Source organism: Bipolaris maydis (genome assembly GCF_028858645.1).
Source record: "Bipolaris maydis strain C4 unplaced genomic scaffold PSV08scaffold_7, whole genome shotgun sequence".
Lineage (NCBI taxonomy): Eukaryota > Fungi > Ascomycota > Dothideomycetes > Pleosporales > Pleosporaceae > Bipolaris > Bipolaris maydis.
The window spans coordinates 1972306-2042989 of NW_027093863.1; the positions used below are offsets into that span (position 1 = coordinate 1972306).

The window sequence follows — 70684 nt, forward strand, 5'->3', positions numbered from 1 at the left end:
TCAAGGCGATCCTTGTTCTTTTGAGTCTAACATAGTTTTAAAGGATTGTTGGCTTATAGGACACTTCCGCAAAAACCATCTGACATAGACATGCTGTCTCCTTCATCGTCGACACATGACTCGAACGTGTGCACCGAACAACAATCTGAATCGATATTGAGCGAACAAGGGCTAGCTGGCTCAAGCAATGCCCTTTCATTTACGCAAAGAAACTCACCATTCACACCTCCATGGCCCTGTGAGCAATCTCCTATCGACAGTTCCCAGAATGGCCTCTGTTCAGATATTCTCATGGCTTCATGTCGAAGCAACATATTTTGGAGGGCAACTCAATTCTTTGCAGAACGGCTCGGAAGTCGTCGAGGAAGATTGAATTATTTGGTTCGAGCAGTCCAAGCGCTAGTGGAAGCACCGGAGCTAGCGCCAGATTTTGCGCAGAACATGTGGGAATCGAGATCCGCAATTTTTAAAAAACCAAGCATATCCAATACCAAAGCTCGACTTCGAAGTTTATATGACGGCCATCGGAAGATTAAGAGAGCAAGGGAGCAATATTCCTATGCAGCTCGCTTTTGCTATATCTACTTGGAACACGATTTAGACCAGCTTTCCAAATCTCAGGATCTTGTCCTTTCTCAAGGACGTGGCAAGATCACCGCAGCCTTTGAATTACAAGCAGAAATACTTTCCACGAGTGTTGAGGTAGTAAAGTCAGAGAGGAAAGCAGGCCGCGGCTATCTACAGCTTCTGATCGAGGGCGGACCCGGATTTATACTTCGCCTTGGTTGTAACGTGTCCACTATGTATGCCCACCTTATCATATCAGCTCTGACCTCAAGATGATTGACTCAATTTATAGCTGGGAACGAAAGTTGAGCAATACAGACATTCGCCTCATCATCGATTTCCTGAAGGCAAAAGCTCCCGCTCTGCACAAAGACATCATATCGTACAATGAAGCAGCCACTAGAGCACTCCTCGATGGCTTCATCGCGTACGGTTGGTCACGAGGAGAGATCTTGAAGTCACATTCTGCCTTATTCAGCAGATTGAGAGAATTCGTTGATCTCGAGGACATGCTACAATCTGCGCCAAGATACGGACCGCCTCAAAGCCCAGGAGGCACTCTGTCGGGAATGAGGACGCCAGAGACCTTGGACGACCGAGATTTTTGCAGCTTGACAGAAGGTATATATGGTACCCCACATTCCGATCCATCTTTTTCAACTCTCGATCGTACTCTGAGGTCATCAAGTTGTACTTCTGGACTTGAGGCCATAAATACCCTAAGCCAGATAACAGATGAGGAGTTAGAATCACTTTTGTGTACGGAATTGGAGTATTCCGCTGAAACATATTGCACAACTGGGAGTGCAAACTCAAGCAATCTGTCTATGTGGCACGACATGTCACCAAACGTCTTGTAACAAAGCCCACCTGGTGCCTCATTATATGCTGAGAGTTCACACTACCTCGCAAAGTCCTCCTCCCAGACCACCATGACACTGCTCTATACACTTTGAAACTAGTTATCGCACTCGCACTGATCCCAACGATTACGTACGTGGCAAACCAGATGCATCATTACTCGAGCCTGACTGAGGGGCACAATCTGATGATGTGAATATTAGGGAGGACTGAACTACTGAGGGGCAGTAGGTCTTATCGAAGAGTATCCGAGACTAAGCTAGAGTATATTGGTGACAATGGCAAGATGAAAGCTCCAAGTATCGTGACATAGGGTATACTCTTATGACGTGCAAAGAATAGAAGCATTGGGTGGTGGTGATGTGGGATGATTTGAAGCTATAGATATGTTTGTTGAGTTATACGGTGTTCATGCACAACGACGACATCACATGGCTGGAAGCAAGTAAAAGCAAAGCAGCTAAGTTAACTTTACTTGAATATCCGTGTTTGTAATAGCACACTCACATGCATAGCACGAACTAGAGACTTCAAGGCGTGATGAATTTCCCTACTTTTTCTTCAGTCGAGATGATGATATCGCAATACGATGTGTTCACAAAGAAATCGACCTAAGCTGAGCAGGACAATCTAGCACAGTCTCCCGGCTCGTTTTCAACATGCGTTATACGTAGATCAAATCTAGTCACCTCTATTCTCTTGGTTGCTTTACTACGATACCCCTTTCGCGTTCATACAGCTTGAAAAAAAAATACATAGATCAAAGTGCTAAAGCATGTAATAATAACTACAATCAAGAGCTGCACCGCTAGCACCATATGATGTCGCTATCGAATGCTGAGGACGCGTGTGAAATGCCGAAAGCCGCAAAATAACGATAAGCGAAATCTGAATAACGAGAGAGAGCGCCAAACGATCTAGGGTGTAGGTACGCTAGGATAAAAGACCAGCTGCTCAAGACCCTTTGATACTAGCACAGGGTGTAAGAGGTACCGAAGGAAGGGAAACAATATCATGGACACGATATGTTATGAGCCAAATTCTAAAGGAGCAACTATGGATAAGATCTACTATGCATATAAAGTCACGTGATGGACTCGTAGGGTCCCTAATGGCGACCTGAGTTGAGCCCGATAGGGCTGCTTGGGACTGACACCGATAACAACTTTCGTAACAGTCATGTTTAATCTATTCTGCTATTCTATGTATCCTATGGATCTATGTGGGATGTACCAATGACTACGGTTGAAAAGAATAGTATAGTTGATTGAAAGCTTACATCTCTTGTATGATTGTCGTTTGTACGCTTGATACTAAGCAAGTACGTAATTCAGAGGTTTTCGTTAGTAAGTATGTTTTGGGGAGAAAATATTCATATTATTATAGTGATACGATGTTACAATGAAGAGCGGAGCCGGGACGTGGGATATGTACTGAGCGAAGATCAGGGACAGGGTTTGAGAGCGCTCGGGAACAGTGCGCAATGTGGTCAGCATTTGCTGAAAAGCTGTTCAAGAAAACGTTGTGGTGCCCGGAAGATACCATTACTGCTGCTGTTGCTGCGAGTTGAAGCATATATGTGCAGTGTATAGCATGGTATTCATGGTGCGACCAGATTTGGTCGTGCTGCGAAATCTCAAGAGGATCCTCAGAGAGTGGTTCAGTAAGATTTTTTGATAGGAAAAACATAGGTTTTGGGACCTTGGAGGCAAGAGATTTAGAGAGGGTCGCGTTGTGGCATTCTGGTGCCATCCATTTCACAGCGGTGAAATCGAAGATGCATCCAGCTGCGATTGCAGTCGTGTAATTATTGCCGCAGTCCGTAGGTGACCTTGCTGGTCCTGTCAATTTGTCGATCTGCGATCTTGTAGCCATACTGAGCCATGCCAGCACTCCAACAAGGCTCGTAGAAATGAGGAAGATGACGACTATGTTGACAGTAGAAGTGCCTCGGCGGGTTTCCGATGAGGTTGTTTCTGGGTCAATCGTCTCAGAGAGAAGTCCTCCCGATTCTTCTGAACTGTGCATGAAATTGCCTCGGTCGTTATTTTGAAAAACCAGCGGTATTCTGGAAGTCAAACTTCTCATTGCAGAGGAAGTTCAGGGATATGAGTTTTTGCAGTGATGTCTTTAATAGAGTAAGAAAAGAATGTAATCAAATCGTAGATAAAAGAGTCCAGAGGCTGATCAGATGATTATAACATAGCGATAGAAACTCTTTCATCACATGGTGTAAACAGTAAAAGGATATTCGAGAGGAAAGCAGAGAGGTCTTTCGCTCGTATGTCTCTTGCCATGCCACGTAGGGATTTCATCCTGATGAATCTTCACGATCCAACCAATTGGGTACTGTGAAACTCGATTGCGTGGTACCACACGGTGGACCTAGCTTGGTCTGTCGCAGCCTCCAGGGTTTCTGGGGGCACTTGCTACCTTAAAGAAATCACATGATCAGGAATAGGCCGTGCGCCCAAAATCATAAATCCTCTTTCATATCAGCAGATCGGTGCACTGCACACTGCCTGCTTAGACGTACGCGCAACTGAACAGACACAGGCGTGATCTCCAGTGCGCAATCTGCTGCTTTAAAATTACTGATAGTACATTCATACAAGACCCTCCTTGCTACGACCTTCCTAAGTTCGCATCACATTCTTATCAATTAAATCCAGTTCACGCACAAAACATTTGAGGGGTGCAGATTCGCCATTTCTTGCATAATATTAGGACAACATTTCTCGGTCAACGCTATACATAGCATGCCGAATGTTTCGGGGTTGTTGGAAAAAATGCGACCAAAGAAAATAAAATGGGCGCCGCTAGAAGATGGAACCGAGGACAATGAAGCCCATCTACTTTCCGCAGAAGAAGACGATGGTCTGCGAGCACGATTGCGTGCGCGAGAAAAGCCAAGACTCTCAGTCATCAAGGTGATCATCTTCACACTCTGGACTGTAGCGGCGTTTGCTGTAGGCCATTTCACAGACCCATCGTGGCGTGAGGCAAAATGGGGTTCCTTCGAAAATGGTTTTGTCGAAGAGAGAGTCGTGGGTACGTAAGGCCACTAGCTATATTTATAGGCTACTAAAAACATTACAACAGCTCCAGCCGACATTTTTGAACTTACCCAGACAGTCTTCACGGGTGGAGTAGACTTCACGCCAGATGGCGAAGAAATTCTGGGCCCGTCTCTATATGTAGGCGAACCTTCACCTGAGATTGATGCTGCATGGGACGCGATCATTGGAGGCAGAACGCACTACTTCTCCATTTCTAAAGAAGAAGCTGTTGCTCTTTGGGGTAAAGATGCTCACAGATACAAAGATAGGCCTCAAGGTGGCTTCACTGGAACGTATGTTCACTTTGTCATATTGTCACTTCGTTAAAGTCTCACCACATCGACAGGTTGGATTTATTCCATTGCCTACATTGTCTCAATCAATTGAGAAAGGCATTGAGAAGAGACATTTATCCAGAGGAGAAATATCGAGGCATGGTGCACCAATGTGAGCAATTCCGCTCATTTTACGATACTTCAATAAACTAAACTTGCTGCAGACCACTGTATCGATCACTTAAGACAAGTGATACAATGTCAAGCAACTTCTGTCATTTCCCCTACAGAGTGGCACGAGCATCGTGGCCAGTATGTTGCGCCAAAACAATTGCATACATGCCGAAACTTTGAGAAAATACAACAATTTTCACAGGCAAGGTGGAACGGCACAATCGCAAAGCCACGCTTTCCACACTGAAGAATGCATTTCGTATTCTCGTAATTCTTCTCTGTGCATGTTTGACACAATGATATTGGACATGTTTTCTCCAATCTCCTCGTCTTATGAAAAGAATAGTCTACTCTAAGCAGCCGACGACAAATTACACATTTCCAGTGTACTCTATGTCTCGACCTATCGGAGTTCGCTTCGCCGTCGCCAATATTCTCACCACACCTTAGCTTTTCTATCGACTCAAATGGTCATGTACATTGATTAAGAATTGGTGAAGATGTGTTGCGATGGATGAGACTTCAAAATTATTAACTGAAGTATCCACCATAAGAATGAGATTGCCCAAACAAAGAATGCTATTGGCTTGTAAAGTTCTGTAGGACCAAGCTTCTAGCTTATACTCATAACTTTTTATTTTGTGAACCATGAGTCTCGCTGTTGTTTCCCATGCGAGGTTTTCTAAATTTTTGTTAAATCTATTTACGTCCTATCGAAAATCGTTGTGATTGAAAGCGTTTGATTATATCATATTCTTGGAAATAATGTGAATCGAACGATAAGAACGTGTTTATTCATAAGGGCGTGGAGAGTAGATTGTTCAATAGTCATTGTAAAGACAGCAATGCGATAATGACAAACGATCGAATTTTGAGGCTCCCTGTACCGAGCAATCTATCACAGCTAGTGTTGACCAGTGTCATCACCGCCCAGCCCCTGCCCTGCATAATCAGAAACTCTAGTCAGACGCTTGCAATATTTAAATGTGATACTTGTGCCCACGCGGCTCCAACACATCTTGTCTTTTCTGTTTTACCTTTGCAATTCCATCAATAATTGCCATGAATCTCACACACACGGCGAAGTACAAGTCCGTTCAACAAAGTGACGACGAAGATTCTGATTCACTGCCGATTCCCGAATCCCGAATCCCTACCTGGTTGTACATAGGATGGGGTTTGGCCTTCGCTTTTGCGCTCAGCACCGCGTATCTCTTCATTCGCTTGTTGAATACGACACATCTGGAAGTTACAGCCAACAACGGATCCCATAGTAATGGTTTCATGACAGAATTCCCCATCGCCAAGCCGTACATTCGCGAGAAATTAACCATGTTCTGGGGCGGACCACGATGGTACGACAACGGCACTGCCTACAAGCTCCATAATCCCGACGAGCCAATGTACGTTGGACCACCAAGTGACGAGATTGACGCTGCATGGGAAGAATTACTCAAAGGTCGATATATGCAAGTGTCGGAAGAGGAGGCGGAGCTTACTTTCGGCAAGCCCCATGGACTGCATCATCACGAGAATGGTGTAGGATATCTCGTTGGTCTTGACGGGCTTCACACCCTACATTGTGTGGATCAGCTCAGAAGAGCGCTCGATCGCGACTATTACTTTGGTAAAAAGACAGTGATGGCATTTCCAGACAGAGGCCACCGAGACCATTGTCTAGATCACATCAGGCAGCAACTGATGTGCCACGCTGATCTAACACCGGTACCAGTCATCTGGTATCCGGGTTATGGCCGAAGCTTTGTGCAATCAGATGTTTACCACACTTGCCGTGATTGGAATGCTATCAGGGAGTTTGTCTCGTCCAGGCCTATGACACATGTTTGATTTACTGTGCTACATGGCAGAAATAATGTAAGTGGGGCACTAGCAAGGGTCTGTTTGAGCTAATCCGATTTTAGATGGCTAATTAATATTTGGTATGGCCGCCCTCAGCGTCTATCACAGCTTGGCACCTATCGCCTATCTTAGCTACTAGATTACCTAGATATTCTGGAGTAATCTGCTCCTAAGCGTCTGTAACGATTGTCCGCAGCTGATCGTACGATCGTTGCTACCTATTTAGTAGATCTTTGTGGTGTTAAGCAATCTAATCCTTTATCTTATTCTACACCTCTTTAATAGGATTTAAGTCTAGACTAAACGCTGGCTACGTTAACGTCGGCAAGTATCGTAATATGATTTCGTTCTTAGTTGCTCCTGCAGAATGCGCAGGCGCGTTATCTTGTATAAAAATAAGTTCTGGCCTTATCTATATCTATCTATGGATAAGAGGTATAATCTTCTTACAGTATCTCTCCGTATTGATAGATTTCTACTCCTTTTCCTAGAACAGCGCTGGGCCTTTCTTACTCTCATTAAAGCAAGCCTAGAACATCCAGCCACGTTTTCGGCGTACTTTCTCTACTAAGCAGGTATCGTCAAGCTGCTTACTAGGTAGATGAGTAACGTAGACTTTCTAGTGCCTCCCTCTAGTTACCTACGTCTTATCACTCTATAGAACACTGTTCTACTGCTCTGTAGTCTAGTGTAGGTGTTCCTCTGCCTAACGCAGCTGGATAGCTCGATTTTGTAGTGATAAAGGTAGCTTAGCAAGAGTAATCCTTCTTAAATATCTAGCGTTAGTAAGGGCGTATTGGATACTATATTCACCCACGTTCTATTTGGAGAAAACGTCAGCTAGAGCTCTCTAGCTTATCTGGTGGGTCTCGCGGGATAGCTGGATATATTAGATTAGCTCCTCTACCTACTAAGGTGAGAGTGATGGCGGCCTACAAGATCTCTTGGTTGGGGTAACGGGATGGGTAGCAGTATATTGTATCTACTGAATAGTAAACTTAAGGTGGTTGGCGATGGCTGGGTACGTGAAACTAGCTCCGCGTAGTGTGTGTATCTAGAGCCGCTTATTACGAGTAAGCTGCCGCCTACGTGTTGGCGTCTGGGGCGTAGCCATATTGACTAGTATCTACGTGAAAAACAGATAAGTTACCTACAATCGTGGTTGAAAAAAAGAAGGCTTGTACTATATCAAATTGGGTAAAGATTCGTCCGAAGTGGCGCCAGATATGAGATTTTAGCGTCTCCACAACACAAAACTTGTGCCATGTAGCACAGTACAGAGGTGCCTTTCAAAAGTTCTTGCTGACAGGGGTATCTATCGGCCCGATTATCTTGGCACCCACACAGGGGTTTTTTTGGAGCTGGAGGCACAAATATACTCATTTTGTTGGTGTTTTTGAATCAAATATGGCTCCAGATCTAGCGTGCAATATATAAACAATAGCAAGTAGAGCAGCTTATTCGGTGTGGTAACTCACCTGATCTTAATGCTATTGAGCCAGCTTGGTCTTGGCTTAAAAGAAGAACAACGAGCAAAGGAGCACCAATAAATAGAGTAGAAGGCACAAAGGCATGGCTACACTGGTGGCAGGAGCTGCCTTAACACCAAATACAAGCTTGGATAGAGAGGATTCCATTTCATATTAAAGAAATAATTCGACTTGATGGTGGTAATGAGTACAAGGAGGGGCGGCGGGACGGATCGGACCAAGCTTCGGTAGTAATACAGATGATCCCTGCCAGCAAGGACTTTTGAAAGGCACCTCTGTAGACCTAGATATTTTAAGGCTGATTTTGACATGATTCAAATTTCAAAATCAAGATTCATTTACCAAGAATAATGCTTCGCTAGCAAGAAAAAGAAGAATCGCTATCAAGGTATTGTAGGAAACGATCTACAGCCACTCCCCGAAACTTTCACGAAACCATCAGGCATAAATTACTCACTGCTAACCAGCATTCGACCGAGCGATCCCCCGAAAGGAATTTACCGAAAACAGTTGTTCCGTTCAAAAGGGCTCGAAAATGGCTGCTTCCTCTCAAGTTCTTTTGAGAATAAAAAGTAAAAAAATACTCAGTCGAGTGTTGCCAATTTGTAGAGCGCAGACAGAAGGGTTGTTCGGTGGAGTGAGAAAGTGAATAAAAGCCAATGATGCGACCTAGCCCTGATCGTCGATTTTCCTTGCCGAGGTAATCATTTGGTGCAATGGGACCTTTGGAGGAACATGTGCCCCCTCAAAGATTCTGCCAAACACCAAGGTCAGCAGGATAACTGATGATCCAGCGGTCACATTCCCAACACGAAACTAAGATATTACCATCTAGAGGACAATGCAATGACGTAAAATAGTCATTCAATCAATCGCACAAAATTCCCGCATCTGTGGTGTCGCATTCTAGTGACATACCTTCCCCCTTGATCGAAGTCAGAATAGCGCATACCGCATTCCTTCGATTTTGATCGCATCGCATCGCTAGGTCACCAATCACCCGGAATGTCTTTTCGACTTTGCCTCGCACATGGAGCAAACAATCGCTCTACTCGGGCACGACTCTGCGACCGATCAAGATAGCCCTTCTTCGTCTTTCGACCTCGATGATGGAGCCTACCAAGCGACCCAAGAACCAAAACTGAACCACACGCAGCACAATATCCAAAGAGCACAATACTTGATCATATTCGTTGTTATTGTCACCTTCATCACCATGTTCACTATTGGCACTGCGCTCAGTGTCTTCGCGCCGACCACCACGCAGGATGCATCGTCGGCCCATTAGGCTGGACATTGTCGCACGCTTGAAAGAAGGTCGACAGAACGAGCGTATTTCAGACACGATGTCTGCCTGAGCACATTCGCCATGCTCCGACCGGAGGCTTTCAGAACTTATATGACGGATTGCAATCTCTCGTTTTCCAATGAAGAAGAGACACGATACATGCGGTGGAAGAAGGCGATTCGAAGCCAAGGTCGAATAGGTTAATTACTGTCTAAATCGTATCAGTAATCCGATTTCTGCGAAGACTGGGCTACAGACATAGTATGGCTTTGTTGCTAGAGAGCGGGAGGTGTATCAGTCATTAGAGGTATCTTAATTGAACTCGGTCGTGATATGGATGAAGTTCATCATTCCAGCATGTGCAATAAAAATCTGGTTATAAGCTACGTCTGCTACACATATTCAATTATCCATGAAACAATACTCTTTGCTAAGGAGTTTTTCAGTCATGACAGCAACATGTTACAATATTGCTTTTTTTCAGGCCCCACCAAATTCATTCGCATGTTGTAGATTTAGAAACCGTACTAGTGCTTATATGTCCCGGCTTTAGCCCCTGATATCATGTCTCCTAACGCCACTGCGATGATAACTTGCATAATCTTTGAGTTCAGAAGAAGAAGACTGAGGGTTTCTCTTCTTCTTTCATACTCTTTCCCTCTTTGTGCCCTGAAAAAAAAACCTTGTTTCTTTTCTACTACTTACGCACCATGAATCTGTGGAGCAAATCCCGGACAGCAGAAAGAGGAACATATGATGCTCTCCAAGGGGAAGAAGAATACAGTAGTCGCGATACATCTCCTCCCCAAGAAAAGCCTTCACAGTCGCTGCTTGCCAGGATATGTAAATCTATAATCCTGCCGTGGAGTATCAGCGCATTTCTCCTCGTCGCTCTTGCTATCGTGTCATTGGGACACAGGAACCCACTCGGCAGCTACGAGTCTGGCTTCGTGACTGACATTGGTAATTGGCGCTAGCACTCCCTCATATCAAGAACATTTTTCGCTGACATATGAGAAACATAGATGCCGTTCGGCCGAAGATATCGCTGACGCGAAAAAAGTTCCATGCAGGAGTGAATATCGATGCAAAAGGCTCATATTCACTTACCAAAGACCCTCATGGCCCAGATTTCTTTGCCCCACCAAGTCCAGAGGTGGATGCTTTGTGGATGGACCAGATGTTACTCAGTGAGCTTGATCATTCATCTCGTGACAAGAAACTGAAAGATCACGCAATAACACGTGCAAGATAGCTCGTTTGCCTTCATGAAGTTGACGCCCAAAGAGGTTGAGAAATCGGGTTTGACCATGTTACCTGGGGACCTCCTCGAGGATGGAACTTATGCAGTACAGTACGTCTAACCTACCTACCCTCTGAGTGCAGGCTCATGATAAGATGCTGACGATAAATGTCAGGCCTAGTGCAGTTCACTCTCTTCACTGTCTGGTAAGCTACACTCATAGATACTATTATACTGGCCGAATAGTAAATAACAGAAAATACGCAGAATTACATTAGAAAATCGCTTGCTCGTGACTATTACACGGACATCACTGATGCGCCCGAAAGGCCGTATCACATGAGCCATCGAATGCATCTTGGTCAGTCATTTCAATTTCATTTATTTCATTCGCTGGCGCTATATATATATATACATACAAGGTCCTTTGCTAATGTTATACTTGGGCGTGTAGACCATTGCTTGGAAAATATTCGACAACACCTTACTTGCAGCTTCGATTTAACGTGGACACCACGGGCATGGAGACCGGAAGCTAGAGTCTTCCACGCAGACACCGATCAGTGGCATGTTTGTAGAGACTTTGATAAGCTTATGGATTGGATGAGGACAAGAATATGAGTTATATCATACGACGTCTCAGTGCATGTATCATTAAAAGAGCAGGCCAGACTATTTGTGGTGCATTAATGTATGGCTGTCGATATAATCAGATCTTATATCAGCTGAAAATGCAACACATTCTTGGACTAGCTTTTGGGTTATAAGATGGTGATTGATATCGCAGTTTGCGGTAGGGAAGAGAACCGTGTCCTGCAGATGCTGTTTCAATCCAGGATGTGGAAGAGCTCACTGACCATGTTGACCATACGAGTGGCTCGTCGTCTGTGATTCTCTTGTAACATCTCAGTCCGATACATAGGCACAAATTCGTTAATTGCTTTGCAGTAAATACATCTTCATCCTCATCCTCCATCCGCACATTCCTAGAATATACAACCACACGGCCTGTCTATGCGTGTCGCACACCCAGTCAGTGCGCTCGGTGTTCTATACCAAGGGCTTTAGATACCAAGAGTGAACTCGACGCCAACGTCAATGTCACGCGCCATCTTAACGACCTTTGAGAACTGGACAGACTTCTCAGCTGCAGCTTGCAAGTCATCAATGGAGAAGATCTTGAGGCCTGAGTCGTTGAGCTGTATTGTCGTTAGTCAACCACGCTTCCTTAACTTATAGACCTTGTACACTTACAAGCTTGTGTGCCGCCTCCATGTTGGTACCCTGCAATCTCGCAATGACGGGGGTCTTGAGGTTCATCTGCTCGACGACCTGGATCAAACCCTTGGCAATAGCGTCACACCTAACGATACCACCAAAAATATTGACGAAAATGGCAGTGACCTTGGGGTCGCTTGTGATGAGGTCAAAAGCCTGGCGAATAGCTTCAGGAGTGGCACCGCCACTAACGTCGAGGAAGTTGGCGGGCGTTCCGCCGTTCAGCTTGATGATATCCATAGTGGCCATGGCAAGACCGGCACCGTTGACGAGGCAGCTAATATCGCCGTCGAGCTTGATGAAGTTGAGACCAACCTTAGCGGCCTTGACCTCATTAGGGTTCTCTTAAGTAAGATCTCTCCAGTCGAAAACTTCCTTCTAACGGAAGTCGGCGTTGTCATCGAAGCCGAGCTTAGCGTCTATAGCGAGGACCTGGTGGTCGGTCGTCTCGGAGAGAGGGTTGATCTCGATCTGCATAGCATCCTTGTCTATAAAGACCTTGTATAGCTTCTAGATGGTGTCCTTGGCATCCTCAATGCACTACTCTGAGAAGCTAAGCTCAGTGGCAATGTTGCGCGCAATCTCGTCAGTGACGCCGGTGTGGATGTCAATAGGGGTGGTGATGATAGCCTCGGGGTGCTCCTTTGCGACAGTCTCAATATCCATGCCACCTTGCGACGAGGCGACAATGACGGGGCCTTAGGATGCGCGGTCCATAAGAATAGCGAGGTAGAACTCTCGGCGGGCGAACTTGCGCTCGACAATGAAGACGGCGTTGCAGAGACGGCCAGCGGCTCCGGTTTGCTTGGTGATCAGCTTGTGACCAATCATCTGGTCTGCGAGAATGGAGGCTTCGCGGGGACTGCATGGAAGTGTCAGATGGAGAGCGCGCTGCTGGCGATGGAGGTGGCTGCATACGAGTAGACGACTCTGACGCCGCCCTTGAAGCCGTTGTCAAAGGTGCCCTTTCCACGACCTCCAGCAAGGACCTGGGCCTTGATAACGGCATCGTCACCGCCTGGTCGAGTTAGTCGCGAGACGCCGCACTGCCTTAGGACATGGCATACCAATGCTCTTAGCGACCTTCTCTGCCTCTGCCGCGTTGGTCGCGACACCGCCTTTGGGCACGCCAATGCCATACTGGACCCTAATCAGCTATTTGTGCTCCGCCATCCATCCTCTATGCCGCAGCGTGCGTACCGATTCGAGCAGCGCAGCGGACCGGTATTCGTGTATCGACAGACATCTTCGCTGCTGGACCGCAGAGCGCTTCACGGGAGCCTGCTGCAGCGTGTCAGCATTCCCGCGGTACTGCGTCACATGGCTTTTTGAGCTTGGCCGTGGTTGTGGTGGTGGGACATACGGCGGCGCGGAGGGCCTTGGCCAGCGGCCGGGCGCAGGCGAGGTTGTACATGATGTCTGATCTGGCAGACACACGACGGGTATACGGGGGGGAGGGGGGGCAGACGGGTGACGTTGGGCTGGGGGAGCTTCTGCTGCTGCTGCTGCTTGCTTCACGAGGTGGTTGCGGAGCGCTCTAGCGCGCCGAGAATTTACCGGGTCCTCAAAAATATCGCGGCCGGGAAATGCAATGTCACCGCCCAACGTGATCAGGGGGAACTCCAGAGCCGCGCACCATGTCAAAGAGAAACATGGATGGCGATGTGCTCGCAAATAAGCTCAGTCTGGTGTCTGCGAAGGGGCAAAAGCTCTTGGCATCTATGCTAGGTCCACAACCAGATGCGCAACCGTCACATGATGCACCCAACGAGGAAGAGAAGGATAATGATTTGGACCGGAACTTCTCTGGCCATGATCGGTATGTCAAGAATGTCCAAAATGGTTGATCCTTCACTGAGCCCAGGTAGGCTTGGCGTCGGCAGCATCCCCCCCAAAGACATTGCAGATGGCACCTTCACCAGACGCACCATGACATCAGACGACAAACTCCTCCAGCAATTAAGCGGCAAGAAGAAAGCAAAAGCCCACCTAGCTGCAAAACAAGAAGCTGAACGCCGAGGCGCTGCATCGCAGCCAAAACCCAGTCGGAAAGAAGTCGCCAAGCAGGAAGAGAGCGAAGACGAAGAGGAGGGTCGTGCCGCAGCTTTCGAGTCGAAACGGAGGAAAATTGCCAGGCCAAAGGCTGGCCTTGTGTCGGAAGAGGATGGCGGGTCTGAGCGAGAAGCTACAAGTGTACCGCCAGACGAAGAAGAAGAGCAGAAATCAGCAAAGGAAATAGTGCCTGAGCGGAAGTTCTACGACGACGTTGAGCCAGCAGTCACAGCGCCCAAGGCAAAGCCTCTACCCAGCAGAAGCCGCGCCAAACCAACAAGCTATCTCGACGAACTGCTTGCTTCTCGCTCGCAAAAGAAGAAGAACAAAGCAAAAGGAAAAGGCGTGCAGGAGGCATGACGTTTTTTTTGGCATTTCGACATGCATGCATGCCGTTGTTGATTTTTGACATGTTGATGAAAAATATGATACCCATTTGTTCTTCTATCATCATTCCTTATTCCCTAACAAGCAAACTCACCATGCCCATGCCCGTTCCAATACATTTACTCAGCACACCAACCTGCTCTCCCCTCCTACCCAATTCACTCAACAACGTCGCCAACATGCGTCCACTCGTCGCTCCCAACGGGTGTCCCAGAGCAATCGCCCCACCATTAGGATTCACATTATCCATCACATCTTCCAGACCCAGTGTCCTAACGCAGTACAGCGCCTGACTCGCAAACGCCTCGTTGATTTCCCACACATTCACCTCGCTCGCCTGTACCCCCGTGTACTTCAGAAGTTTGGGAATCGCAAGGGCGGGCCCAATGCCCATTTCATCCGGCTGACAGCCCACGACTTGTGTGCCCGCCCATTTTCCAATAATCTCCTTGTCGAGACCGAGAGCAGTAGCTGTGCTACGACGCATCATGAGCGCAGCGCTTGCACCGTCCGAGACCTGCGAACTGTTTCCTGCAGTCGACGCTCCGTCCTTACTAAAAGCCGGCTTCATAGTTGCGAGCTTCTCGATTGTTGTCGTGGGCCGTATGCCGTCGTCTTCGGTGACTGTGATTGTCTTGACGGCTTCCGGGTTCTCGGGCTCGATCCAGGGGGTAGTTACGGGCACGATTTCGTGGCAAAAAGGCCTGATTCGCGCGCTTTGGCGGCGAGATGGTGCGATCGCGCCGCGAGGGCGTCCTGGTCCGTGCGCGAGATGTTGTAGCGAGACGCCACATTCTCCGAAGTTATACCCATGCTCATGATGCAGTCGCGTGCTTCTTTGACAGGCGAGTCTTTGAGTTCAGGCCACAGCTCCGTAGGGATCGCGCGGCTGCCGTAGTTGCGTGTCATGCTCTCCATGCCGCCTCCAATGCCGACATCAATTTGTCCGACAGCAATGGCATTGGCAACGTTGGTTATCGCGCTGAGTCCCGAGGCGCATGCTCGGTTTGTGGTGCTGAAGGATGTGGTCGTGGGTATGCCGACGTGGTTGGCGGCCATGCGACCAGCTTTTGAGCCACCGAGCTCAGCAAGGACAGTGCCAATGCATACATCGTCTATCTTGGCGGGATCGAGATGGGGAAATTTAGATATTGTGGCTTTGAGGACCTAGATGGATGTCAGGAGCTGTGTATCGTTGAAGGAGGCATTGTAACGCACAGCACCAAGCAACTCATGATCATAAGCATCTCTCAACCCGCCCTTCTTCGCTCGTGTGATGGGTGTGCGAAGAGCTGAAAGGAAAACAACATCATTGGGATTCTTTTGGAGAATGTTCCTCAGCCCTTTTTGTGCGAAACCTGCCATTGTGTTGGGTATGGAATAGATGCAGCGCTAAAAGACGGACAATCAAGTGTTAGAAGGACAAGACGGAAATGAAAAAGAAGAGGACAATTCCGAGTGACTGGAGAAGTTCTCCATAGTCGCCGCACGTTTCCATAGTTGTTACGAGCTAAAGCTCCCAATGCTGGAGCTCGGCAAGTGAGCGCGGGGCGCAAAGGCGGCTAATGCTTCTTCCCCAGACATGGTCGCGGAAAAGATGCGGAAAAGCGCCGGAAACGTGACCAAGGATTGGCTGTAGAACTGTGGACTTGTAAGAGTGATGACTGAGATTTGACCACTAAATTTGTTGATTTAATCTAGATGGGCAGTATCGAAGCCAGATGGCCACTCATTGCATTGCAGCAGCGCACCAAGCTTGCTAGAACAGAACCCGAGCCACCAGCTCACATCCTTATTCTGCCTCCTTGACTCCACCTCCAACCGCAAGATGCTCCGATGTCTAAAGGAAACTTATAAGATGCTGGGTCAAGTCGACGACAGCTTAGGCTGCGGGATAGACGAGACGGAAGACGTCGTTGAAAACGAACCACTGCTCGCCGTCCTTCCTCAGCTGGAAGACTTGGGTGAAGGACATGGGCTTGTCGTTGCCTTCGACCTACTCTAGCATCAGCTGTTGTCCTTTTCCATTCAAGCTCCCCAGACTCACCAAGAGCGCGCCAGTCACCAGGACAACAACGCCGCTGTCGTCTACAGGCTGGCAGTCAACGGTATCCGTGCGGTGTTGTATCTGCTGGAAAGGGAGGTTCTAGTCCAGTCAGTTTTATTTAGCCTACTTAGATAATATTTTAATCTTTACTAATAGAAGCCTTAATAACTATTATAACTATATCTAGAAAGTACTTAGTAAACCATAGACTATAGAACTATAAGTTAATATTAAGAAGTGCGAGTTTAAAGTAAAGATAACTAAGTATCTTAGATTTATTCTTAATATAGAAAAGGGAATCTAGACAGATCTAGAAAAGATCTAAGTAATTAGTGAATAGAAAGTACTAAGAATAGTAAAAAATATCTAATCCTTTCTTAGATTTATAAACTTCTATTAGAGATTCATTAAGAACTTTATTTAAGTAGCTATCTCTCTGTTACACGGGGTTTAGATCTATACTTCTCTTGCTAGGTCCCACACTAAGGCCAGTGAGCTTTACGCTAGTGTTCTGTAAAGGTTATCTAGCAAAACAGTAGAGTAGTATATGTAACGGCGCAGGCAAGATAAATCGGATCTGTTTCGAACGTAGGGTCACTTCAGAGGCATATAGGAGTGCGTGGGACACAAGTAATCTAAGATTCAATTCAACACCTATAGGCCTTGTACGAAAGGATATTAAAAAACTACTAGATAAGCTATCGTAGACGGCGGGCTTTTATATCTTTACAGTTCCCACTAATCCCTAAGAGAAACTAGTTCGGACCCTGTTCGGATATCGGTTATATTAGTGGCTTAGCCGTTACAGTATACTTTAGATAAAAAGATAATAAAGGTTTAACAAACTTAGTCTATATTACTATAGACTAATAAGTAATAATCTTATTAAGTAAAGTAACTAGTAAGAAAGTACAATTTATTAGAGATATAAGCTCACCAGCTGATTGTTACACGGGGTTTGGTGCTGATACTTCTCTAAGCTCGATCCGGGTTAGGGCGAGTGAGATGGTGTGAAGAGCGCCGTGAGGTATTTGTCTGGCGATACAGTGGAGTGGGCGTGCTTGGATAGAAAGTAACAATAGGTTGACAATTCCTAATCTATATCGAATAGACTAACAAGTATCAATCTTGTGAAGTTGAGTAACTAGTAAGAAAGTACAATTTGAGTTGACCACAACGAGAGTAAATAATGAAATCCATCCATCCTTATATCCTCATTGCTGTCAGTCCTGACATCTGTGGCATCTGCGAAATGTCCAACATCTTGCAGATGTCCGAGATGTCCTGGCATCTCCAGATGCCGTGGCATCTGCCTTCTTGGCGAGATGTCACCTCTTGGCGAGATGCCAGTCACGTGATCTTCGCCCTGCGATGATCATTCTGCCCGTTGGGATCCTCAGTGGTTTCCCAACCATTCGTCGTCAGACCCAGGGAGAGGATCCTTCCTGCTGTTACTTGTAACATTACCTCCCCCTTTAGGGCTATCGTCTCGATACCCTGGGTTATCGTTTTCCCGTGCCGCGTGTTGAAGCGTCGGCTGCATATAAGGTCGGTAGGCCCCGGGCCATTGTAACCGTTCCTTCCTGACTCCAGCCTGCCTAACCATGCCCAAGGTCCAAAAGTCCCGTGCTCCCCGTACCCAAACTTCGACTGAACAGAAGCGCGCTCGTGCTGCGCGGGTGGAACAAGAGGGTTTAGAAATGAATTTCCGTTGTAAACGCTGTGAAGAGAAGAAGCTTCGCTGCTTCGTGGAAACGTCTTCCGGGCGTTGTGCTGGGTGTATCTCGGTTGGTGCTGAGTGTAGTTTGTTTGTTTCCGAGGAAGAGTGGGAGCAAGTTCAGCGAGAGCGTGAGCAGAAAGAGTTAGAGGTGGCTCAAGCTGAAGAGCGTCAGGCTCTGGCTGCTGCGGAGGCGTCTCGTTTGCGTCGTGAACTTTTGGAGGTGAAGAGTAAGGAGCGTGCTTTTGCGCGTCGTGATCTTGCAATAATCGCTGTTCAAGATCGTGCGAAAGAGCAGGCCGAGGGGAACTCTGCCCCTGGTACGGGCCTTCCTGTTGTCGAACCATCGCTATCCGGGCCGTCGGCTGATCTGGGCGGGTTACAGGCTGATTCTTTCGATCCTTTGTCCCTTGATTACTTCCTTTCCCTTGAGGGCCCGGCCCTCTCCTCTCTGGATGCTGCCTGTGATATGCTCGTATCAATTCCTTGCAGTTCGTCAAATTTTCTTCTGGTTCCCAAGTGTTCTGGCTATCTGGCCATCCTTGCCACTTGACCAAGTATTTCCACTGACGACCGATTTTCCGTAGGTCCTTGACTGCTTCGACCATATACTCGTCGTTTTCGAGTTCGATGTCTTCTGCTAGTTCGGCGTCTTGAGGTGCTGGTTCCAAAAGCTTTTTGTGGAATATGGGGTGTACTTTCATGCCTGGTGGTAGCCGTAGTTTGTAGTTTACCGGTCCTATTTTTTCTAGGATTTCAAATGGTCCTACCCGTAGATTGTCCAGTTTTCTGCATGGTCGTTTAGTTTTCAGGTTCTGTCTTGACAGGAAAACTTTGTCCCCTTCCTTAAAGGTCGGTCCCTCGATCCTTAGCTTGTTCGCTGCTTTGGACGTCGTAAGGTTCCTCTGAGCGATTCGCTTGCTCAGTTCTTCATGCAATTCTCGCAATAGGCGTGCTTTTTTGTCTGCACCATCGGCGATACTTTCAATGTCCTTCGGATCTCGATAAGCTACCGGCTCATATCCGTAGTTCGCGTAGTGTGGTGACTGCCTTGTTGTTGCGGATTTCGTGCTATTGTAAGCCAGTTGCGCTGACGGCAGGTACTCAACCCAGTTGTCCTGTAACTTGTTGACGTACATCCTCAGGTACTGCTCCAATGTCTGATTTGTTCGTTCTGTCTGGCCGTCGGTTTCGGGGTGGAAGCTCGTCGAAAGCTTCTTCTTCACACCTAACTTTGCCAGGAATGTTGTCCAATACAATGACGTGAATAGCTTGTCTCTATCCGTGATGAATTCTTCAGGTATCCCATGTTCCGACACCATTGCCCTAGAAACCTCGTACGCGCATTCTTCTGCCGTAATCGTTTCTTCTGTAGGCACAAATTTTGCTCCTTTAGTCAATCGACATACGATGACTAGGACTGTGTCGCATAATCGTGCGGATCCTGGTTCTCGCGATTTTGGGAGCTTCACTATGAAGTCCATCGTTACACTTGTCCATGGTCTAGATGGTGGCTGTAAGGGTTGTAACAGGCCGTAGGGCTTATGTCTTTTGGGCTTGTTCTGATGACATGCCAAACAGTTGCCTAGTATTTCCTGCACCTTCGCTCGCAAGCGTGGTATCGCAAACACCTTAGCTAGTCGTCTAACCATTTCTTCGATTCCTGCATGTCCGTATTCTGGGGACTCGTGCAGTTCCTTGATGAGATCCGATCTCATATGTGGAGGTACATAGGTTCGATTCTTCGAAATCAGATTCCGGTACTCCTGTTCGTCCTGTAACAGTCCGTTAGAGCTCTCGGGCTCGAACTGCCAGCTGTTGGCTTTCTCTTGCCATTGTTGTTGAAGTGTCATAACTTGGTGAACCACCGTGGTCGCTATTTTCGCTAGCTCCGGCTGATTGTACTTCAGACTGCCGTTGGGCATCTGTTTCAGCATGGCTTCGTGGGGTTCCTTATGACCTTCCTCCCGTAAGTCGCTTCGTCGACTGAGGGCGTCCGCTGCTCCGTTGAGCGTTCCGGCCCTATGGGTGATCTTGAAGTCGAACTGGGCCAGCGTCTCTGCCCATCGTACTTGTCGTCGGTTGAGTTTCTTAGTTGTCATGAAACTCGTCAGGTTCTGGTGATCGGTAAAAACCTCAATCGTGTCGGGGAGTCCTAACAGGTACACCTCCCATTGTTCAAAGGCGTCGACTACTCCAAGTAGTTCCTTATCGTGAACATCGTAGTTGAGTTCTGCTCCGGAGAACTTCCGTGAATGGTAGAACACTGGTCTCCATTTTCCATCTGGGCACTGCTGTGACAATACAGCTCCGAGTGCATAGTCAGACGCGTCGGTCTCGACTCTAGTGGGTCGGTGAGGGCTGTACATCTCGAGTACTGGTGCCTCTAGGAATATCTGCTTGATCCGATCAAAAGCCTCCTGATGTTCCTGTTCCCATCTGAAACCTATTTCCTTCTTCATCACTTCCGTAAGGGGTGCGGTGATCTTCGAGTAATCCCTGATGAACTTTCGATAATAATTCGCAAATCCTAAGAAGGATTGGATATCCTTGACTGTTTTGGGTTTTGGCCATTCCTGTACAGTCTGTATCTTCTTTGGGTTCATTTTCACTCCTTCGGTTGATATGATGAATCCGAGAAATTCCGTTTCCTGCGTGTGAAACTCACACTTTCCTGGTTGAAGGTATAGTTTGTATTCCTTAAGCTTCCGTAAAACCTTCTTAACATGCTCGACATGTTCTTCGCGTGTGCCGCTGGAGTACACTAGTACATCGTCCAGATACGCGGTAACAAAGATTCCGAGGTATTCGTGGAGCGCGTTGTTGATGACTGATTGAAAGGTTGCCGGCGCATTCGTCAACCCGAATGGCATAACCGTATACTCGAACAGTCCATACTTCGTCTTAAACGCCGTCATCCACTCGTGACCTTCTTTGATCCTGATTCGGTAAAATCCTTCCCGAACGTCGAACTTCGTGAACCACTTAGCTCCTTGGAGTCGATCCATGAGCTCTGTAATCAGTGGTAAGGGATATCGATTCTTCCGAGTAACGCTGTTCAACCTTCTGAAGTCGACACACAGTCGCCACTTCCCGTTAGGCTTCTTTACGAACAATATAGGCGAGGCCATCGGGCCTGATCCTGGTCGGATAAATCCCTTCTTCAAGTTCTTCTGGAGGTAATCCCGCAGCTCAGCATCGTGCTCGGGCGCTATAGGGTACATTCCTCCTGGGCTCAACTTTGCTCCTTCCTCCAGGATGATCTCGTGATCCCAATCCTGGTGTTCTGCTAAGTCTGTTGCTTCGTTTTCCTCGAACAGTTCCTTGAACTCTGATGTTCGGTATTCTGCTGGAACCGCCAGCAGTGGTTCGTCATGAACGGACGCAACCTGTGGTACCGGTCCTTCCTTCGTGGTCGCGACCTGCCGTATCCAGATGACTCCTACTCTCTGAGGGTCCTTCGCATAGATTCTCGCGATCTTATGCGGCGAAATCACACCGAATCTCCCATCTGGGTTTGCGCGTTGATCCGTCGGGCGTGTTTCTCGTCGTACACCAGCAACCTTGTGCACAGGTTCTCGGCTGTGTATCGATTTCTTTTGCCAGTCGATGGCAGGGTTGTGTTCTAACAACCAGTCGTAGCCAATTATCATCTCGGTCTCACCAAGATCCATAATACTAATCTTCGTTCGGCTTTCTTGACCAGCCAGGCGTAACGATACGGCCTCGGTCTCAAGTCGAATCCAGCCGTTCCCGTATGTCGTGGGACTATCGTCGGCTAATACCACTCGCATCGGCACCTTCTTGGTCCGATAGGGTATGTTGTTCTTCTCCACCACTCGGGGTGAGATAACGGTTCGTGCGGCCCCACTGTCTATGAGCGCCGTCACCTCGTGTCCATCTATAAGTACCGTAGCCTGCAGCCGCAAATCCTGCGCTCCCAGTTCGCGTACCTCCTTGAGGGTCGTTTTAGGACTGCCTTCACCAGCGTGACCCTGTCCCTGGCGGCATCCTAGTTTTTTGTCTGCTTACCTTTCCTCTGTTTAGGAAAGTAGCCTTCGCCTTCCTTGGCGGCATAGTGTACTGTACACTGATCGTCGTAACAGAAGCTCCAATGGGTATTCTGGTGCGGTATATTATCCTTCGCAACCTTCCTCGTTGGTCCCGGCTTCTGCATTCTGTGAATCGGGCATCCGTCTGCCTCACAGATGTTTGCTGACAGGGTGCTATGGAGATAATCGTTTACTCCTCGAGCATCCTCAAACTGTTGTCGGTGGAAGGCGCATCCCTTCCTGCAATGCGTCCATAAGAGTCGTTCGTGGCTCTTTTCTTTGTTGGACCTTTCCTGACCCTGCCTAGGTACCCTAGTCGTCGTGACTCTTGGTCTTGCAGCTCTGTGCATCCTGCAGTTCTTTGCATTGCATTCTTCGGCGGATATCGTGCTATGGTAGTAGTCGTCTACCTTTCGAGCATTCCGTCGTTGTTCCCTGTGGAACTGGCAATTGGTCGTACAATTGGTCCAGCATAGCTCTTCGTGAGCTTCCTTTTCTCCTGGCTGGTGCATCTGACAATGTTGTACTCGACACTCGTTATGCCATAAGTTGATGTGGCAGCAATCGTCCTCGTTGTTCCTGGTTTCCTCTCGCTTCCTCAAGTGGTAATCGCACTGTCTTGGGCAGTCAACCCAACGTAGGCGCTCGTGTTGCTCCATTCGTTCCTTGAACGTCCGAGGCGTCTCCTCGTCATCAGATTCCTTGAATCTGGGTTGTTCCTGGGCAGCCCTGCAGGCGATCTCCTCTGCTCGGGGTCCCGTGATTGTGATTCGTCCTTCGATATCGCAATCGTTGGCTTGGTGCCTGGTATTTCCACAAATCCAGCACTGTTGGTCTCTTAGGCGGCGTAATACTTCTGCCCCTTCAACCTGCCAATCCGTTGGTAGTGGTTCGTCCCACTTGAAGTCTTTGAGTCCGAGTGCCTCTTTCACCATTTCGAATTCCTCCTCCATGACTTCTTCGTATGTCTTGCTGAGGAAGGCCTCATAATCGGCCTGTCTTGCCTCGTCGTATAAGTCTAAATCGCTGAGGGTTTCGTCTGGCTCCTCGGTCGGGTAGGGTGTTGCTATCCGTAGCATCCCGATCTTAACTGCTCCTTGCTTGACCTCATTCTTCGGGCAGTCCCTGCGGAAGTGTCCTACTTCGCCGCAGCGGAGGCATGCCTTACTGTCATAACGCTTCTGGCGTTCTTCCTTGGAAAGACCGTCGTTAAACTTTCCTCGGGTGTTTTTCTTATCCTTGGACCTGTCTTGTACCTTGCCAGTCATATAGGTGTCTCCGTCGTGATCCTTGTTGCTCCGATACCTTCGGGTGTTGGCAAAGGGTAGCCCTGGTCGATATCCTCTCTGGGCTTCCTTCCGTTCCCATAATCGCGTGTCGATTCTTGTTGCCAACTCGATCAACGAGTACAAATCCTTTGGCTTGTCGTAGTGTACAAGTTCGTCCTTGATGTTTTCCTTCAGACCTGCTTCGTATACCGTCCGGAGTGCCGAATCGTCCCAATTGATTCGCGCTTGTAGTTGCTTGAACTCCGCCGTATAGGCCGAAACTGCTTTGGTCTGCCTCAGGCGAGATATCGCTTTCTCCGCCTGGCTTTCCGCGTCTACCTCCCCAAAGATGCGTCCCATTTCCTCCTTGAAGTTGGCCCAACTGCTGAATAAGGTACGCGTCTCGTCCTTAGTTCCCTTGTTGTTGATGTCCAATAGAAAATCCTCCACGTAGGGTTGCATCCAACTGGCTGCTTTTCCTTTTAGGTGAGAGTTGGCCATGAGTATCTTTTCTGCATCGTTAGGTACCTCGTGGTATCCGCAGTATAACTCAATGTTGGTGAGGAACGTTCGTAACCCTTCGCGGTTACCATCGTATTTGTCTGGGGTTGCCATCTTGGGTTTCTGGATAGGCTTTTCGTTTGGTGTGGCCATCAGCTGGCTCGTGAGCTGATTGATCATCGCTTGCATCTCGGCCATCTGCCGTGCATGGATCTCGGCCTGTCGCCTAAGACTATGAACCATTTGCCTAGGGTTATCCATTGTCTCCTCCTCATCGTCGCTGGGAGTCAACATCTCGTCGTCGATTGCTGGGTTAGGCATCGGTCCGGGACCTTGAACTGGTCCACCGGCACTAGCCTGTGACTGAGAGTGGTTGTGAGACATCGTAAGTCTTAATCGGGCGTCCTAATGTTAATCTTCCTAAGTCCACTGAATCCGTGGGTGGTCAAAGTGTTACACGGGGTTTGGTGCTGATACTTCTCTAAGCTCGATCCGGGTTAGGGCGAGTGAGATGGTGTGAAGAGCGCCGTGAGGTATTTGTCTGGCGATACAGTGGAGTGGGCGTGCTTGGATAGAAAGTAACAATAGGTTGACAATTCCTAATCTATATCGAATAGACTAACAAGTATCAATCTTGTGAAGTTGAGTAACTAGTAAGAAAGTACAATTTGAGTTGACCACAACGAGAGTAAATAATGAAATCCATCCATCCTTATATCCTCATTGCTGTCAGTCCTGACATCTGTGGCATCTGCGAAATGTCCAACATCTTGCAGATGTCCGAGATGTCCTGGCATCTCCAGATGCCGTGGCATCTGCCTTCTTGGCGAGATGTCACCTCTTGGCGAGATGCCAGTCACGTGATCTTCGCCCTGCGATGATCATTCTGCCCGTTGGGATCCTCAGTGGTTTCCCAACCATTCGTCGTCAGACCCAGGGAGAGGATCCTTCCTGCTGTTACTTGTAACACTGATCTCCAATAGAACTAAGTACTCAACCTTCAACTAAGACACGTTAATCAATCTATTACTAGAAGCTATTATACTATTATCTAGTAATATCTATCTATTACGCCATAGATTACGCAAGCTACTACTAAGAAGACTCTTCTAGAATTAGACTAGTAAATAGGTTGGGGTTAGGTTGTGGTTAGGTTGCTAAGAGTTTAGGTTAAGGTTAGGTTTGGGTTATAATTATATAAGACCCTAACCTAACCTCAACCTAAACTCTTAGCAACCCAACCACAACCTAACCTAAACTTTTAGTAACCTAACTATAACCTAACCTAAACTCTTAGTAACCTAACTACAACCTAACCCGACTCTTAGCAAAATTATTAGGTAGAGGTTATAGTTAGGTTGCTAAGAGTTTAGGTTAGGTTATAGTTAGGTTATTAAGAGTAGTAGAGTTATTTATTATAGATACTTATTATAAAGTACAGTCTATATATAGCTTAGAAGCGTCTTCGCTTAGCGCGTAACTGTAATTAATAAATATAATAAACCCTACCTCTTAGTATATTAAAATAACTATAACCTAGCTCTAACCCTAAGCCTATGCGACCTAACCCTAACCTACACCTATAGCCTATACGATCTAACCCTAACCTATACTTATAGCCTATACGACCTAACTCTAACCTACACTCGTGGCCTATATAACTTAACCCTAACCTACACCTATAGCCTGTGCAACCTAACCCTAACCTATACCTATAGCCTATACGACCTAACCCTAACCTATACCTATAGCCTATACAACCTAACTCTAACCTATACCCGTGGCCCGTGCGACCACAACCTAACTGTTACAAGTAACAAGAAGGATTCTCTCCTTGACAAATGACGAGATGGCTGAAGGCCTATGGACGTCCACGTCAAAAGGTAATGGACATTGCGGGGCTCGAGGTCACGTGATGTGCCATCCCGCCAAGACAAGACATCCCGCCAAGCCAGGGATGGCAGTGAGCCTTGGGATGGCAGTCCATCCCAGACATCCCGCCAAGAGGAGCCAAGATGGGATGGACGGGATGGCAGGACTGGAAGCAATGAGGATATAAGGATGGATGGATTTCATTATTACTCTCGTTGTGGTCAACTCAATTTGTACTTTCTTACTAGTATCTTTTACTTCACAAGATAGTTACATGTTAGTCTATCGAATAGATTAGCGTTGTCAAAACCTTCGGTTACATCCATAACTCTTTTCCACTACGAATCGCCAGACAACTCTCACGGAGCTAGTCTCTATTCCTACTCGCCCTAACCCGGACCGAGCCAGAGAAGTATTAGCACCCAACCCCGTGTAACACTAACCTCTACCTAACACTATAGTAGGGTATACCTATTTACTAGTCTATCTAGAATCTAAGACAACAAATATATAAGTAGTAGAAGAGTTAGTAGTAGGCTAGTAAATAGGTACCCTCTACCCGCGGGTTATATAGGGGTTAGGTTAAGTTATATAGGCCTTAGGTTGTAACAGCTAAGCTACTAATATAACTAATATCTAAATAGAGTCCAAACTAGTTTCTCTTAGGGATTAGTAGGAACTATAAAGATATAAAAGTGTTAAGAGTATAGCTTAAGTAGAAGTAATATAAGACTTCTAGTATTAAGCTTCTTATTAGTTAGTTTTCGCAGATAGAGCGGTAGGGTGCAATATTAGACGTAACGTGCAAGTAGAATAACTCTCTATATTATACTTATACTTAAAACTTAAGTTAAATATATTAAGCTATAAGAGCTTAACACCTATACTATATACTAAGAAGTAGAAGTAATTATATATAATTAATATAGTAATTATAGATAATTAGGTAGAAGGCGTAGTTCTAATTAGCTATTAAAGTAATTATATATAATTAATAAAGTAATTATTAATAATTATACCTTAATTAGCTAGATGCATCTAATCGTGTATAATTAGTTATATAACTATAGTATAATTAAAAGATTATAGTATAGCTTTATCTTTTAGATCCTCTAAACTAATTACTTATAAGTAGCTTACCTTAGCTTATAACACTACCTCTCCCTTTCTTAGATTTATTCTTAAATTACGTAGCTCTACCTAAAGCGTGTATTAATAACTAAGAGGTTGCCCTATATTATATAGTAAGTAGTAACTATATTTTTTTCTTCTTCTTTCTTCTACTAGCGTTGCTTATAATTAAGCTCTAAAATTTTTTATACGAACTATCTAGCTAAAGTCCTTTATAATTATTATTTTCTATAAGATATTATTCACTATATTATATCTAATTCTTGTTTTTATTATACTAAGTATACTTATCTAGGGTAGAAGTGTATAAATATATCTTAGAAGTTATTAGACCGTACTTATAAAGAGTATTAAAAGAAAGTTAATAATAATAAAAAGTTATTAGCTAAAGTTATTTTATAGCTATTATAAAATAAGAAGATATTAAAGTAAGCTAAAGAGTGTACGCGTAAGAAGGCGTTGTATCTTACGTCTAAAATAGAAGAGTTAGGAGAAACTAAGGTAGTAGATAATAGTAATTATCTAGCGGCGTTAATTAGTGCTACGTTTTCTTCTATAATGTAGGCGACGTTAAGAATATTAGATAAGTCTATTGCGACCTTAGGCGTCGTAAGCTTAAGTTCTATTTAAGGTGCGTAGTATAATTTTCCCTTAGTATATATTATATTTTATTCGTTATTCTTTTAGTCTAGCTATTCTTATCCTAGTAGGATAAAAATACTAAAACTATTATTTTTATTAGTAGGCGCTTAGTTCGATTCTTACTATTGTTATTAATATTTTTAGATTTTTTATTTGTAGTTAGATAGGTTAGATTCTAGTTCCTATATATTCTCGCTATTAAGGTATCCTTGTAAGTTATAGAATAATTTTTATATTATTTTATTTATTATAATAGCTATAATAGGTATAGCGTTATATAAATAACTTAGTAATTACTTCTATAACTTATTCATTATTTATTATTTTTAAGCTATTTCTTACTAGCTGTTTTAAGCTTGTTATTAATTACTAATAAGCTACTTAATAACTCTCCTTAACTGCCGTTAACCTTGTTCAACGGCAGTTAACTACTAATAACCTTGTTGTTAACGAAAGATAACTACTAAGAAATTAATTAGTAGAAGTTAACTACCGATTTCTTAGTATTAACGCTGGATTGCTGATTGTTATCTTATTGGTAGTAGTTAACTACTGATAAACTAAGTTGTTAAGAGGGGTTAACAGCTAATTAACTGCTAGTGAACGTGCGTAGAGTGTGCTGTAGCTATAAGTTCTACTATAGTGGACAGTTTAGTCGCGATCCTCCTTAAAGAGGGCTAGTTTAGTGCGGGAATAGTAGATAAGAGGTAGTAAAACTTAAATTCTACTTAAGTGTGTAGAAGCCTATCCCTATTCTAAAGTTCTCCTACTATAATTTATAGTCTATCGTCCTTAGTAAGTAGAGACTATTTATATAATAGCTACTAGTAACTATATATACTAGTATAAACCTCCCTAACTTATAAGCTTAGTTCTATTAAGTAGCCTCTCTCTTATGCCCCCTTAAACTTATATACTAAAGAAAACTTAGAAAATTAAAACTACTTTCTTAGACGCTAAAGATTACTTATTTACTTATTAGGCTAAGAAATCTAAGTGTATAGTTAAGTACCTAGATTCTTCGTTCCTTCTATAGGCTTATTCTCCCTTACTATTCTTTAACTATAGAGTCTACTTCTAACTTCTCCCTATAACTAAAGTCTCTTTATTTAATACTACTATTTAGCTAGTAAAGAGGACGAGGCTATAGTTTTAGAGCTTAAACTTAACTTTTTCTCCTCTTTCTCTTCTCTATCTCTAGCTACTTTATTAGGTTCTATTTTTAATTTTTTTATAATTAGAGTTATAGCGTCTTTATATATTATATTATAGTTCTATATTTCTTATTTCTCTCTAACCTTAGCTAGATACGCACTCTTTATTAAGAAGAATAACTAATTAGGTACTCTCTCTTAACTATTACCTTTAAATACCTTCTTCTTTAGCTCTTTTATAATAAGCTAGAAGCGCTTAATCTCTAATATAATATAAGTTTAATACTTTTTAGTAAAAGTATTTATTTTACTTAAACTATAGAAGCTAAAAAACTTCTAGACCTCTCTCTTAACTAGCGAATTCTTCTATTAAACTTACTCTAATAATACTTTTTAGATCTAAGACTTAAATTTAATATAAATATTAGCTAAGAATAGCTACTTAATTTCTCTATACTTATTTAAGTATTCTAAAGAAGAGTATAATATAGCTACTAGATCTTAGTAAGTTTTAGTAATCTTATTATAGGTGCCTATTTTAGAGTTCTTTATAACTCTATCTTTAATAAGTATAAACTAAGAAAGAATTATTTTTTATACTTTTATTATAAGTTCTATAGACCTATAAGGTAAGAGTAAGTATATAATATAGGCTACTTCTAGCTCTATAGCCTATTATACCTACTTAACCTAAGAGTATTAATTACTTAACTTTTTAGCCTAGTTCTATTTATTATTCTAACTCTTAATATACCTAGTTATATACTTTCTTCTAACTACTCTCTATCCTAGATAGTTTAGTATAATCTTATAAAAGCCTATAAAGATAAGAGTATAGTTCTTATTATTTTCTTAATTAAATAAAATACTACTTTAAATTATATTCTTCCTTATACCTTTAGTTATTACTTTATAGAGGTTAAGGTCTATATACTTAAATACTATCTAATTACTAGACTTAGTATACTTAGTATAGTAAGAGTAAAATATAAGTAAGTACTTATTCTATAGAGTAGTGTATATAGCGTAATAACTTAAGTTAGTATAAATAGCTTACTAAATAAGAGAGTAATATATATTACGTAGCTATCCTAGATTTAATTTATTATTAATACGCTACTAGTAGTAGTTATATATATTAAAAGACTTATTAATAATTATTACTAATTTAGAGTCTTTAAATATCTACTTAAAGAAACCTTCTATTATACTCTCTAGTTACTTTATTTATATTTACTAAGTTTATAATAAAACTATATTCTATACTATAGTTTAGTTAAACTCTAGTATCGCTTCGCTTAAATTTTTTCCCTCTGTTTGCTATATAGCGTATTAGATTAATTATCTTACAAAAGAATAGTAGGCTACACCCTAACCTACTAGAATTAGGTATTAAAAAAATTAGCTTTATAGTTAAAGTACGTAATAAAAGGATTTAGGTAGATCTCTGCGAGACCCTATTAAACTCTAAAAAATAGGTTAGTATTACTACTAAAATACGCCTCTTAATAGGTATATATTAAATAGACAAATCTCTATTAGGTATAATAACTAAAATGCGGTTACGATGAAGGTAGCAGCCTAGTGAACTATAGTTACGACGAAGGTAGTAGAATAGCGAACTACGGTTGTGATAAGATAATAAACTATAGTTATAATAAGAACATATTGCGCAAAGCGCTTCTATACTTATATATTTGCTATATTATATCTTATTAAAGGTATAAATCTATTATAACTTAATCTCCCCTTACTACTATATTAAGCTTCGTTTTATAGCTACTATCGCGAGTATTTCTCTATAATAAGCTAAATTTATAATACTAATAACTAATTAAGATTACTACTATAGCTCTAAAGGCTATACTAGCTTTCTTTTACTAGCTATCTCGCAACGTTAAATATAAACTTAGCTACTAGATACTAGATAGGCTGCACGAGCTATATATTCTTTAGCTAGACTATACTATACTTAGAGATCTAACTAGTATCTATATCGTAGATAAGTACGCGTATATAGATAACGTTAACGCTTACGCGATCTACTTAGTAGGCACGCGTATTATGCTTAAACGCGGGTTAGGACTATTAGAGGACACTTACTATTAGCTTAGTAGTAAAATTAACCTTATTAACAAGGCTATTAACGCTATAGAACTAACAATTAAGTAGAGGGAGTTTTTTAATAGGTTATAGAATAAAGAGAGTAAGGCGTAGATAGGGTTAATCTTATAGTTCTTTAGTTAAGAGCTAGGTGTTTACAGCTAGGTATAAGTAAGGCGTCGCAGGCTTATTGTTCGTGTGAACGCTGCTAGCGTGTAATAATATTAATGGGCGGGCGTGACGGTTTTGATAGGTGGAGCTAAGAATAGGCGCTTACACGTAGTTACTAATTTAAATATCTATATAACTAGTTCTAATAAATTCTAAAATTTTATTTTATAAAAATTGTTCCTAAAAGGCTGGAGCTAAAAACTCTAGTATATATAGATTTACTAGTTAGTATTAATAGCTTAATATATTATTATAAAATAGGTAGTTATTATAAGCTAAGGTAAACTACTTATAAGTAATTAGTTTAGAGGATCTAAAGGATAAGGCTGTGCTGTAATCCTTTAACTATGCCGTAGTTACGTAACTAATTATATACAATTAGATATATCTAGCTAATTAGAGCGTAATTATTAATAATTACTTTATTAATTATACACGATTACTTTAATAGCTAATTAGAACTACGCCTTCTACCTAATTATCTATAATTACTATATTAATTGTATATAATTGCTTCTACTTTTTAGTATATAGTATAGGTATTAAGCCCTTATAGCTTAATATATTTAACTTAATGTTAAGAGTATAGCTCGAGTAGAAGTAATATAAGACTTCCGGTGTCAAGCTTCTTGTTGGTTGGTTTTCGCAGATAGAGCGGCAGGGTGCAATATTGGACGTAACGTGCAAGTAGAATAACTCTCTGTATTGTACTTGTACTCAAAACTTAAGTTGAACACATCGAGCCATAAGGGCTCAATGCCTATGCTATATACTAAGGGAATGTCCTATGTTCCATATTGTCCTACATGTGTCATGTTGTCCCATGCGTGGTACTTCGTGGGACATCGTGGGATCCGTGGGACACACGTGACTTGTCTCATGGTGGCGTTCCGCCAAGACCGTGGGACGCGGGGCGCTCATGCGTCATTGGTCTATATGTTCTTGTTACTTCGTGAGGCCTTGACATGGGCTTCTTCCTTTATTCTTCCTTTATCTTCTGGCTGTCCCTTCCTTAGGTTCGTAACACTATCCTCCCCTTCCTGGCTTCATGTCCTCATGAGCTAACTTGTCATGGTCTCTAGAAGTACTGCGCATCGTCATTCCGTTGGTGATCGAATTAACCGTACTGGGGGACTCGCGATGGTTTCTTGTCAATATTGTGCGAAGCGGGGTCTGGAGTGTCGAATGTCGTCGTTGAAGAAGGAGTGTGGGAATTGTTATCGGAATGGTGTGAAGTCGTGTGTTCCGGTGGAGGTTCCGGTTCCGAATTTCGAAAAGTTGGATCAAGAGTTGGCGCGTCTTGAACAACAAGAGGCTGAGGTTGATGCAGCGGAGTCTGCAGCTCTGGAGGCGCTAATGGCGGCGCGTGCGAAGAAAGATCGTCTTCGTAAACAAAGGAAAATCCTGAAACGTCGTGAACAACAGTGGGTTGACGAGTCGGGAAAGTATGTCGAGGATATTGAGGCGTTGGAGGCCATGGAGTGGGCAAATCGAGAGGTGTCCACCTTGGAGGGTGGCCTGATGCCGGGTACTCCTGCTTTGGATTGGAGTGTCTTCATGCCTACTTTCTTGGAGGGTGATCCGGGGTTCGCGGAGGCGATTGGTGATACTGTGCCAGGCGCTGGCGGCAGTTCGTGAGGTTGGTCTCTGGTTCCCATGTGTTTTCGCTGTCTGGGTATCCTAACCATTTGACTAGGTATTCGGTTTTGTTATTTTTAATTCGGTGGGATATAATTCTTTCGACTTCAAATTCGTTTTCTTCTTCGGGTTCGTAATGGAATGTTTTCTGTAGTGGCGTTTCGGGGTCTGCTGGTTCCAATAGTCGTACATGGAATTTTGGGTGTATCTTCGCGTCGGCTGGCAAGTCGAGTGTATAAGTAACTGGTCCGTTTTGTTTTGAAATTAAAAATGGTCCGACTTTGACGTGGTCTAGTCCCTTGCTTGGACGTTGGGTGCGAAGGTTCTTCGTGAGTAGATATACTCTATCCCCCTTCTTTAGCTGAGGTGCCATTTTTCTTTTCTTGTTCTGATAGGAAATGCTTTGGCGTTGAGCCTGTTCGAGTGACTCTCGTAGTTCTTCGTGGATTTTCTTAAGTTGTTCAGCCGTTGCGATGGCTGCTTCTGTCTTTAAGCTTGGATATGTTCTAGTAAAGAGATTTGGATGTCGTCCGTGGTTGGCGAAAAACGGTGTTTTGCCTGTTGCTTCTGATGTTTTGTTGTTGTATGCCATCTGTGCCATAGGTAGTAGTTGTACCCAATTGTCTTGCTGATGATTGGCGTAAATCCTGAGATATGTCTTCATTGTTCGATTTGTTCGTTCGGTCTGTCCATCGGTTTGCGGGTGGTAAGCTGTCGATAGCTTTCTCTTAGTCCCGATTGCTGCGAGTAGCGTCGTCCAAAAGTTGGATGTGAATAGTTTGTCTCTATCGCTGATGATTGACTTTGGTATTCCGTGATGTCGAATGATCCGGTCGTGGATAATGTGTGCTAAGTCCACTGCTGTGTAGTCGTTCCTGAATGGTATGTACTCCGCTTGCTTTGTAAAGCGATCCACTACAACAAGTATCGCGTTGTAGGTAACCTTGGTCGTTGGATCCTTTGAAGCTGGTAATCCTGTGACAAAGTCCATAGAGATGTCTGCCCACGGTTCTTGTGGCAGTTCTAAAGCTTGCATCTCTCCGTATGGTGCATGTGTGCTATGCTTGTTCTTCTGGCATTCTGCGCATTTGGCGATGTATGCTGTAACCTTGTCTTTCATGCCTTTGAATTGGTAATTCCGTTGAATGAGTTCCATCGTCCTGGCGATTCCTGGATGTCCGTGTACAGGATCGTTATGATGTTCTTCGATGATGGTTTGCTGTACTTCTTCGGGTACGTCGTTCCCGATTTTCATAATGATGCTGAGTTCGTGTGCGGGCCCTAATGTCCCGTCTTCATTGGTCCTGAGTATGGGTCTGTCGACTATCGTCTTAGTTCCTGCGATGTCGTGTCGTCGGCTGAGAGCGTCGGCTCTTCCGTTTTCTTTTCCTGGTGTGTAGACAATCTTGAACTTGTATTGTCCTAGTAGTTCAGCCCATCTGGTCTGTCTTCGGTTGAGTACCTTCGTCGTTGTGAAGTGTACTAGGTTCTTGTGATCCGTGTAGATCGTGAGTTCTGAGCAGCTTTCTGCGTATACTCTCCAGTGTTGTAAACATGCTACGATAGCTAGTAGTTCTTTGTCGTGTACGTCGTATCGTTCTTCTGGTCCTGAGAACTTCCTTGAATAGTATGCTACTGGGTGCCATTTGTCGTTGATGAATATGCTGGCACAGCCTCCTAGGGCTAGGTCTGATGCGTCCGTTTCAATCTTCATTGGTACGCCTGGGGTGAATATCCTAAAGCATGGTGGTGTAATACATGCTGTCTTGAGCTTGTTGAAGGCTTCGTCTGCTTCCTTGCTCCACACGAACGGCGTGTCCTTGCGCGTGAGTCGTGTCATTGGTATCGCGATCTTTGAGAAGTTCTGAATGAATTGTCGGTTAAAGTTTACAAATCCTAAGAATGATTGGATCTCTGTAACTGTGGTTGGTGTCGGCCAGTCCTTGATGACTTGAATCTTCTCTTCGCTCATCTGTACTCCGTTGACTCCTACTGTGTAGCCTAAGAAGTCGACCTTGGTCTTGTGGAATTCACACTTCTTCAGCTTGAGTCTAAGGCTGTGTTCACCTAAAGCCTTGAGCACTGTCTTCACATGTCTTATGTGATCCTTCTCATCTTCTGAATAGATAAGGATGTCGTCCAGGTAGGCGATAACGAATATGTCTAAGTATGGCCTAAGTACGTCGTTGATAAGTTCCTGGAACGTTGCTGGGGCGTTCGTAAGCCCAAATGGCATGACTAGATACTCGTAATGTCCGTATCGAGTTCTGAATGCTGTTTTCCATTCTTCACCTTTCTTCATTCTGATAAGGTGGTATCCATCTCGGAGATCTAGCGCCGTGAAGATCTTCGCACGAGATAATCGATCCCTGAGCTCTGTGATGTTCGGTAGTGGGTATCGATTCTTTACTGTGATGTCGTTGAGTCGCCGATAATCGACACATAGTCGATCCGTACCGTCCTTCTTTGGTACAAACATAATTGGATATCCTGCTGGTGACTTCGATGGTCGTATGTATCCCTTGGCTAGACTCTTGTCGATGTACTCTCTTAGTACCTTGAGCTCTCTTTCCGATAGTTGATATATGGGCCCGAAAGTCGGTGTCTTTCCTTCCTGTAAGACTATCTCATGGTCCCAGGGTTTATGCTCTGGTAACGCTGTTTCGTCTACCACTTCCTGAAATAGATGTTCGTATTCCTTATACTGTTCAGGGAACTCTGGAGTTGCGCTGTTCTCCCTTCCTCTCGCTTCGTGATCCGTTGGCCTAGTTTCGGTATCTGCGGAGTGTGGCTTCCTATCCTGGGAACTACCTTTCGAGTACGCTCTTCTCTCGGCGTTATTGCACTGCTTGGCAATGTTACTCTCATCTACCATCGAACTCTGCCGATGCGTAGGCTGGCTTGCGGTTGCGTCCGTTCCGCAGCACTCAAATTGAAACACCTTCGACTTCCAGTCGATCCGCGGGTTGTGTTTCCTGAGCCATGGGAGTCCTAAAATGATGTCGTGGGTAGCTAGTCCGATGACGTCTAGGTCAATCTCCTCCACATGCTCCTGGATGCTGAGTGTCACTTTTCTGACCTCGTGTGTAATCTCGTTTTCATTTGGCATTGGCTCGCCGTTGGCTACGTGTAGTGGGTAAGGCTGTTGTTTCCGTCGTACCTCGAGTCCGGCTCGGGTTACTACGTGCGCTGAAACATAGTTTGCCTGTGATCCTGAATCCACTAGTGCCTGCATCCGTATTCCGTTAAGCTTCGTCTTGAGCTTTATCAATCCTAGGGATTCTAGTACGTTGATTTCCCTGGAGGGGCCTTGTTGCCCTGTCGTTGGCCTAAAAAAGACTCTTCTTGTCGATATCCGTAGTAGTCTCTTGCCACTGCATGCTTCTCGCATTCGTTGCTGAGGCATGTGTACCATTGGTCTTCCCTGCATTCCGTCGAGGGACCGTCTGGGTACTGCACTTCGTATGCTGTTTGCATCTGTATAATGTCCTGGGGGTCTTCTCGTCCCGGAAAGTGCATTTTTTCTCGCTTGTCCCATAGGTGTTTTGGGCAGCTGTCGTCCTTGCATTCGTACCATAGCCATTTGCACTTAGGCATGCCTTTTGCGTGCTGTGGGCTCCATCCAGCTCCTCTCTTGTCCGAGTAGTGAGTTGGGCAGTAGTCATGCGTACACGCGGTCCATGATATACTCGCGTGGTTCCTGTTCCTTGCGTCGTACCAGTACCATACAGGTTCGCAGGAGTTGTTCCGTCCTTGCGTCTTCTGTACTCGTGTTTCCCCTTGGGGCGTGAGTCCCTGTTCTAACCTCGTAATGTTGGCCGTGATATGCGTATACGTTGGCAATCGCTGAGTTGTCTTGATCTTGTAAAAGTCGATGTCTGATCGTAGGTGCCATAGCGTGTTGTATTTGTCGAGTAGTGTCTTGTTATCGTTGTAGGCCTCGTTGGGTCGTCCAAGTAGCATGGATAGTGCGTTGATCCATTTGTCTACTTCTGCTGGGTTGTCTCTTGAATAGGTCTCGGGTGAGTCTGGTATCGCGCTGTCTTGCCTCTTTACGTAGGGCGTCGATGGTCTGTTTTCTTCCTGGAATCGTGCCATCTTCTCGTATTTAGACGCGAGGGATTGTTCTTCCTCGTCTGGCGTCTCATATTCCTCGTCGCTGACTGGTTCAGCTTCGGATGTGTCCTCAGACGTAGTTAGGGTTAGGTCGTCTAATCCGCTAATGACTTCCGTATCGTCTGGGTGATATTTGATCTCTGGTCGGGTGATAACGTTCCATGATTCGTTGTCATCTAGCTCCGACTTGTGGTGTAGGACGTTGAGCTGTCGTTTAACCTTGTTCTTGCTCATACAGTTGCGTGCTATGTGGCCTTCCTTGCCACATGCGTAGCAGTTGATTTTCTTCTTGTCGTCCTTATCCTTCTTGTAGTGAGGCTTGCTAGGTCCCTTTCCTTGATTGATGTTGTCGAGGTGCATAGGTTCATATCCATTGGTTGCGTATGCGCCGGGTGTCCTAGGCTGATAGCTCCTCTGTCGTCCCTGGTTGGGCTGTGAACGTCGGTGATGTTGTTGTCGAGGCCGATCGTTCCTATTGTCGTAGTTGCGCGTTCCCTGGTTGAATAGTCGTTCTTCCAATGCGAGCTCGTATAGCTCATTGTCGAGTCGAATAGCTTCTGCTATGAGTTCGTCGAGGTTGGTGACGTTGGCTCCACTTCTCATGAGTTCTCTGCGCACCATTGGCTTGAGGCCCTGTCGGTACATGCGCATAAGAGCGTTGTCGTCCCATTCAATGTTCGTTGCGTATTGCTGGAATTGAGTCGTGTAATCGGCGGCAGACCTGGTTTGGCGTAGGGTCTGAATCTTTTGTTCCGCGATTAGGGATTCCTTGAAGGGTGAAAAGTTTTGTCGCATCTTGGCTTTGAAAGCATCCCAGTCTTCGACTAGGTTAGCATTCTCGTTGTCGTCAACAGAGTCGTCCATGTATCGTCTGATAATAGGGTTGGACCATTTCTCTGCGTCACCTCGGTGGTAACTAGTGGCTAAGACGACTTTGTCCTTTTCGTCAATCTTGTCGCCGGCCAAGTGGAAGTATCGGTCGACCTGGAGGAGCCAGGCTTCGAGTTTGTTGCGGTCGCCATGGTAAAGGTCAGGCTTGTAGGCGTTGGCTGCAGTTCCTCCGGTCTGGGAAGCGGCTGGGGTGTCCATTGCAATATCGCTCATCGTGAGGGTGTTCAAAGTGTTAAGAGTATAGCTCGAGTAGAAGTAATATAAGACTTCCGGTGTCAAGCTTCTTGTTGGTTGGTTTTCGCAGATAGAGCGGCAGGGTGCAATATTGGACGTAACGTGCAAGTAGAATAACTCTCTGTATTGTACTTGTACTCAAAACTTAAGTTGAACACATCGAGCCATAAGGGCTCAATGCCTATGCTATATACTAAGGGAATGTCCTATGTTCCATATTGTCCTACATGTGTCATGTTGTCCCATGCGTGGTACTTCGTGGGACATCGTGGGATCCGTGGGACACACGTGACTTGTCTCATGGTGGCGTTCCGCCAAGACCGTGGGACGCGGGGCGCTCATGCGTCATTGGTCTATATGTTCTTGTTACTTCGTGAGGCCTTGACATGGGCTTCTTCCTTTATTCTTCCTTTATCTTCTGGCTGTCCCTTCCTTAGGTTCGTAACACTTAAGTTTTAAGTATAAGTATAATATAGAGAGTTATTCTACTTATACGTTACGTCTAATATTACACTCTACTACTCTATCTATAAAAACTAACTAATAAGAAGCTTAATACTAGAAGTCTTATATTACTTCTACTTAAGCTATACTCTTAATACTTTAAATACTCTTATAATAAGTAATATTATAATAGATACTCTAGCCGCTTCTTAGACTAGAGGAACTATAGCTAACGCCTATAAGCCTAACCTTTACTATAGTAACTATAATAAACTTAAAGCCTAGCTCCTCTAAGTTAACTATTACTTCTACTTAGCTAGCGATAAGATTAATAAAAAAGATAAAGTTGTCTTAGCTACTAGTTACTACTAAGGTAACGTAGAGAAATAGTTTAACTCTATTATTAAATAATATATAGATAACTCTATTAATAATAATAAGAATACTAACCTAGTTAAAGACTAGAATACCTTTAAAACTAAGATATAATAAAACTTTTTACCTTTTAAAAAATTCTTAATTATAGAATAAAAGATTTAGACCTTACGCTAAATTAGGTCTATTACTAATTATATAACTTAATTTTAGTAGTATATAATAAATATTAAATAGAATAATAACGCTCTTATACGTATATACTAATAGGGCCTTAAGCTAATAGTGCGTAGAGAACTTATAAGAAGTAGAGCTAACATTACTACTCTTAATAAACTTATAGTAGAAGCTATTTAACTTAATAATAAGCTATATAAGCTTATATTAGAAGAATAACTATTTAACTAGGGAACGCGTAACTATAATAATAAGAATAATTAGCCTTAATAATAGTATTACTAATATTTACAGCCTAACTAAGGGCGATAGAGGAGCTATTAGCTTAGAATACCTAGTATATACGCAACTAATAGATATAAACCTATATACCTTAATAATATTAACTAAGGAAAGGTGTTATAAGTAATAAGAAGGATTCTCTCCTTAACGCGGAATAATGAGGTTAAAGACTAACTACGTTTACGTTAGAAGGTAATAACTATCGCGGGGTAAGAGGTTACGTAATATATATGCTCCCGCTAAGAGCTCTACTCTTAGAGTATAGGGGGCCTTAGGAGAATTATACTCCTAATACTCCTATAAGAAAGAGAGAATAGGGAGTACTAGGATAGAAGTAATAAGGATATAAGGATAGATAGATTTCATTATTTACTCTTATTGTGGTCAACTTAAATTATACTTTCTTACTAGTATCTTTACTTAATAAGATTATTACCTATTAACGTGCGGGATCAGTAAGCTGGGCAGATTAGTAAGCTGGGCACCCTACTAAACTTCACCCAACGCTCTCCACAACCAGCACAATGCTATAATAACAACGTTCTATATAGACTTCTTGTGAAGGTAGAATAAGTCTTGCTATCGCGTCTTACTATAATAATCTAAAATAATCTATCTGCGCTCTTATAAAAGCGTATAATATACCGCAATTAATACTATATACTCGCGTTTATAGTACTTAACCACGACTAGAGCTATAGTCTATTAACTATAAGCTATTGCTTATTAAAGAGCAGTCTCTCGTACAGTGGATCCTAGACCTTAATTAACGTAGTTTTCTACTCTATATTATTAACGTACGATAGATAGTAGACGCGTTACTTACTGCGCGTAGCTAAGATCTACCTTCTACACCTATAGGTAAGAAATAGGTGTCGCGCTTTATCTAGAGCTAGCTAGAGCTTTAGATAAAGTAGAGTAGAAAGCTTAATAGCTAGCGCGCCTAGTATAAAGATCCTACTATAATCGCAGCGTAGTTTAAGCTAGTAGAGGAGATACGCTAGACGTACGGCATACTAGACTAGGATATCTATAACTTTAATAAGACTAGGTTCGCAATAGGCGTCGCTAGTACATTAAAAGTCATAACTAGCTCTAATAGAGTTAGTAAGGTAGTCGTCGTATAGCTAGGCAATTATAAGTAGGTTATAGCGATTAAGTACGTTAACGCGTCTAGCTAGTCTCTACTACTATTTATAATACTATCTAGCAAGGTCTACTAGAGTAGCTAGTATCGTAACCTTCTACTAGACTAGACTATCGCTATCTTAGATAATAGATAGACAACTAATTAGCTTAGTATAGAGTAGGTAAAGCACTTTAACTAGTATATAGTAGCTCGTATAGCTAGAGTCTATTAGCTTCTTATTCTTAATAGCTATAGTAGCCACGCAACGCTAGAGTTCAACTAGTACTATATAGAGAATAAGATTATTACTCTCTATATACTACCCTATACCTCTTACCTTCTTTAGCCACTAGACGTAAGCTACTACTCTCCTCTTAAGCGCGCGTATAGATATAAGGTTAAGAAGCTCGCCCGCTATAGGGTCTACTATATTAATAAGATAGACTTCCTTACGGCCTATATATAGATCTAGTAGATAGTTTTTACGTAGTAGAATATCTAGGTAGGCTTTCTAGCAATAGGCCTTATCTCTCCTTATCTAGATCGCGTTCTATCATCGCTTATAGTAGCTAGAACACTATCTCTACTATAGATAACTATAGATAATAACGCTATAGCGTAGGTAGCAACGCAGATAGAGATACTATATATAGTAGCAGAGCTTTAGTAGCAGGTACGCTATCTCTAAGAGCGACTACGCTAGTAGCTAGAGAGTCTAATAAGTATTATAATACGCTAGCTTATAAAAAGCGCTTAGCTTATAATATAATTAGTAATAATACTTATAAAGGAGAATAAGAAGCTACGTATAGAAGTCTAGCGTTAGCGATAAAAGTAAGATTAACAGCGTTAATATATTACTTCTAGTAGGGTACTCTAGGTATAGTAGGCTTAGTAGCTTATTACAGAGGTAGAAAAGGTAGTAATGGAGGCTAGCTAGAGCTAGGGTGGTAAGCAACGTTAGCGCGCGCCGCCGACGTGTACAAAGTGCTATATTTAAGGACACACTCGCACTTTATATAGAGCTATATAATAAACTATATCTCTTATTTTTATCTATATCTATTGCGTTGTTGTAGCTTAATTGCGCAGAACCTCGCGTGAAGTTTAGTAGGGTGCCTAGCTTACTAATCTGCCTAGCTGACTAATCCTGCACGTTAGTCTATAGTAATATAGATTAAGTTATCTAACCTTTTATTACCTTTCTATCTAAGTATACTACTCTACTATTTTACTAGATAAACTTTATAAAATACTAACGTAAGGCTTATTAGCTATAGTAGTAGACCTAACTAGAGTAGTATAGACCTAAACTTTATATAACACTTTAACTACTTATAAATTTAGTAGACTTAGGAAGATTAATATTAGGACGCTTAATTAAGATTTAAGGATGTCTCGCAACTAGGCTTAGTTATAAGTAGGTACTAGTAGACTAGTTTAGAGTTCTAGACTAGTGCCTACTCTAGTAATTAATAATAAGATACTAACTCTAAGTAACAACGAGCTAGATAACGACGTATATAACTTATAAGAGTTATAGAATCTTAGGCACTAGGCTATAATCTATATATAGTAGATAGCTAAGATATAAGCGATAATTAATTAGCTTATAAGTTAGCTAATAGCTATACTAAATAAAAAGTCTATTAAGAAACCTAAGATAGTAACCTTAGATAAATATAATAGTAACTAAGAAGGGTTATAGACGTTTCTTACTAATATTAAGTTATACTACAGCTATAACAATATACTAAATAATAAAGAAAAGATACTTATAGCTAATACTTATATAAAGGGAAAAGTAGCGAGCTAGATATAACCCTATATAGAGGACTTTCTAATAGATATTAATAATAAAGGAACGAAGGACGAGACACGTGCCTTATTTAGTAGTTAGGCTAACTTTAAGAAGGAATTAGGATATATCTTTAGAGAGGTAGATATAGAAAGCTAGATAGAGAAGGCTATATCTCGCCTAAAGTAGACTAAAGGAGTTTTAGCTTATATAGCAGAGTTTAAGCAACTATAAGCGCAAATTAATTAGAATAATTTAGCACTCTAGATAGTATATAAAGTAGGTTTAAAGGAAAATATTAAAGACGAACTTATACACTACGATAAGCTAAAGAATTTATACTTATTAATTAAGTTAGTAATAAGAATTAATATATAATTATAGAAATAGAAAGAAGCCTAGAAAGGATATAGACTAGGGCTACCCTTTACTAATACCTAAAGGTATTAGAGTAATAAGGATTATAATAGAGATACGTATATAACTAGTAAAGTATAAGATAAGTCTAAGAATAAGAATAAAGCCTAAGGAAAGTTTAATAATAGTCTTTCTAAGGAAGAACGCTAGAAGCGTTATAATAGTAAGGTATACCTCTACTATAGCAAAGTAAAACACTTCTATAAAGACTACTTAAAGAACGAAGTTAAGTAAGGAATAGTTAAGATTAGGATACTATAGATAGTAATACTATACTTAACTAAGGAGCTAGATAAGACTCTTAGCGACCTAGACCTATATAACGAAGTAAGACAAGCTATTAATAAGGCCTTTAAGCTAGTATAGAAGGTAATAGAACTCTAAGACTTTAAATAGGATAAACTACTACTAATAGATTAGTAGGTTAAAGGGGTAGAAGTACTACGCCGCCTAAGACACTAATAGTGCTAGATTTATAAAAATACTAGGCACTAAGCTAATAATTACAATATTAAAGGATAAATTATAATTATAGGACTCTATATAGAAGAAATTACCTATAGAGCTACTTAGAAATAACCTAGGTTTAAGAAATCTAATAATAAAAGAACGCCTTAGACGTTTAAAGAACAAATAGAGTAATATAAGTACTTATATTAGGTTAACTACTTAAGATAGTATAAATATTACTTAAGAAAGTAAGAAGAAACTAGGAATAATAAGGACGATTACTGCTATATTAACTTATAGTATAATAAGTATTAAGTATAGTATTATTAGATATACTAGCTAGAAGAAAAAGAGACTTATAAGGAGCTATGCTAGATCTATTATATAACTAACTACTAGTTCTATAGAGAATAATAATAGAATGCTTAAAAAGTAGACAACTACTACTATAGTATAATATCTACTAAGGAATATAATATAAAGAACTATAGGATATATAGAGCTATAAGACTAAGAGTTATAATAACTAGAGTACCTAGGTAGGGTTAAAAAAGGTCTAATAAAGAAAAGAGCTACGAACAACTCTTATAGACGTATTATAGAAAGGGATATACCTTTTACTAATAATAGTTTAAGGACGCTTATAGAGTAAATAATTACCTCTATAGCACTCTATTAGTAAATATCTATAAGGTAGATAAATACTTAATTTATAGAATAAAGAAGCTAAGGCTAATAAGGGAGGTTATAAAGAAAGATATACTATACTAAAATACCTATTAGAGCTTCTATTATAATAACTAGTATATAATATACTATTCTACTAAGAAAAGCAAAGGCTACTTTCTTAAAAAGAGGAAAAGTAAGTAGGTAAAAAACTAGGATACCGCTAGAGATAGAGTTACGCTAGTAAAGGTAGTCTTAAAACGACTCTTAAGGAAGTACGTAAACTAGGAGCGTAAGATTTATAGCTATAGGCTATAGTACTTATAAATAGATATAAGGTAATAGCGCTTATAGATAGTAGAGCTGTATAAACTATTATCTTACCCTAAGTAGTAGAAAAGAATAATATACTCTTTTAGACTAAGAAGGTGCTAATATAAGTAGTATTAGCTAACAATAGTCTTATAATATATAGGAATAGCTAGATTTAACTTAAGACTAAGGTAGTATTATTACGCCTAGCTAGTTAAGAAAGCTAAATAAAGATTAGTATTATAGATCTTAGTAAGACTAAGATAATAATTAGCTATTGTTAGAATATTGCTACTTAGGTAGCGGAAGTTGCTGCTTGTTCTACTAGTAGCTCAGAGGTAGAGGTCTCTGCCTTCTACTTATCTAGTAATAGACTCAGAGGCAGCTTATCGAAGGTTCTAGCTAAGGAGAGATAAATAAGAGATAAAAAGATATTGCTAGGGGAGAGAGAATAGTTAAATTGCCTTCCTAAGGTAGTACTGTAGGATTCGCTCTACTCTTCTCTGCTTTCTATCTACTAGCTCTTCTACTACTATTTATATTCGTTGTCTTAAATTCTAGAAGAGTCTTCTTAGTAGTAGCTTACGTAATCTATGGCGTAATAGATAGATATTACTAGATAATAGCATAATAGCTTCTAGTAATAGATTGATTGACGAGTTTTAGTTGAAGATTAAGTACTTATTCTATTAGAGATCAGCTAGTAAGCTTATATCTCCAACACACCCCCTTAAGCTAGGCAGCTGAGATCTAATTAATCTGCTAGTTTTAATTAGCTTATTTTATTTCGATGAGCTTAGGCTGATAGATTCAATCAATCTAATAGGTTGGATTGTTTTAATAGATTGTTTTAATAGATTGGTTTAATAGATTAGTTTAATAGATTAGTTTGATAGATTGGTTTAATGCGATGGGCTGGATTAAGCTGATAGATCTAATAGATTAACTAGATTCGATTGCGATCGAAAATCTTAAATCTTATCAGCGTTTATAGCTTTAGTAAGACAATTAGCTAGTAGCTAGTTAGTACTTTAGTATTATATTTAGATCTGTTTATCCTCCACCTTTTCGCGAATAAAGTAGTATTAAATATCAATGTGTTTCGTCCTTGCGTAGTAGGTAGGATTTTTAGATAGTTAAATTGCGCTTTAACTATCAGAGTATATAGTAACAGTTCCATCTAATAATATATCAAACAGTAGTTTAATACTTTTAATAATCTAGTTTAGATAGATACTCTGTTTTGTAGCTTCGCGGTAGGCCATAAATTCAGCTTCTGCGCTTAATAACGCGACGGTTGGTTGGAGCTTTAATAGCCATAAAATTGCGCAATAACTCTTGTTCAACTAGAGTAAAAAGATATATCCTGTGGTAGATCTGCGGGTATCAAAATCACCCCCCCAATCTACATCGGTGGATCCGATTAGCTTAATCTGATCTAATCCCATCGATGTAGATTAATTAGTTTTAATAGAGCCTTCTTAAATATTGGAGCTAAGTTGATATAATAGTCCAATTTAGCTTAATGGCGATAGGTATCCCCATAGGTAATTAAGGTTACTAAAATGTTTAGGGCTTAGATTGGCCATAAATCGCGATAGAAGATTGACTGCGTAGGTAATATCTAGCCGAGTAAAGATAGATAGATAGATTAGTGCGCCAATTTGTTGTTAAAATAGATTAATATCTTTTGGCGTTGCTGTTTAGTCGTTTTTTGCAAGCTTAGTACCTTGTAGTAAAGGTATTTTTCTTGGCTTAACGTTCTGCTTATTGAAACAAGTAAGCAGCCGTTGAAGATAGCTTTCTTGGCTGATATATATCGATCGATTAGATCGATTAATTTGGATACCTAGGAATTCAGTTACATCGCCAAGGTCTTTGATTTTAAGCTCTAATATATCAGATAGCTTGTTAAACAGTTATTTAATCCTTTGTTCGTCTAGTCTAAAAATAAGTAAATCGTCCACATAGGTTGCGATTATTATTTTCTATTTTTAATAGATATAGGTAGCTGTATCGATCGGCAAGGATTGAAAACCTAGTTGATAGAGTAGGCTTAATAGTAGTTTCTGCCATTGTCGACTAGCTTATTTAAGCCCATATAGAGCCTTGTTGAGTAAATAAACGTGGTTAGGATAATTTGAATTTGAAAATCCCTCTAGTTGTTCGATATAGATCGTGGTATCAATTAGTGCATTTAGAAAAGCTTGTTTTATATCCCAGCTCTGTATAGCCCAGCCTTGGGCTGTTGCAATCGCAAGTAATAGACGGATAATATCGGGCCTTGTAGTATTAGCAAACGTTTCTTAATAGTTAATGCCAAACTCTTATTAAAAACCTTTGGCTACCCAACGGGCTTTAAATATAAAGTCGTTGTTTTGTTGGTATTTTCTGTTGAGTACCCAGCGTCCTTTAAGTACTGGTTGGTTGGTTGGAAGGCCTTGGTACAAGCGTCCAAGTATTATTCTTTTGCAGTTGATCTAGCTCTTTTTGCATTGCTAATAGATATTGATCCTTATTGGCATGCTTAAGAACTTGGGAGTAGTTTTTTGGATCGGTGATATCCTTAGAGGTAAATAGGATTTCTTCAAGAATAATATCCTCTGTTGTAACTTCGGTAGATAGGGCTGATTCTGTCGTTCTAGCTCTGTTCTTGATAAGTACAATTGGATTTCGTCCAACTGTTTTCATTTGATTGGTGGATTTCTGATCGTTTTGATTCATTGGTTTCGTCTGATCTACCATTGGATGAAGGTTTTGGTTGGTATTTGGATCAGCATTTGGTTGATCGTTGGATTGATCGTTGAATTGGTCGTCGGATTGATCGATTACTAGTTGTGATTCAAGATCATAAGCTTGATCGTTAAATACTCCTTCAAGTATTTGAACATCCCTTGCAGTTACAATCTTATTCGACTTTAGATCAATTAGTCGATATAGATTGTTACTTAAATAACCAGTAAGGTAGTACGGTTGGACTCGAGAATCGAGCTTACCCACGAATTCCTTTGGTTCTTTTCGATAGGCTAGTGATCCCCAAATTTTGATATTGCTAATATTTGGTTTTATTCCGTATTTTGCTTCGAAAGGCGTTCGAAAATTGATAGAACTATGCGGTGTTCTATTATATAGATATACCGCTGCGATTAAGGCTTCTGCCCAAAGTTTGTTTGGCATTTTTGCTTCAAATAACAGAGCTCTGATCTTGTCGAATAGGGTTCGATTGATTCGTTCTGCGCCACCTTTGGCTTCAGGATTGAAGGGGGAAGTAAAACGTAACTTAAACCCTCTTCGATTTGATAGCTTTTGCAATTCTTTAGTATTTAGCTCATTATCTGATTGAATGAGCTTAATTAGCTTTGAATCCTGAACTTCAGCTCTTTTAATAAAAGCTTTGACTGGCGTTATAAGCTCTAATCTTGATATGAGAAGGTCCACTTCTAGATATTTTGTGTGGTAGTCCAGGAAGGTAATGTAGTACCTATAGCCCTTGTTCGTTCTTAGCTTAATAGGTCCTCCTAGATCGCAGTATATAAGATCGCCAAACTCATTAACTTAAGTTATTAGTAGATTTCTGCTTATCTTGCTAGTAAATTTGCTTTTTAAGCAGATCTCGCAGTTGCTGAATAAGTTATTTGTTTTAATATTTGAATTCATGCCGTTAGTGTTGTCACAAAGCTTATTTAAGCTTATTTTACCAATATGGCCAAAACGTCGATGCAATAGATCAATTTGATCGTTTTCTTCTATTTGATCGATTTAATCGATTTAATCGATTTAATCAATTTGATCGATTTGATCGATTTGATCGATTTAATCGATTAGCATCGATTTTAACTAATTAGGCTGTTCTAATAGCTTTAGCTAATCAGATAGATTAGTATCATCTAATATTAGTTCAGATGGCATAGGCTATTCTGTTAGCAGTGCTGTGTAATTAGCTTATATATAGATCTGATCGTTTTAATGGATATCGCTAGTCGTGTAAAAGATCGCGACTTTTCAATTATAGTAGCCCTTAGCTAGTATTTAGCCGGATTGGGTAATTAGACTATAGTCCCTCGCAAATTTAAATTCAGCTCCTTTTTCAACTGCTTAATAGAGACTAAGTAGGTTAACGCGAAAATCTAGTACAAGGAGTACTTCTTTTAGCACAACTAATTAATTAGTACTAGTAAAAGTAATTAGTACTTCTCCTTTACCAATCGCTAGTAGCAGTGTTCCTATATTACCCCATTTAATATAGGTGTTGTAAATACTGCTAATATTTCTAAACAGCGTTCAGTCGGAACAGATATACGCACTAGCTCCACTATCTAGTATCCATTCGATAGATTTGTTTGTTTTGACCGATTAGGTTATATTAATATCAGCGATAGTTTGGTTAACTAATACTATTATTAATAGAGCTATTTCAGATCTATTGGAGCCTTAGTTAGGGCGTTTACTTAGATCTTTCTACCAACATTAATCAATTATATACCCATTTCTTCTACAGAAGCTACAGTTTTTTAAGCTTTTATATTGTTGGGTTAGTAAGGTCATTTCAATATCCTTCGGCTGCTAGTTTCGATAGGATTAATTGGATCGATAGTATTGATCAGATCGATAGGTTGGATCTAATCGATAGTCTGATCGATTAATAGATTGATGGTAGAATCGATGATCTGATCAATGATCGGATCGATAAGCTAGTTGATAGATTTAATGCCTTTAGTAAGGTTTAGTATCGCTCCTTTGGATTGAGCTATTGGAGCTATTTTTAATTAATTTAAGCCGTCGAGCTTCGTCAATAATTTAACTGCTCATTGTTTTAAGATTAATTTCTTTGTTTAATCTAAAATCTTAAGTAATTGCCGTAACTAGATAATTAAAATCTAAACTTAAGTTATTAAGTATTAGCGCAGCAATAAACCTGCTTAGTAGTTCAATACTTCAAGCTTTAAGGCTAAAAGTAAGCCTTAATAGCTTTTGAAGATAGTTTTCAACGTTGTTTTAGCAGCTTAAAACAGTAGTATTAATAAGTTCTTTGCAGATAAGAAAGTCTAAGCTAAAACCTTCTTGCGCATATAGAGCTTTAAGGTTATTCTATAGCTCTACTAGAGTATTAATTTCTTTTATTTGTAGGAGAGGTCCATCTTCAAGACTAAGTCTTATAGTAGATAGTACCTTTATCTCATTGTTTTTAAACGATTCTAGACGTTCTTCTAGTGTAAGGTCGGCTATTATAGCTATATCGCCGCAATCTTATTAAATTAGGATTGATTGAATCCTTATAGCCCACATATCGTAATTTAAGCTTCCTTTAAGCTTTAGTACTTTGAAAATACTATCAGCCATTTTAATAGACTGATAGATTGATTAGTTAGATCGAGCTTATGCTAATACTATTACAGTTACTGTCCTTACTATAAAGAACTCTAGCTGCAGATCGTCAGCTTAATAGATTAAAAAACTAATTAATTGATTGATTGATTAATAGATCGATAGGTTGAAATATCAATAGATTAATAGATTAATAGATTGATAGATTGATAGATTGGTGGGCTGATAGGCTAATCGATTAATGGATTAATCGATCGCTGGATTGTTCAATTAATCGATAGATAGTTCTAGTCAGCTAATCTGACTTCAGATAATAGAGTTTCTCAGCTCTTCGCCGTGGTTGTCCTCTTAACCCTTATTACCCTAGCTCTTACTAAGAAACTAACCTAGATAGGTATAGTTCTTATATAGACAGCGCTGATCGTAATAGATCGCAATAAACGTATAGTACTAGAAGCTTCAATAGATCGCGTAATCCAGGCTCATAACCTATTAGAATATTACTACTTAGGTAGCAGAAGTTACTACTTATTCTACTAGTAGCTCAGAGGTAGAGGTCTCTGCCTTCTACTTATCTAGTAATAGACTCAGAGGCAGCTTATCGAAGGTTCTAGCTAAGGAGAGATAAATAAGAGATAAAAAGATATTGCTAGGGGAGAGAGAATAGTTAAATTACCTTCCTAAGGTAGTACTGTAGGATTCGCTCTACTCTTCTCTGCTTTCTATCTACTAGCTCTTCTACTACTATTTATATTCGTTGTCTTAGATTCTAGAAGAGTCTTCTTAGTAGTAGCTTACGTAATCTATGGCGTAATAGATAGATATTACTAGATAATAGCATAATAGCTTCTAGTAATAGATTGATTGACGAGTTTTGGTTAAAGATTAAGTACTTATTCTATTAGAGATCAGCTGGTGAGCTTATATCTCTAACAGCTATAACTAGTTATTAGAGTATAACTCTACTATTAACTAGTAAAAGAAATTAATATATAGCTAAGAACCTATATATAAGGTTACTAGTATATAAAGAGAAATACGCTTAATAGATTAACGCGTGAACCTAGATAGGAGATTTAGTATAATTTTACTATATAAGATTGTGAGAATTTATATAAAGGACCCTTAGAGAGTAAGAGTTATTTAGATATAGTAGGTTATAACTATAAAAAAAGAACTAATACTATAAGTTACGTCTATTTATAATAAACTATTGCTAGTAGTTCTAGTAGAATACTAAATATTAGAGTTTAAGGAACTATTTAAGGAAAATAAAGTAATAGACTTAGTAGAATACTAGGATTAGGATTATAAGATTATCTTAGAGGAAGGAGCGAAGTTAAGCTTAGAAGAAATATACTCTATAGCGCCTAAGTATAATACTAAGCTATAGGATTACCTCTAGAAGAACTTAAAAAAGAGATTTATCTAACTAGAATTAGGCCTAATAGCCTTATCTATATTATTTATAAAGATGCCTAATAGGAAGTAGTAACTATATATTAACTATAAGAGGTTAAATAGCGTTACTTAAAAGAATTAATATTCTTTATTACTAATTATAGAGCTTATAGATTAACTCTAGAGAGCTAAGTAGTTTATAAAGTTTAATATTTAGGAAAGATTTTACTAAATTAGAATTAAAGAAAGTTATAAGTAAATAATAGCGTTTAAGACAAAGTATAGACTATTTAAGTATATAGTTATACTATTTAGGTTAATAAATACGCTAGCAACCTTTTAATTAGTTATTAATAACGCGCTCTATAAATACCTTAGAATCTTTATTACTATATATCTAGACGATATACTAGTATACTCTAGTAGTATACGCGAAGAATATATTAAGTATATTAAGAAAGTCTTATAGAAGCTTAAGAAATATAAGCTATACTTTTAACTAGGGAAGTGTAAGTTTTATATATAACAAATAGAGTTCCTTAGATTTATTATCTTAACTAAAGAAGTAAAAATAAACTCTAAGAAGATATAGACTATATAGGAATAGCTAAAACCTAATATAGTTAAAAATATTTAGTCCTTTCTAAGATTTATAAACTACTATTAAAAGTTTATTAAAGATTACTTAAAGATTATAGCACCTCTTATAAAGATAATAAAGAAGGAAATAAGTTTTAAATAGAAATAGGAATATTAGGAGGCTTTTAATTAGATTAAGTAGATATTTCTAGAGGTACTAGTACTTAAGATATATAACCTTTAAAGACCTACTAGAGTTAAGACTAACGCGTCTAACTACGCACTTAGAGCTATATTATTATAGTAGTATATAGATAAGAAATAGAGACTAGTATTCTACTATTTATAGAAGTTCTTAGAAGTAGAACTAAATTATAATATTTATAATAAGGAACTACTTAGAGTAGTTAATACCTTTAAATAATAGGAGGTATACCTATTAGGACTTTCTAATATAATTAAGGTTTTTACTAATTACTAGAACTTAATAAGTTTTATAATAATAAAGAAACTTAACTAATAATAAGTCTAATAGGCTAAGACGCTTACTTAGTTTAACTTTAAGATTACACACTACGTAGGAACGCTTAATAAAGTAGTAGACGCTTTAAGTAGAAGGTTTAATTTACGCGAAGAGGGTTATAAGGAACTATATAATACCTTACTTAAGATAATGCCTAATAGTAGTTTAAAGTATAACTAGCTAGAACTAGCTAAGGTAGCTAAAGTAGCTAAGTAAGTAGAAACGCTATAGTAATAATAGTAGTAGTAAGTAGCTAGCTGGTAGTTTAAGCCCGACGAAGTAGGCTCTAATAGACTATTAAATAATAAATAAGAGTACTAAGATATAGTTTTAAAAGATTAAATATATATACCTCTATATATAAGATTAAGTCTTATATAGGAACTATATAAGTTTATAGAATATAGATATATAAGAATTAAAGAAATAGTTAAACAACTATCTAAGGTATTTACAATACTACGTATACATATAAAGATATAAGAAATACTAGGTAACTATTTAGTATATTACTAGAATAAGCCTAAGAGATATAAGCCCTACAGCCTATTACAACTCTTATAGCTACTATCTAGACTATAGACTAGTATAATAATAGACTTTATAGTAAAGCTTCTAAGATTATTAGAACTAGGATTAGCTTAATTTTATAATATAATATTAATAATTATAGACTAATTAACTAAGGTAGTAAAGTTTATACCTATAGAAGAGACTATTATAGTAAAGGAATGCGTATACGAAGTTACTAAAGTATTAGTATTAGAGTATAGGATACTTAAAGAGTTTATTACTAATTATAATAAACTATTTACGTCTAAATACTAGAATATATTCCTAGCGAAGTTAGGTATTAAGAAGAAGCTTTTAATAAGCTTTTACTTAGAAATAAACGGCTAGATAGAATAAACAAACTAGATATTAGAATAGTACCTATAGATATACGCTAATAAATTATAAGATAACTAAGTAGAGTTACTACTAATAGCGTAATTAGCCTATAATAGTATAAGATTTATAATAATAAAGTATTCGCCGCACTACATAAACTATAGATATAAGCTAGTAGCTTATTAGGATTTAAAGAATATTAAGAGTATTATAGTAGAGGTAGATAATAAAGCGAAGCTTATACAAGATTTATATAAAGAATTAAGTAAGAATATAGCTTAATAGAATCTTATAATATCTAAAGTAGTAAATAAATAAAAGATTAAAGGACTAACCTTTAAGAAGAGGGATAAAGTTTTTCTATTATAATAAAACTTAAAAACTAAATAACTATATAGAAAACTAGATAACCTCTAAGTAGAACTATTTAAGATCTTAGAGGAAATAGGAAAAGTAAACTATAAGTTAAAACTCCTATAAGATATATAAATCTACCCTATCTTTTATAAGAAACTCTTAGAGCTAGTACCTCTAGATACTAAGCTAGTAATAGATATAGAGCTTAAAGATAATAAGTATAAGGTTAAAGAAGTTAAGAACTTATAGAAAATTAGTAGTTAGTAGAAGTACTTAGTTAAGTAGTAAGGATAGTCTAAGAGCTATAATACTTAAGAACCTAAAAGAAATCTAATAAACTATAAGTTACTAGTACGTAATTTTTACTAGAAATATCTAAAAAAGTAAGAACTAGATTCTTAAAGAGAAGATAATAATTAAGAGATAAGAAAGAGTTAAAAGAAGAGGAATAATTAGCCTATAACTAGCCTAGGTTAGTTAACTATATAGGTAGTAATAGTTTAGTTATTAGAAAATCTATACTAGGGGTAGAGTTCCCTTTAGCCTTCTCTTTCTTATAATTTTAAAGACTTAGAAGAGTATAGTTATAATTAGTATATACTCACTCTTATTCTTTAACCTCTAGGAGCTCGCGATAAAGTTATATAGTCTATTCCTTAGAATAAGTAAGCTTAAGACGCTTTTAACGCTTCTTAGCCTTAATCTTTTCTTACTCTTCTTTAGTTATAAATAAACTATACTTAGCCTTTATAGTAATATAACTAGTATACTACTTAGATATAGTATCTATAAAGTAATAAAGGTTCTTCTTCTTATAGCGCTTATAGTAGAAAGTTATCTCTTTTCTCTAATAATAGATCTTATTAGACTAAGCCTAGCAACGTTAAGTTAAGGTTATCGTAAGAGCCTAATAAGAGGAAGATAGGACCTTAGGTATAGTTAGGAAAGCTAGAGTTAGGAAGGGATAGTTATAATAGCCTAGGGCCTACCAACCTTATATATAGCTAATAATTTAATATATAGAATAGTAAAATAATAATCTAAGGTATTAAGATAATACGCCTAAAAGGGGGGATAATATTATAAGTAATAAGAAGGATTCTCTCCTTAATATAGAATAATAAGGTTAAAAACTAACTATATCTACGTTAGAAGGTAAAAACTATTATAGAGTAAGAGGTTACGTAATATATATACTCTTACTAAGAGCTCTACTCTTAGAGTATAAGGGGCCTTAGGAGAATTATACTTCTAATACTCCTATAAGAAAGAGAGAATAGAGAGTACTAGGATAGAAGTAATAAGGATATAAGGATAAATAGATTTTATTATTTACTCTCGTTATAGTTAACTTAAATTATACTTTCTTACTAGTATCTTTACTTAATAAGATTATTACCTATTAGTCTATAGTAATATAGATTAAGTTATCTAACCTTTTATTACCTTTCTATCTAAGTATACTACTCTACTATCTTATTAGATAAACTTTATAGAATACTAACGTAAGGCTTATTAGCTATAGTGGCGGACCTAACTAGAGTAGTATAGACCTAAACCCCGTGTAATAAAAGGGACCTAGTAAGTCTTACTATAAAAAGGATAAGGACGATAAGAAGAAAATTAACTACTATATATATAGTAAGGAAGGCTATATAGTATATAACTATATAAGTAAGAATAAAGTTAAATAATAGCTTAACGTTCTATACTATAAGTTAGAGCTAGATAATAATAAATTATAGAATATTATTACTTAACTAGAGATTAAATATTACTTAGATAATATAAAAGTTATTAGTAGATTAGATAACTTAACCTTAACTACGTCTAAGAATATATCTAAAGCTAAACTAGTTAGTAATAAGAAATATAAGATACTAGATAAGGAAGAATAACCTCTTACGTCTAAATATAAGAAGATAGTATAATTCTAGAAAAAGAATAGACTATTAACGTCCTACGTAAAGAGGTAAGATAGTATAATATTAGACTTACTTAAGACCTATTTAAGAGATAACTTAATAGAAGTAGATAGATAAATTAATATATTATTTATACTACTTAGATAACCTAGTAAGGTCTATAATAATAATAAGATACTACTTAATAAATATAATACGCTATAGTACCTATAATTAGATATTAACTTCTATAAGGTTATAATAACTTAATAATTACTAACTTATATATATATTATAGCTAATATTAAGAGGTTAGAATAAAAACTTACGCCTTAAGAGGTAACTTAAGTATAGAAGACGTAAGAATAAAATAACTTCTATAAACTTATATAGTACTAGTATAATATAAGAAATAGAAACTATATAAGTATATTATAGACCGCGTATATATATAACTACTACTTAACTTATTACTTAGATAAGAGAGGAGCTAAATAGAGCCTATAGTATACTAAGAGTATACTTAAGTATAAATAGCTATAGTATAAATATAAGAACGATAGCTACCTAAGATACTTATAGAATAAGTAAGAAAGAATATACTTTTTAAGATAAGAAAACCTCTAGAATATTATATAGATATAAATAATATATAAAGTATAGTACTTAAAAAGCCCCTTAATAAAATATAAGAAAGACTAATAGTATATATACCTTAGTAATAAATATAAGAAGTATATAGTAGTAAAAGACTACTATAGATTTTAATAAGAAGAGTCTTTTTTAGACTAATAATAGAGTAATAAGGCCTCTCTAGAGAAATTAACGTACTAGAATCTCTAGGATTAATAAAGCTTAAGACAAAGCTTAATAAAATATAGATATAGACACTAGTAGATTTAAGATTATAGGTAAACTATATTTTAGCGCATATAGTAGCCTAAGCTAGACTTAAGGTATAATAGGAATAATAGCTATACCTACTATATATAGCTAACGGCGAGCTAATACTAAATAAAAATAAGATTATATATAAGGTTAGAAAAGTAATACTTAGTATCTAGAAGTATATAGAGAAGATTAACTTAGATATTATTAGACTAGCTACTTATAATATTATTTTAGAACTTCTATAGCTTAGGAAATATAACCTATAGATTAACTAGAAGTTAAAGGTATTTTAATTTAAGTACTATAGAATAGACGTAACTATAAGCTAGCTTAAATATTAGTAGAGTTTAATAGTAGATAAGAGTAATATTATTAAGTAGTGTAATAACGCTAAGAAGAAAGCGTACTTAAAAGGTAGTTCTTAGAATAAGAAGCTATACTTTATAAATACTAAAACTAAGCTAATAGATTATAAAGCGAGAGAAAGAGAGAATAATATAACTCTAGAGTTCCCTAAATAATATAAGGAATATAAATATCTATTTTAGAAAGTAGTAAATAAAATAGTATTACTAAAGTATAAACTCTAGGACTATAAGATAGTCCTATAAGAAGGAAAGATACTAACTTTTAGGCCTATATATTAACTATTAGAAAGAGAGCTTAAGGTACTAAGAGAGTATATTAATAAGAGTCTAGCTAAGAGATATATATAACTATTAAAGTTACTAGTAAGATATCTAATTATATTTATACTAAAGAAGGATAGTATAGATTAACTATATATTAATTATTAGTAACTTAATAATATTATAGTAAAGAATTAATACCTACTACTAAATATTATAGAGCTTAGAGATTAATTATCTTATATAAAGATCTTTATAGCGCTAGATCTCTAAGATGAATACTACCTTATTAGAACAAAGAAAGGTAAAGAATAGAAAATAGTATTTAGAACTTAATATAGATATTATAAGTATCTATTTATACTATTTAGGCTTATAAACGCCCTAGTAATGTTCTAGAAACTTATTAATAATATACTTAGGCTATACTTAGATATATTTATTATTATCTACTTAGATAATATTCTTATCTATTTAGAAGATAAAAAGGATTATATAAGATATATAAAGATAATACTTAAGACTTTAAGTAAATATAGCCTTAGACTTAAGCTAAAGAAGTATAAATTCTATAAAACTAAGGTTAACTTCTTAAGCTATATAGTAGGAGTTAACGAAGTATAAATAAGTAAAGAGAAGATTTAAGTTATTAAGGACTAGCTAATACTAACTATAATTATAGAGATCTAATTATTTTTAGGATTTATAAACTTTAACTAGTAATTTATTTAGGACTTCTTAAAGATTATAATACTAATAATATAACTTACGCGTAAGAATATACTATTTATATAAAGTAAGAGAGTAAATAAAGCCTTTAATAAGCTTAAGATAGTATATATTATACTACTATACTTTAGGATATTTACCTTAGGTGTACTAATAAAGATTAAAATAGATATATTAGACCTAGCTCTAGGAGGCTATACTAGTATACTTATTAATAATAAATAGTACCTAGTAATATACTATTTAAGAAAGTTCTTAGGACTAAAAGAACGATACGACGTATATAATAAGAAACTACTAGCTATTATAGTATATTTATAGTACTAGAGAGTATATATAGAAAGCTACTTAGAACTTATAATTTATATAAATTATAAGAACCTAGTATACTTTATAATAATAAAGGTACTTAACTAAAGATAGACTAGATAGGCTAAACTACTAGGATAATATAAGTTTAAGATTATTTATATACTAGAAAAAGAAAATAGAAGAGCTAACGCTCTTAGCTAATAATATAATATTATAGGAACTAAGATAATAGTTAATAGACCTATACCTAGGACTAATAAAGACGGAATATTAGAACTTATATAAGAACTTAATATTATTATAAAAATTAGGAACAACGTACCTAAAAAAGTATAATAAACTATTATTAAAGAATATTATAATAATTCTATATATAGACACCTAGAAATCGTTAGAATAATAGAACTTATTTAACGTAATTACTAATTAAAAGGTATAAAAAATAAAGTTATAGTATATATCGCTAAATACGCAGAATACTAAAGAAATAAGTATAGTATATATACACTATATAGAGAGATATAAGCTTTAGAACTACTATAGGAACTATAGGTAGATATCTTTATAGATTTTATTATAGGATTACTAGCTTTAAAGGATCTAATAACTAAGGTTACCTATAATATAATACTTATTATAGTAGATTACTTTATAAAGTAAGTAGAGTATATACTATTTAGGAATAACTATATAGTAGTAGACTTAGTATATATTATCTATAATAGGATTATTTAATATTATGTTACACGGGGTTTGGTGCTGATACTTCTCTAAGCTCGATCCGGGTTAGGGTGAGTGAGATGGTGTGAAGAGCGCCGTGAGGTATTTGTCTGGCGATACAGTGGAGTGGGCGTGCTTGTATAGAAAGTAACAATAGGTTGACAATTCCTAATCTATATCGAATAGACTAACAAGTATCAATCTTGTGAAGTTAAGTAACTAGTAAGAAAGTACAATTTGAGTTGACCACAACGAGAGTAATAATGAAATCCATCCATCCTTATATCCTCATTGTTTCTGTCCTGGTGCTCCCTATTCTCCCTTTTCTTTGGGAGCAGTGGGAGCATAATTCTCCCAAGGCCCCCCGTGCTCCGGGAGCAGGGCTCTTGGCGGGAGCACACATATCACGTGACCTCCAGCCCCGCGATGGTCGTTACCTTCTGACGTGGACGTGGTTGGTCTTTAACCTCGTCATCCCGCGTCAAGGAGAGAATCCTTCTTGTTACTTGTAACATTATCCCCCCTCTTAGGCGTATCGTCCCGATACCCTGGATTATCATTTTGCCGTGCCGCATGTTGAATCGTCGGCTGCATATAAGGTCGGTAGGCCCCGGGCCATTGTAACCGTCCCTTCCTGACTCCAGCCTTCCTAACCATGCCCAAGGTCCCGTCTTCCTCTCGTCAGGCTCCTGCGATAACCTCGACTCAACGTCGCCAGGCTCGGTCCGACAAGATCCGTTGTCGGGGAAAAGAGATGACTTTCCGCTGTAAGCGCTGTGAGAAGAAGAACCTTCGTTGCTTCGTGGACACTGCGTCCGGGCAGTGTGCTGGTTGTATTGCTGTAAAGGCTGAGTGTAGTTTGTTTGTAACTGAAGAAGAGTGGGAAAAGGTGGAGGCAGAGAAGCGTCAAAAGCGTCTCGAGCTTGCTCGTTCTGAGGAGCAGACCGCGCGACTTCGTCGCGAGCTCCTAGAAGTTGAAGAGCGGGAGCGGGCGTACGCTGATCGTGATCACGCTCTTCTGAGTCTTCAGAATCGTGAGAAAGAGGAAGCTGAGGGGACCTCTGCCCCTGGTATGGGTTTTCCGACAACCGAACCATCGCTACCCGCACAGTCGACTGACCCTGGCTGGTTACAGGCTGATTATTCCTCTTCTTACGACCCTTTCTTGTCCCTTGATTATTACCTACCCTTCGAGAATCCGGTTCTCGCTTCTTCGAATGTTTCCGGTGAAAATCACGTACTAGTGACTTGCAGTTCGTCAGATTTCCTTCAGGTTCCCAAGTGTTGTGGCTCTCGGGCCATCCTCGCCACTTGACCAAGTACTTCCACTGACTACCGATTTTCCGCAGGTCCCTAATTTCTTCGACCTCGTATTCGTCGTCTTCGAGCTCTATGTCCGTTGCTAGCTCGGCATCTGGAGGTGCTGGCTCCAGGAGTTTCTTGTGAAAGACAGGGTGGATTCGCATGCCTTGTGGGAGTTTCAACTTGTAGTTTACTTTTCCTATTTCCTCTAGGATCTCGAATGGTCCTACTCGGAGGTTGTCCAATTTCCTGCATGGTCGTTTAGTTTTCAGGTTTTGTCGTGACAAGAAAACTTTGTCCCCCTTCTTAAAGGTTGGTCCCTCAATCCTTTGTTTATTCGCTGCCTTGGATGTCGTGAGGTTCCGTTGAGCTAGGTTCTTGCTCAATTCTTCGTGCAAATCTCGCATAAGCTTCGCTTTGTCGTCTGCCCCTACCGCGATACTCTCAATGTCCTTCGGATCTCGATGAGCTACCGGCTCATATCCGTAGTTCGCGTAGTGCGGCGAATGCTTCGTCGTTGTGGATCTCGTGCTGTTGTAGGCCAATTGCGCTGTCGGCAACAACTCTACCCAGTTGTCCTGCAATTTGTTGGCGTACATCCGTAAGTACTGTTCTAATGTCTGGTTTGTTCGTTCCGTCTGGCCGTCTGTTTCCGGGTGAAAGCTTGTCGAAAGCTTCTTTTTGACACCTAACTTCGCCAGGAATGTATTCCAGTATTTAGACGTAAACAGTTTATCACGATCGGTGATGAACTCTTCAGGTATCCCATGCTCTGACACTAATGCTTTGGTGACTTCGTACGCGCATTCTTCTGCCGTAATAGTCTCTTCCGTAGGCACAAACTTTGCCGCCTTAGTCAATCGGTCCACGATTACTAGGATTGTGTCGCAAAATCGAGCTGATCCTGGTTCCAACGATCTCGGGAGCTTCACTATGAAGTCCATCGTTACACTTGTCCATGGTCTAGACGGCGGCTGTAAGGGTTGTAACAGGCCATAGGGCTTATGTCTCTTGGGCTTGTTCTGGTGACATGCCAAACAGTTGCCTAGTATCTCCTGCACCTTCGTACGCATACGTGGTATGGCGAACACCTTAGACAGTCGTCTAACCATTTCTTCGATTCCTGCATGTCCATACTCGGGGGACTCATGCAGTTCCTTGATGAGATCCGGTCTCATGTGTGGGGGTATGTATGTTCGATCCTTCGAAACCATACATCGGTACTCCTGTTCGTCTTGTAACAGTCCATCGGAGCTCTCGGGCTCGAACTGCCAGCTATTGGCTTTCTCTTGCCACTGCTGCTGAAGCGTCATTACTTGGTGAACCACCGTGGTTGCTATCTTAGCTAGTTCCGGCTGATTGTACTTCAGACTGCCGTCGGGCATCTGCCTCAGCATTGCTTCGTGGGGTTCCTTATGACCTTCTTCTCGTAAGTCGCTTCGTCGACTAAGGGCATCCGCTGCTCCGTTGAGCGTTCCGGCCCTGTGGGTGATTTTGAAGTCGAACTGGGCCAGCGTCTCTGCCCATCGTACTTGTCGTCGGTTGAGTTTCTTCGTTGTCATGAAACTTGTCAAGTTCTGGTGATCGGTAAAAACCTCGATCGTGTCGGGGAGTCCTAATAGGTACACCTCCCATTGTTCAAAGGCATCGACTACTCCAAGTAGTTCCTTATCGTGAACGTCGTAGTTGAGTTCTGCTCCTGAGAACTTCCGTGAATGGTAGAACACCGGTCTCCATTTCTTATCCGTGCACTGCTGTGACAATACAGCTCCGAGTGCATAGTCAGACGCGTCGGTCTCGACTCTGGTGGGTCTCTGAGGGCTGTACATCTCTAGTACCGGCGCCTCCAGGAATATCTGCTTGATTCGATCAAAAGCCTCCTGATGTTCCTGCTCCCATTTGAAACCTATTTCCTTCTTCGTTATCTCCGTAAGGGGTGTCGTGATCTTCGAGTAATCTTTGATGAACTTTCGATAATAGTTCGCAAATCCTAAGAAGGATTGAACATCCTTGACTGTTTTGGGTTTTGGCCATTCCTGTACAGTCTGTATCTTCTTTGGGTTCATTTTCACTCCTTCGGTTGAGATGATAAATCCGAGGAATTCCGTTTCCTGCGTGTGAAACTCACACTTTCCTGGTTGAAGGTATAGCTTGTATTCCTTAAGCTTCCGTAAAACCTTCTTAACATGCTCGACATGTTCTTCGCGTGTGCCGCTGGAGTACACTAGTACATCGTCCAGATACGCGGTAACAAAGATTCCGAGGTGTTCGTGGAGCGCGTTGTTGATGACTGATTGAAAGGTTGCCGGCGCATTCGTCAACCCGAATGGCATAACCGTATACTCGAACAGTCCATACTTCGTCTTAAACGCCGTCATCCACTCGTGACCTTCTTTGATCCTGATTCGGTAAAATCCTTCCCGAACGTCGAACTTCGTGAACCACTTAGCTCCTTGGAGTCGATCCATGAGCTCTGTAATCAGTGGTAAGGGATATCGATTCTTCCGAGTAACGCTGTTCAACCTCCTGAAGTCGACACATAGTCGCCACTTCCCGTTAGGCTTCTTTACGAACAGTATAGGCGAGGCCATCGGGCCTGATCCTGGTCGGATAAATCCCTTCTTCAAGTTCTTCTGGAGGTAATCCCGCAGCTCAGCATCGTGCTCGGGCGCTATAGGGTACATTCCTCCTGGGCTCAACTTTGCTCCTTCCTCCAGGATGATCTCGTGATCCCAATCCTGGTGTTCTGCTAAGTCTGTTGCTTCGTTTTCCTCGAACAGTTCCTTGAACTCTGATGTTCGGTATTCTGCTGGAACCGCCAGCAGTGGTTCGTCATGAACGGACGCAACCTGTGGTACCGGTCCTTCCTTCGTGGTCGCGACCTGCCGTATCCAGATGACTCCTACTCTCTGAGGGTCCTTCGCATAGATTCTCGCGATCTTATGCGGCGAAATCACACCGAATCTCCCATCTGGGTTTGCGCGTTGATCCGTCGGGCGTGTTTCTCGTCGTACACCAGCAACCTTGTGCACAGGTTCTCGGCTGTGTATCGATTTCTTTTGCCAGTCGATGGCAGGGTTGTGTTCTAACAACCAGTCGTAGCCAATTATCATCTCGGTCTCACCAAGATCCATAATACTAATCTTCGTTCGGCTTTCTTGACCAGCCAGGCGTAACGATACGGCCTCGGTCTCAAGTCGAATCCAGCCGTTCCCGTATGTCGTGGGACTATCGTCGGCTAATACCACTCGCATCGGCACCTTCTTGGTCCGATAGGGTATGTTGTTCTTCTCCACCACTCGGGGTGAGATAACGGTTCGTGCGGCCCCACTGTCTATGAGCGCCGTCACCTCGTGTCCATCTATAAGTACCGTAGCCTGCAGCCGCAAATCCTGCGCTCCCAGTTCGCGTACTTCCTTGAGGGTCGTTTTAGGACTGCCTTCACCAGCGTGACCCTGTCCCTGGCGGCATCCTAGTTTTTTGTCTGCTTACCTTTCCTCTGTTTAGGAAAGTAGCCTTCGCCTTCCTTGGCGGAATAGTGTATCGTACACTGATCGTCGTAACAGAAGCTCCAATGGATATTCGGGTGCGGTATATCGTCCTTCGCAACCTTCCTCGTTGGACTCGGCTTCTTCGTTCTGTGAATCGGGCATCCGTCTGCCTCACAGATGTTTGCTGACAAGGTGCTATGGAGGTAATCGTTCACTCCGCGAGCATCCTCAAACTGTTGTCGGTGGAAGGCGCATCCCTTCCTGCAATGCGTCCATAAGAGTCGTTCGTGGCTCTTTTCCTCGTTGGACTTTCCCTGATCCTGCCTAGGTACCCTAGTCATCGTGACTCTTGGTCTTGCAGCTCTGTGCATCCTGCAGTTCTTCGCATTGCATTCCTCGGCGGATATCGTGCTATGGTAGTAGTCGTCTACCTTTCGAGCATTCCGTCGTTGTTCCCTGTGGAACTGGCAATTGGTCGTACAATTGATCCAGCATAGCTCTTCGTGAGCTTCCTTTTCTCCTGGCTGGTGCACCTGGCAATGCTGTACTCGACACTCGTTATGCCATAAGTTGATGTGGCAGCAATCGTCCTCGTTGTTCCTGGTTTCTTCTCGCTTCCTCAAGTGATAATCACACTGTCTTGGGCAGTCAACCCAACGTAGGCGCTCGTGTTGCTCCATTCGTTCCTTGAACGTCCGAGGCGTCTCCTCGTCATCAGATTCCTTGAATCTGGGTTGTTCCTGGGCAGCCCTGCAGGCAATCTCATCTGCTCGGGGTCCCGTGATTGTGATTCGTCCTTCGATATCGCAGTCGTTGGCTTGGTGCCTGGTATTTCCACAAATCCAGCACTGTTGGTTTCTTAGGCGGCGTAGTACCTCTGCCCCTTCAACCTGCCAATCCGTTGGTAGTGGTTCGTCCCACTTGAAGTCTTGGAGTCCTATCGCCTTCTGTACTAGCTCAAAGGCCTCATCGGTGGCTTGTCTTGCTTCGTCGTACAGGTCTAGGTCGCTGAGAGTCTCGTCTAGTTCCTCAGTCGGGTATGGTGTTGCCATCCGTAGCATTCCGATCTTAACCGCTCCTTGCTTGACTTCATTCTTCGGGCAGTCCCTACGGAAGTGTCCTACTTCGCCGCAGCGGAGGCATGCCTTACTGTCGTAACGCTTCTGGCGTTCTTCCTTGGAAAGACCGTCGTTAAACTTTCCTCGGGTTTTGTTCTTATCCTTAGACTTGTCTTGTACCTTGCCGGTCATGTACGTATCTCCGTCGTGATCCTTGTTGTTCCGATACCTTCGGGTGTTGGCAAAGGGTGGCCCTGGTCGATATCCTCTCTGGGCTTCCTTCCGTTCCCATAATCGCGTGTCGATTCTTGTTGCCAACTCGATCAACGAGTACAAATCCTTTGGCTTGTCGTAGTGTACAAGTTCGTCCTTGATGTTTTCCTTCAGACCTGCTTCGTATACCGTCCGGAGTGCCGAATCGTCCCAATTGATTCGCGCTTGTAGTTGCTTGAACTCCGCCGTATAGGCCGAAACTGCTTTGGTCTGCCTCAGGCGAGATATCGCTTTCTCCGCCTGGCTTTCCGCGTCTACCTCCCCAAAGATGCGTCCCATTTCCTCCTTGAAGTTGGCCCAACTGCTGAATAAGGTACGCGTCTCGTCCTTAGTTCCCTTGTTGTTGATGTCCAATAGAAAATCCTCCACGTAGGGTTGCATCCAACTGGCTGCTTTTCCTTTTAGGTGAGAGTTGGCCATGAGTATCTTTTCTGCATCGTTAGGTACCTCGTGGTATCCGCAGTATAACTCAATGTTGGTGAGGAACGTTCGTAACCCTTCGCGGTTACCATCGTATTTGTCTGGGGTTGCCATCTTGGGTTTCTGGATAGGCTTTTCGTTTGGTGTGGCCATCAGCTGGCTCGTGAGCTGATTGATCATCGCTTGCATCTCGGCCATCTGCCGTGCATGGATCTCGGCCTGTCGCCTAAGACTATGAACCATTTGCCTAGGGTTATCCATTGTCTCCTCCTCATCGTCGCTGGGAGTCAACATCTCGTCGTCGATTGCTGGGTTAGGCATCGGTCCGGGACCTTGAACTGGTCCACCGGCACTAGCCTGTGACTGAGAGTGGTTGTGAGACATCGTAAGTCTTAATCGGGCGTCCTAATGTTAATCTTCCTAAGTCCACTGAATCCGTGGGTGGTCAAAGTGTTACACGGGGTTTGGTGCTGATACTTCTCTAAGCTCGATCCGGGTTAGGGTGAGTGAGATGGTGTGAAGAGCGCCGTGAGGTATTTGTCTGGCGATACAGTGGAGTGGGCGTGCTTGTATAGAAAGTAACAATAGGTTGACAATTCCTAATCTATATCGAATAGACTAACAAGTATCAATCTTGTGAAGTTAAGTAACTAGTAAGAAAGTACAATTTGAGTTGACCACAACGAGAGTAATAATGAAATCCATCCATCCTTATATCCTCATTGTTTCTGTCCTGGTGCTCCCTATTCTCCCTTTTCTTTGGGAGCAGTGGGAGCATAATTCTCCCAAGGCCCCCCGTGCTCCGGGAGCAGGGCTCTTGGCGGGAGCACACATATCACGTGACCTCCAGCCCCGCGATGGTCGTTACCTTCTGACGTGGACGTGGTTGGTCTTTAACCTCGTCATCCCGCGTCAAGGAGAGAATCCTTCTTGTTACTTGTAACAAATAGCTTAGCTTGATTATTTATTTATAAATATTCTTAGATCTATTATAAACTAATAAATTTTAGCTATACTCTTATAAGACTTTAATATTAAGTATATACTTAGAAGAAGAAATATTATTATAGATACTATATCTTAATATTCTTAGCCTAAGGGCTAGGTCCCTCTAATTAAACTAGAGGAGGACTTAGAGGCTTTTATTAAATATATAGTAGAATACTTTAAAGTAACTAAGCTAGTAACTATAAGTAGAATTTTAAAAACTAAGTACTCTAATAAGTTAGAGGCTTAAGCCTAGTTCTTAGTTAAGCTAAAACTACTAATTATTAGAATATTACTACTTAGGTAGCAGAAGTTGCTACTTGTTCTACTAGTAGCTTAGAGGTAGAGGTCTCTACTTTCTACTTATCTAGTAATAGACTTAGAGGTAGCTTATTAAAGGTTCTAGTAAAGAGAGATAAATAAGAGATAAAAAGATATTACTAGGGGAGAGAGAATAGTTAAATTACCTTCCTAAGGTAGTCTATAGGATTCGCTCTACTCTTTTTTACTTTCTATTTACTAACTCTTCTACTACTTATATATTCGTTATCTTAGATTCTAGAAGAGTCTTCTTAGTAGTAGCTTACGTAATCTATAGCGTAATAGATAAATATTACTAGATAATAGCATAATAGCTTCTAGTAATAGATTAATTAACGTGTCTTAGTTAAAGGTTAAGTACTTAGTTCTATTAGAGATCAGCTAGTAAGCTTATATCTCTAATATACTCTCTTAAGCTAGGTAGCTAAGATCTAATTAATCTACTAGTTTTTATTAGCTTGTTTGTTTTAATAAGCTTAGGCTAATAGATTTAATTAATCTAATAGGTTGGATTATTTTAATAAATTAGTTCGATAGATTAGTTTAATAGATTAGTTTAATACAATTAGTTTAATAGATTAGTTTAATAGATTAGTTTAATAGATTAGTTTAATTAGTTGTTACTAATTTTAATTATTTAGGCTGTTCTATTAGCTTCAGCTAATCTAATAGTTGCGTATTATCTAATAATAGATCGGATGGCATAGGCTGTTTGGTTAGCAGTATTAAGTTTTTAATATAGATCTAATTGTTTTAGTAGATATTGCTAGTTGTGTAAAAGATTATAACTTTTTAATTATAGTACTCTGTTATAAACCTAAGAAAGGGACAGCTAGAAGATAAAGAAAGAATAAAGGAAGAAGCCTATGTTAAGGCCTCACGAAGTAATAGGAATATATAGACTAATAACGCATAAGCGCCCTATATTCTATAGTCTTAGTAGAACGCTACTATAAGATAAGTTATGTGTGTCCTATAGATCCTATAATATCCTACGAAGTACTACGTATAGGACAATATAATATATATAGAATAATATAGAATATAGGATATTCTCTTAGAATATAGTATAGATATTAAGCCCTTATAGCTTAATATATTTAACTTAAGTTTTAAGTATAAGTATAATATAGAGAGTTATTCTACTTACACGTTACATCTAATATTGCACCCTACCACTCTATCTACGAAAACTAACTAATAAGAAGCTTAACACTAGAAGTCTTATATTACTTCTACTCGAGCTATACTCTTAACATACCCCTTAGCTAGTACTTGGCCAGATCGGGTAATTAGACTATAATCCTTTAAGAACTTAAATTTAGCTCCTTTTTAAGCTGCTTAGTAGAGACTAAGTAAATTAAAACTAAACTTTAGTATAAAGAGTACGTCTTTTAGCATAACTAATTAGCTAGTGCTATTAAATATAATTAGTACTTCTCCTTTACCTATAGCTAGTAAAAACGTTCCTAAATTGCTCTATTAGACATTAATATTCGTGATTTTTCTAATATTTCTAAATAGCTTTCTGTTGTAGTAAATATGCGAGCTAGCTCTACTATTAAGTATTTATTTAATAGATTTGCTCGTTTTAATATTTTTACTCGTTTTAATATATAAGCTTAAATTAACTAATTAGGTAATATTAGTAATATTTCGATCTATTGATACTATTGTTAATAGAGCTGTTTTAGATCTATTAGAGCCTTAGTTAGGGCGTTTACTTAGATCTTTCTACTAATATTAATTAACTAAATGCCTATTTCTTCTATAATAACTATAGTATTTTAGGCTTTTGTATTGTCCCGTTAGTAAGGTCATTTTAATATTCTTTAGTTGCTGGTTTTAATATAATTAATTAGTTAGGGACTAATTAGATTAAAAGTATAGATATAGTAGATTCAATTAATAGTCTAATTAATTAATAGATTAATAGTAGAATCGATGATCTAATTAATAATTAGATTAATAGATTTAATTATTTTAATACCTTTAGTAAGGCTTAGTATCGCTCCTTTAGATTGAACTGTTAGAGCTGTTTTTAATTAATTTAAGCCGTTAAGCTTCGTTAATAATCTAACTACTTATTATTTTAAGATTAATTTCTTTGTTTAATCTAAAGTCTTAAGTAATTGCGGTAACTAGATAGTTAAATTCTAAACTTAAGTTATTAAGTATTAGCGTAGTAATAAACCTACTTAGTAGTTTAATACTTTAAGCTTTAAGGCTAAAAGTAAGCCTTAATAGCTTTTAAAGATAGTTTTCTACGTTGTTTTAATAGTTTGTAATAGTAGTATTAATAAGTTCTTTATAGATAAGAAAGTCTAAGCTAAAACCTTCTTACGTATATAGAGCTTTAAGGTTATTCTATGTTGGAGATATAAGCTCACTAGCTGATCTCCAATAGAACAAGTACTTAATCTTTAACTAAAACTCGTTAATCAATCTATTACTAGAAGCTATTATACTATTATCTAGTAATATTTATCTATTACGCTATAGATTACGTAAGCTACTACTAAGAAGACTCTTCTAGAATCTAAGATAACGAATATAAATAGTAGTAGAAGAGCTAGTAGATAGAAAGTAGAGAAGAGTAGAGCGAATCCTATAGACTACCTTAGGAAGATAATTTAACTATTCTCTCTCCCCTAGTAATATCTCTTTATCTCTTATTTATCTCTCTTTACTAGAACCTTCGATAAGCTACCTCTAAGTCTATTACTAAATAAGTAGAAGGCAGAGACCTCTACCTCTAAGCTACTAGTAGAATAAGCAGCAACTTCTACTATCTTATTCTAACAGGTTATAAGCCTAGATTACGCGATCTATCGAAGCTTCTAGCACTATACGTTTATTACAATCTATTACGATTAGCGCTGTCTATATAAGAACTATACCTATCTAGGTTAGTTTCTTAGTAAGAGCTAGGGTAATAAGAGTTAAGAAGACAACTACAGCGAAGAGCTGAGAAACTCTATCATCCAAAGTTAGATTAGCTAACTAGAACTATCTATCGATTAATTAAATAATCTAGTGATTAATTAATCCATTGATTAATTAACTTACTAAGCCCATCAATCTATTAATCTATTAATCTATCAATCTATTAATCTACTAATATTTCAATCTATTAATATTTCAACCTATCGATCTATTAATTAATTAATTAATCAATTAGTTTTTTAATCTATTAAGCTGACGATCTACAGCTAGAGTTCTTTATAGTAAGAATAGTAACTGCGATAGTATTAGTATAAGCTTAATCTAACTAATTAATCTATTAGTCTATTAAAATAGCTGATAGTATTTTTAAAGTACTAAAGCTTAAAGGAAGCTTAAATTACGATATATAGGCTATAAGGATTTAATTAATCTTAATTTAATAAGATTGCGGCGATATAGCTGTAATAGCTAACCTTACACTAGAAGAACGTCTAGAATTATTTAAAAATAATAAGATAAAGGTACTATCTACTATAAGACTTAGTCTTAAAGATAGACCTCTCCTATAAATAAAAGAAATTAATACTCTAGTAGAGCTATAGAACAACCTTAAAGCTCTATATACGTAAGAAGGTTTTAGCTTAGACTTTCTTATCTATAAAGAGCTTATTAATACTACTATTGTAAACTACTAAAATAATGTTAAAAACTATCTTTAAAAGCTATTAAGGATTACTTTTAGCCTTAAAGCTTAAAGTATTAAACTACTAAGTAGGTTTATTACTGCGCTAATACTTAATAACTTAAGTTTAGAATTTAACTATCTAGTTACTGCAATTACTTAAGACTTTAGATTAAATAAAGAAATTAATCTTAAAATAATAAGTAGTTAGATTATTAACGAAGCTCGACGACTAAAATTAATTAAAAATAGCTCTAACAACTTAATCTAAAGAAGCGATACTAAACCTTACTAAAGGTATTAAATCTATTAACTAGCTTATCGATCTGATCATCGATTAGATTATTAATTCTACTATTAATCTATTAATCGATTAGACTATCGATTAGAGCTAACCTATTGATCTAATTAATACTATCGATCTAATTAATCCTATCGAAACTAGTAGCTAAAGAATATTAAAATAACCTTACTAACCCAATAATATAAAAGCTTAAAAAACTATAGCTTCTGTAGAAGAAATAGGTATATAATTAATTAGTGTTAGTACAAAGATTTAAGTAAATACCTTAACTAAGGCTCTAATAGATCTGAAATAGCTCTATTAATAATAGTATTAGTTAACTAAACTATCGCTAATATTAATATAACCTAATTAGTTAAAATAAATAAATCTATTAAATAGATACTAGATAGTGGAGCTAGTGCGTATATTTATTCCAACTAAACGCTGTTTAGAAATATTAGCAGTATTTCTAACACCTATATTAAATAGAGTAATATAGAAACACTACTACTAGCGATTAGTAAAGGAGAAGTACT

The 70684-nt window shown here is 39.8% G+C and overlaps 10 protein-coding genes across 10 annotated transcripts; 6 read left to right on the forward strand and 4 right to left on the reverse strand.

The window, feature by feature from the left end:
- Positions 1-291: 291 nt before the first annotated feature.
- On the forward strand, positions 292-1427 carry PSV08DRAFT_180321 (uncharacterized protein; the record flags this gene model as incomplete). Its single annotated transcript, XM_014217107.1, has 2 exons — positions 292-803; positions 860-1427. 2 exons carry the CDS (start codon positions 292-294, stop codon positions 1425-1427), a joined length of 1080 nt encoding a protein of 359 aa, XP_014072582.1.
- Positions 1428-2599: 1172 nt separating this feature from the next.
- PSV08DRAFT_301674 (uncharacterized protein) lies at positions 2600-3713 on the reverse strand. The gene has a single exon (XM_014217108.1). It carries the CDS (start codon positions 3514-3516, stop codon positions 2809-2811), a length of 708 nt encoding a protein of 235 aa, XP_014072583.1. The 5' UTR covers positions 3517-3713; the 3' UTR covers positions 2600-2808.
- A 504-nt stretch (positions 3714-4217) lies between these two features.
- On the forward strand, positions 4218-5183 carry PSV08DRAFT_371435 (uncharacterized protein; the record flags this gene model as incomplete). The annotated part of the gene is made up of 4 exons (XM_014217109.1): positions 4218-4479; positions 4531-4780; positions 4834-4934; positions 4987-5183. 4 exons carry the CDS (start codon positions 4218-4220, stop codon positions 5181-5183), a joined length of 810 nt encoding a protein of 269 aa, XP_014072584.1.
- Positions 5184-5965: 782 nt separating this feature from the next.
- PSV08DRAFT_301696 (uncharacterized protein) lies at positions 5966-7065 on the forward strand. The gene is made up of 2 exons (XM_014217110.2): positions 5966-6811; positions 6859-7065. Exon 1 carries the CDS (start codon positions 5999-6001, stop codon positions 6782-6784), a length of 786 nt encoding a protein of 261 aa, XP_014072585.1. The 5' UTR covers positions 5966-5998; the 3' UTR covers positions 6785-6811; positions 6859-7065.
- A 1978-nt stretch (positions 7066-9043) lies between these two features.
- Positions 9044-10066, forward strand: PSV08DRAFT_362581 (uncharacterized protein). The gene has a single exon (XM_066093029.1). It carries the CDS (start codon positions 9317-9319, stop codon positions 9572-9574), a length of 258 nt encoding a protein of 85 aa, XP_065949166.1. The 5' UTR covers positions 9044-9316; the 3' UTR covers positions 9575-10066.
- Positions 10067-10221: 155 nt separating this feature from the next.
- PSV08DRAFT_410020 (uncharacterized protein) lies at positions 10222-11784 on the forward strand. Its single transcript, XM_066093844.1, has 5 exons — positions 10222-10537; positions 10600-10764; positions 10826-10928; positions 10993-11023; positions 11085-11784. Exons 1-5 carry the CDS (start codon positions 10285-10287, stop codon positions 11436-11438), a joined length of 906 nt encoding a protein of 301 aa, XP_065949167.1. The 5' UTR covers positions 10222-10284; the 3' UTR covers positions 11439-11784.
- A 97-nt stretch (positions 11785-11881) lies between these two features.
- PSV08DRAFT_391124 (uncharacterized protein) lies at positions 11882-13517 on the reverse strand (the record flags this gene model as incomplete). The annotated part of the gene is made up of 9 exons (XM_014217112.2): positions 13459-13517; positions 13296-13376; positions 13163-13235; positions 13014-13113; positions 12881-12957; positions 12690-12793; positions 12479-12605; positions 12072-12439; positions 11882-12016 (listed from the first exon to the last, which is right to left on the reverse strand). Exons 1-9 carry the CDS (start codon positions 13507-13509, stop codon positions 11882-11884), a joined length of 1116 nt encoding a protein of 371 aa, XP_014072587.1. The 5' UTR covers positions 13510-13517.
- A 202-nt stretch (positions 13518-13719) lies between these two features.
- Positions 13720-14507, forward strand: PSV08DRAFT_410022 (uncharacterized protein; the record flags this gene model as incomplete). The annotated part of the gene is made up of 2 exons (XM_014217113.1): positions 13720-13914; positions 13964-14507. Exons 1-2 carry the CDS (start codon positions 13733-13735, stop codon positions 14505-14507), a joined length of 726 nt encoding a protein of 241 aa, XP_014072588.1. The 5' UTR covers positions 13720-13732.
- Positions 14495-15928, reverse strand: PSV08DRAFT_410023 (thiolase-like protein). The gene is made up of 3 exons (XM_014217114.1): positions 15753-15928; positions 15344-15701; positions 14495-15290 (listed from the first exon to the last, which is right to left on the reverse strand). The coding sequence occupies exons 1-3, from the start codon at positions 15897-15899 to the stop codon at positions 14605-14607; spliced, it is 1191 nt and encodes a 396-aa protein (XP_014072589.1). The 5' UTR covers positions 15900-15928; the 3' UTR covers positions 14495-14604.
- A 488-nt stretch (positions 15929-16416) lies between these two features.
- On the reverse strand, positions 16417-16680 carry PSV08DRAFT_179668 (uncharacterized protein; the record flags this gene model as incomplete). Its single annotated transcript, XM_014217115.1, has 2 exons — positions 16417-16530; positions 16582-16680. Coding segments are annotated over 2 exons (213 nt in total), but the record flags the coding sequence as incomplete, so codon positions are not given.
- Between the last annotated feature and the right edge of the window lie 54004 nt (positions 16681-70684).

What these genes read in the sequence shown, in the direction of transcription:
- PSV08DRAFT_410023 (XM_014217114.1), bottom strand. Translation starts at nt 15,899, where the DNA reads ATGGCAGGTTTCGCACAAAAAGGGCTGAGGAACATTCTCCAAAAGAAT. An exon ending in ATCATGAGTTGCTTGGTGCT is followed by an intron (nt 15,702 to 15,752) that starts GTGCGTTACAAT and finishes ACATCCATCTAG; the next exon opens with GTCCTCAAAGCCACAATATC. An exon ending in CGACTGCATCATGAGCATGG is followed by an intron (nt 15,291 to 15,343) that starts GTATAACTTCGG and finishes CGCACGGACCAG; the next exon opens with GACGCCCTCGCGGCGCGATC.
- PSV08DRAFT_301696 (XM_014217110.2), top strand. Translation starts at nt 5,999, where the DNA reads ATGAATCTCACACACACGGCGAAGTACAAGTCCGTTCAACAAAGTGAC.
- PSV08DRAFT_410020 (XM_066093844.1), top strand. Translation starts at nt 10,285, where the DNA reads ATGAATCTGTGGAGCAAATCCCGGACAGCAGAAAGAGGAACATATGAT. An exon ending in GATGGACCAGATGTTACTCA is followed by an intron (nt 10,765 to 10,825) that starts GTGAGCTTGATC and finishes AACACGTGCAAG; the next exon opens with ATAGCTCGTTTGCCTTCATG. An exon ending in GATGGAACTTATGCAGTACA is followed by an intron (nt 10,929 to 10,992) that starts GTACGTCTAACC and finishes GATAAATGTCAG; the next exon opens with GCCTAGTGCAGTTCACTCTC.
- PSV08DRAFT_362581 (XM_066093029.1), top strand. Translation starts at nt 9,317, where the DNA reads ATGGAGCAAACAATCGCTCTACTCGGGCACGACTCTGCGACCGATCAA.
- PSV08DRAFT_301674 (XM_014217108.1), bottom strand. Translation starts at nt 3,516, where the DNA reads ATGAGAAGTTTGACTTCCAGAATACCGCTGGTTTTTCAAAATAACGAC.